This window comes from Haematobia irritans, chromosome 5, assembly GCF_050003625.1.
Source record: "Haematobia irritans isolate KBUSLIRL chromosome 5, ASM5000362v1, whole genome shotgun sequence".
NCBI lineage: Eukaryota > Metazoa > Arthropoda > Insecta > Diptera > Muscidae > Haematobia > Haematobia irritans.
Genome location: NC_134401.1, coordinates 83,991,666 through 84,063,754, shown reverse-complemented (window position 1 = coordinate 84,063,754; position 72,089 = coordinate 83,991,666). Strand labels below are relative to the sequence as shown.

The following is a 72,089-nucleotide window of genomic DNA, read 5'->3' as shown; positions in this document are numbered from 1 at the left end:
CATTCCGCTATATGGTGTAATTTATTTGTATTCGCAGTTATATGATGTCTGCGTTTGTACATTTAATAGACACGAAGTAAATATGGAATGGTTACTTATTGTTGAAATTGAACCAAAATAGAATGTGTAACAATATGTGATGTTTGCTTGTACAACATTATAAATACAAAAAAAAAAAACAATGAATTAGTTTATAAATAAATTAAGTTAATTTTGTATGTTCTTTTCTCAAGTGGCGTCCTGTTTTTGACGACGAAAAACGTTTTTTCATAAAGATCAAAACATTTTAGGTTGTGACCATGTTCTTTTAACTGGAAGAAAAACATTTTTGACGAATACCATAACATTTTAGATCGTGACCATTGTCTTTTGATTCAAACTAAATTCTTTTTATCAATATAATAACATTTTTGGTGAGGACAATTTTATTTTTCTTAGAACCATGTTCACTGAGAAAAAATGGTTGCAGGTGAAAATGTTACATGGTCGCCGCAAAAATAGCTCCAATCATATTATATTGTTCTTCGAATACGATTGTGACAATCGTGTTTCTTCTCTGCGTGCAAGGAGTTAAATCGATAGATGGGTCTTATGGCGGCTATGCCAAATATATGGACGGACACACACAATATTCTAGACCCCAGACGGACATGTCAAAAATCGATATTTCGATGTGTTACAAACAGAATGACAAACTTATTTTCTTCGGCAAAAGGCAACCTTGTATTTTGCAAAATATCAGTGTAATCAGCTAATTTCATTACTTTGATCCTTGTTTAATATTTTTTTATACCTTGCTCCACACTATGGAACAGGGTATTATAAGTTAGTGCATATGTTTGCAACACCCAGAAGGAGACGAGATAGACACATGGTGTCTTTGGCAAAAATGCTCAGGGTGGGCTCTTGAGTCGATATAGCGATGTCCGTCTGTCCGTCTGCCCGTCTGTCCTTCTGTCCGTGAACACATTTTTGTAATCAAAGTCTAGGTCGCAGTTTTAGTCCAATCGACTTCAAATTTGGCACAAGTATGTGTTTTGGCTCAGAATAGATCCCTATTGATTTTGAAAGAAATCGGTTCAGATTTAGATATAGCTCCCATATATATTTCGCCCGATATTGACTTATATGGCCCCAGAAGCCAGAGTTTTAACCTAATTTGCTTAAAATTGTGCACAAGAAGAACAATTAGTACTGTTGTCAAGTGTGCCAAATTTTATTGAAATCGGTTCAGATTTAGATATAGCTCCCATATATATTTTTCGCCCGATTTACACTCATTTGATCATAGAGGCCAATTTTTTGCTCCGATTTAGTTGAAATTTTGCACAGGGATTAGAATTAGCATTGTTGCTATGCGTGCCAAATTTGGTTGAAATCGGTTCAGATTTAGATATAGCTCCCATATATATGTTTTCTGATTTCCACAAAAATGGTCAAAATACCAACATTTTCCTTGTAAAATCGCCACTGCTTAGTCGAAAAGTTGTAAAAATGGCTCTAATTTTCCCAAACTTCCAATACATATATATCGAGCGATAAATCATAAATAAAATTTTGCGAAGTTTCCTTAAAATTGCTTCAGATTTAAACGTTTCCCATATTTTTTTACTAACATTGTGTTCCACCCTAGTGCATTAGCCGACTAAAATTTTGAGTCTATAGATTTTGTAGAAGTCTATCAAATTCTGTCCAGATCGACAGATATTTAAATGTATGTATTTGGGACAAACCTTTACATATAGCCCCAAACACATTTGACGGATGTGATATGGTATCGACAATTTAGATCTACAAAGTGGTGCAGGGTATAATATAGTCGGCCCCGCCCGACTTTCCTTACTTGTTTTTTATAACAATGACAATTTACGGACTCTAAATCCACCTCAAATGTGTATAGTTGATGCATAAACGTCAACATTAAAATCAGTTCTTTTCTATTTAGATGCGATAAATGGATCTTTTTACGCATAAATTGATACCTCTCTTTGCAGTAGGTGTAATTCTATGTTTTCTACCAAGCATTAGCGTAGCTAGGCAATTTCCCTAGGGGGCTATAGCCCCCCTAGTTATATGTAATAGACTGAAGTTATAGGTCCAATTAATGTTTTATTTTATAAAAATGAATAAAAATTCAGACATCAAAATAACTTATAATAAAGGAACTAAAAGTAGTTCCACACTTTTTCCCATCAAAAAATTGGGAGTTGTTCCAAAGGCACAACTTTAAAAACTCATCCAAAAATGTCCTCGCAAAGAAGTTAGTTATATTAACTACACAGGAAATTTTTTTAATTAAATTTCTATAACTCGTTTTTTCATATTTGTATGGGTATTTTTTCAAATACGTTAAAAAATAGTTAGAATTAATAAAATGGTACAAATTATTCAAATTTTGTGGAAAAATAATATTCCATTCTAGAAATGTCGATAATTTTTTAAAATATTCGAAGGCAAAAGTTTCAGACAATCGTAAGAATGCATTATAAATCATAAAAAATTATACAAATTATTTATTTGGGAAAATATCACAAAGCTTTTTAATTCACATTCAAATCACTGAATTCGGATCACACCTTAAGAAGTGATGCAAATTCAATGCAACGGCTGTTGAAATGGTGGACATCCGTCCTATGTCAAGTTTGTATTACATTATTCGCTTCTCCGCCAATTTTACACCACTTCCGGGCCCAAAAAGAATATTTTCACTACTTTTTTGCCTACACTTTTTTGCAGTATTATTAAGATATTCATTTATGAAAGAATAGTTTTAATATCAATTACTATTTATACCCTTCACCACTACTGTGGTACAGGGTATAATAAGTTTGTGCATTTGTATGTAACGCAAAGAAGGAAAAGTCTGAGACCAATTGTTTAGTATACCGATCGTCTTAGAATTAAATTCTGAGTCGATTTAGCTATGTCCGTCTGTCTGTTCATGTATTTTTGTGCGCAAAGTACAGGTCGCAGTTTAAGTCCGATGGTCCTCAAATTTGACATAGGGTCGTTTTTTGGGACAAAGACAATCGCTATTATTTTTGGAAAAAATCGGTTCAGATTTAGATATAGCTGCCATATCTATTTATCCCCGATCTGGTCATAATTTGCGTGTTTATCAACCGATGTTCTTCAAATTCTGTACATCCGAATTTTTTAAGAGTCTCGAAAAACCTGCCAAATATCAGCCGAATCGGTTCAGAGTTAGATATAGCTCCCATATATATGTCTTTCGTCCGATTTAGACTCATATGACCACAGAGACGAAAGTTTACTACCGGTTTTTGTGAAATTTTGCATAAAGAGTAGAATTGACATTCTACCAATGCTTGGTAAATTTGATTGAAATCGGTTCATCGATTTGCACTTATATGGCCTCAAAAGCCACAGTTTTTATACCCTTCACCACTACTGTGGTACAGGGTATAATAAGTTTGTGCATTTGTATGTAACGCTAAGAAGGAAAAGTCTGAGACCCACCGTTTAGTATGCCGATCGTCTTAGAATTAAATTCTGAGTCGATGTCCGTCTGTCTGTCTGTCTGTCCGTCTGTCTGTCTGTTGATGTATTTTTGTGTGCAAAGTACAGCTCGCAGTTTTAGTCCGCTTGTCCTAAAATTTGGTATAGGGTCCTGTTTCGGCTCAAAGACGATCCCTATTGACTTTGGAAAAAATCGGTTCAGATTTAGATATAGCTGCCATATATATTTTTCACCGATCTGGTCATAATTGGCGTGTATATCAACCGATCTTCCTCAAATTCCGTACATCCGAATATTTTATGAGTCTCGAAAAACTTGCAAAATATCAGCCAAATCGGTTCAGATTTAGATATAGCTCCCATATATAGCTTTCGCCCGATTTACACTCATTTGCCCACAGAGGCCAATTTTTTGCTCCGATTTAGTTGAAATTTTGCACAGGGAGTAGAATTAGCATTGTAGCTATGCGTGTCAAATTTGGTTGAAATCGGTTCAGATTTAGATATAGCTCCCATATATAGCTTTCGCCCGATTTACACTCAAATGACCACAGAGGCCAATTTTTAACTCCGATTTAGTTGAAATTTTGCATAAGGAGTATAATTAGCATTGTAGCTATGTGTGTCAAATTTGGTTGAAATCGGTTCAGATTTAGATATAGCTCCCATATATAGCTTTCGCCCGATTTACACTCAAATGACCACAGAGGGCAATTTTTTGCTCCGATTTAGTTGAAATTTTGCACAGGGAGTATAATTAGCATTGTAGCTATGCGTGTCAAATTTGGTTGAAATCGGTTCAGATTTAGATATAACTCCCATATATATGTTTTTCTGATTTCGACAAAAATGGTCAAAATACCAACATTTTCCTTGTAAAATCGCCACTGCTTAGTCGAAAAGTTGTAAAAATGACTCTAATTTTCCTAAACTTCTAATGCATATATATCGAGCGATAAATCATAAATAAAGTTTTGCGAAGTTTTCTTAAAATTGCTCCAGATTTAAATGTTTCCCATATTTTTTTACTAACATTGTGTTCCACCCTAGTGCATTAGCCGACTTAAATTTTGAGTCTATAGATTTTGTAGAAGTCTATCAAATTCTGTCCAGATCGAGTGATATTTAAATGTATGTATTTGGGACCAACCATTATATATAGCCCCAACACATTTGACGGATGTGATATGGTATCGAAAATTTAGATCTACAAAGTGGTGCAGGGTATAATATAGTCGGCCCCGCCCGACTTTAGACTTTCCTTACTTGTTTTTCGTGATTTAGTTCATATTTTGCACAAGGAGTACGTTTAATAGTATCGGTAAGTGAAATTTTGCAGAGATAGCAGGATTTTTTAGTCTAAATATGCATGTCAAATTTAGTCAAAATCGGTTCAGATTATATATAGCCCCCATATATATGTACACCAGAGTTGGGAAAATATGGTAGACTATTTCATATTTGAGACCCATTTTCAATGGGATTTTCCTCCAATTGACTGGATAGTTTCCACGGAGAATATAGTTAATATGATATTTAACTGTGTCAAGTTTGATCTAATTTGGTTCAGATTTAGATAAAGCCTCCATATATTCGTTCTTACGGTTTATACAAATATGGCCAAATTCCCACACTTACACAAAATTCTGTGATGATTTCCCCATATCTTAGTCATATCCTACACACTGTAATGCCAGACTTTCTACAGAACGGTTGAGTTTTAAATACGGCTCCAAGTCGCCCGACTTGACCAAATAATATATCACAACCCACACTTGACCACATATCTTGCCAAGATCTAACCAATATCCTTGTAAAATCGTCACTGCTGAGTAGCAAAAATTGTAACTGTTACTCAAATTGTCCTATATCTCGAATACATACACTGAAAAAAATATTGTCGTAAGGCCAAAGATTTCATGTCCTTAAATTACGAATGCAAATTTTACTTAGAATAGAAGACGCATTTCTCTAATATAAAGTTTATTTCCTTGTCCAAAAGTCTATAAACTTTTCAATGAAGTCGTATTGTCCTTATAATTAAGTGATTTGCCTTAAAAATGGGCATCATAACATGAAAGAAAAATTTGTTGGGGTAAGGTCAACTTGACTTTAATAATTCAGAAAAAATCTTTAAAATTAATGAAATTGTCTTTAAATTTGTTGTCTTTTTGCATCTTGACTACAAAGCGAAAAATCGTTCAAAAATAGGACATATTTTTCAGCACATTATTTTAAAGACGTTTCTTACTTGAAACATAACAAAAATTCTACTGGAAGTCGAGTCTGAATTTGGGAAATAAAGTTGTCGTTAAAACCTTTTAAGGGACTTTGATGCCTTATGAAGAAACAAGTAAGGAAAGTCTAAAGTCGGGCGGGGCCGACTATATTATACCCTGCACCACTTTGTAGATCTAAATTTTCGATACCATATCACATCCGTCAAATGTGTTTGGGGCTATATAAAGGGTGATACGGTCAAAATTTGGTCAAGGGAAAACGCGTGTAAATCGGTGAAATCGTTTATTTAAAAAAATCAAATTAAATTTCTTTTTCAAGTTCAATTAGTATAAAATTCAGGAAAAATATTCAGTTAGGCTTTCGCTTTTCCAAATCCGAATTGCCGGGCCTCACGCTTGACACCTGCCATCAGATTTTGTACAGCCACCTTGTCCACCTTCTTCGCCGCAGAAAGCCAGTTTGCCTTGAACTGCTGCTCGTCATTAGCAGTTTTTTTGGTCTTCTTTAAGTTCCGCTTGACAATAGCCCAGTATTTCTCAATTGGGCGGAGCTCTGGCGTGTTGGGAGGGTTCTTGTCCTTGGGAACCACCTGCACGTTGTTGGCGGTGTACCATTCCATGGCCTTTTTACCGTAATGGCAAGATGCCAAATCCGGCCAAAACAGTACGGAACAACCGTTTTCTTCAGGAAAGGCAGCAGACGTTTATTCAAACACTCTTTCACGTAAATTTCTTGGTTGACAGTCCCGGAAGCTATGAAAATGCTGCTTTTCAAGCCACAGGTGCAGATGGCTTGCCAAACCAAATATTTCTTTTCGAACTTTGACAGTTTTATGTGCTTGAAAATATCTGCTACCTTTCCCCTTCCTTTTGCCGTATAAAACTCCTGTCCCGGAAGCTGCTTGTAGTCGGCTTTGACGTAGGTTTCGTCGTCCATTACCACGCAGTCAAACTACGTCAGCATCGTCGTGTACAGCCTCCGGGATCGCGCGTTGGCCGTTGTATTTTGTTTATCATCGCGATTTGGAGTCACTACCTTCTTGTAAGTCGATAGTCCGGCTCGTTTTTTGGCTCGATGGACGGTTGTAGACGATACACCCAGCTTATTTGCGGCATCTCGGAGAGAGAGGTTAGGGTTTCGCTTGAAACTACCGGCAACTCTCTTTGTCGTCTCAGCGGCTTCCGGTTTTCGATTTCCCCCCGATCCAGACTTTCTGGCTGTCGACAAACGTTCCCCAAACACTTTAATTACATTTGTAACGGTTGATTTGACAACTTTTAGCGATTTTCCCAGCTTTGCGTGAAGAAGGTCGGATTTTCGCGATGCGCGAGCAAAATTTTGATACGCTGCTCTTCTTGCTTGGACGGCATTTTGACAACTGAAGAGTGAATTCCAAAATCAAAATAGGAGCAAATGAGGGGTGTTCAGGTTTTTTAAATGCAAAATTGAAAGAAATACGTCAAGTTTATATTGACCAAATTTTGACCGTATCACCCTTTAAAGGTTTGTCCCGATACATACATTTAAATATCACTCGATTTCGACAGAATTTGATAGACTTTTACAAAATCTATAGACACAAAATTTAAGTTGGCTAATGCACTAGGGTTGAACACAATTTTACACAAAGTAAGTAAAGTCTAAAGTCGGGCGGAGCCGACTATATTATACCCTTCACCACTATGTAGACAAAATTTGTGTTACCATCTCAACTACTTCAAATTTGCTGGAAGCTATAACTTATAAAGGTTTGCATTTCCAGATACAAATACTTTTAATGGAGACAATTTTTTGTACTTTTGCAAAAACTCTAGATATACAATTTAAATCGGCTTACGCCCTGTGATGAAACACAATTTTAGTAAAAAACGAGCAAGGAAAGTCTAAAGTCGGGCGGGGCCGACTATTTTATACCCTTCACCACTTTGTAAGTCCACATTTTCGATACCATATCAAATACGTCCAATGTGTTGGATGCTATATGAATCCATACACATATATTCTGTATATATGAGCAGATCTGCGATACTTATAGATTTTACATTTAAGTCGGTTAATGCGCTGAGGTGGAACACAATGTTAGTAAAAAAAATATAGGAAACATTTAAATATGAACCAATTTTGAGGCAACTTCGCAAAAGTGTATTTATGATTTATCGATAGATGTGTAATAGAGTAGTAGGAAAATTTGAGTCATTTTGATAAGTTTTCGACTTAGCAGTGGCGATTTGATAAGGAAAATGTAGGTATTTCGGCCAGTTTTGCCTAAATAGGAAAAACATATATATGGAATCTATATCGAAATCTGAACCGATTGCAATCAAATTTCACATGCATAGTTACTATGTTGAATCTACTCCCTGTGCAAAATTTCACGTAAATCGGATAAAAACTTTGACCTCTGTGGTCATATGACGGAAAATCGGGCGAAAGATATATATGGGAGCTATATCAAAATCTGAACCGATTTCAACCAAAATAAACACGCATATGCAGAACCTTAATTCTACTGCCTGTGCAAAGTTTCAAGTTCAATTCTACTTCCTCTGCAAAATTTCACGTAAATCAGAGTAGCACTTTTGCCTCTGTGGGCATATTAGTCCAAATCGGGCGAATGATATATATGGGAGCTATATCTAAATCTGAACCGACTTCAACTAAATTTTGCACAATTAACGATACTATAAAACGTACTCCTTGTGCAAAATTTCAAGCAACTCCAGGCAAAACTCTGGCTTTTGAAGCCATATAAATCCAAATCGGACGAAAGATATATATGGGAGTTATATTTAAATCGGAGCCGATTTTAACCAAATTAAGCACTCTTAACGATACTATTAAACGTACTTGTCGTGCAAAATTTGAAGCAAATCAGGGCAAAACTCTGGCTTTTGGGGCCATATAAGTCCAAATCGGTCGAAAGATATATATGGGAGCTATATCTAAATCTGAACCGATTTAGCTGATATTTGGCAGTTTTGACAGGACAGACAAAACATTCAGATGTACAAAATTTGAAGAACGTCGGTTGAGGACGATCGGACATAAACTGCGACCTGTACCTTGCGCACAAAAATACATGAACAGACAGACAGACGGACGGACAGGCAGACAGACAGACAGACGGACATCGCTAAACCGACTCAGAATTTAATTCTAAGACGATCGGTACACTAAACGATGGGTCTCAGACGTTTCCTTCTTGGCGTTACATACAAATGCACAAACTTATTATACCCTGTATCACAGTAGTGGTGAAGGGTATAAATATGGGAAACATTTAAATCTGAAGCAATTTTAAGGAAACTTCGCAAAAGTTTATTTATGATTTATCGCTCGATATATATGTATTAGAAGTTTAGGAAAATTAGTGTCATTTTTACAACTTTTCGACTATGCAGTGGCTATTTTACAAGGAAAATGTTGGTATTTTTACCATTTTTGTCGAAATCAGAAAAACATATATATGGGAGCTATATCTAAATCTGAGCCGATTTCATCCAAATTTGGCACGCATAGCTACAATGCTAATTCTACTCTCTGTGCAAAATTTCAAATAAATCGGAGCAAAAAATTAGCCTCTGTGGTCATATGAGTGTAAATCGGGCGAAAGCTATATATGGGAGCTATATCTAAATATGAATCAATTTTAATAAAATTTGGCACACTTGACTACACTACTAATTGTACTCCTAGTGCAAAATTTCAACCAAATTCGGTCAAAAATCTGGCTTCTGGGGCCATATAAGCCCATATCGGGCGAAAGATATATATGGGAGCTATATCTAAATCTGAACCGATTTCAATCAAATTTTGCACACTTAACTATACGACTAAGTGTTATGTTATACAAAATTTCAAGCAAATCGGTATAAAACTCTGGCTGCTGGGTCCATATTAGTGTATATCGGGCGAAAGATATATATGGGAGCTATATCTAAATCTGAACCGATTTCTTCCAAAATCTTCTTCTATTCTGACCCAAATTAGGAATATGTGCCAAATTTGAAGGCGATTGGACCTAAATTGCGACCTAGACTTTGATCACAAAAATGTGTTCACAGACAGACGGACGGACGGACGGACGGACAGACGGACATGGTTATATCGACTCAGGGACCCACCCTGAGCATTATTGCCAAAGACACCATGTGTCTATCTCGTCTCCTTCTGGGTGTTAAAACATATGCACTAACTTATAATACCCTGTTCCACAGTGTGCCGCAGGGTATAATTAGTGTGAATATGTTTTATGCATTTACTTACAAACAAAAAGGGTTTTTTTAATTTTTAGTATCGTTTTTAACCAAAACGCAAAACTGTCGTTATTATTTTTCATGTTTTGTTATGAAAACGAAAGGAAGAAATTCTAACAGTACTTCTTAATTTCGTCTACATATTTGCACACCAAATTTATTTATCCTTTTTCATTTTATATGAATTTGTAAACACAAAAGACGGTGAATGCAACTGTTTGAACTCCAATCTTCACACAACACCACCTTCACTCTACGAAATTTTCTTTTATAAGTGAAAAAATAATTGTCTTTTCCTGAATTTGTCGAAAAATATTTACTTATTTTTGTGAAATCGACGTGATTGGACTTGGCTACAGTTTAGTTAAAATTTTCTAAAATTAACCTAATTTTTCTAAGATCACTGTTTTTTTGAGTGTACACATTTCCAAGTAATCCGCTACGGCGGATTTTTTGAATTCAGTGTTTGAACACAAGTGTTACTAATATTTTTCGACGTAAGCGGCAAAGAGCTACATCGACGCAAACTTCGTGACATTATGTTGGCAGAGACATCTAGCGCATTAGTTTTGGAAGGACAAATCCATGTGTTAATTTTAAGGGTCTTTGAGCGCGTTGCAAATAATTTTTTCTCATTTAGCCCAATGTTAGTAATGGTTACTCCATTTGTGAGTCAAAGTGAGGGTAAAGTAAATAAAACAACAAAGGTATTTGAAAATAAAACACTCAGAAAGAGAAATGAGATTAGATACGCACAATCTACCACGTTTACCAATAGCCAATCTGTTTCTATATATTCGAAACGATTCAATTTTGATTGAAAGCTAAACCAAACGACTCTAAATTTTAAATGATAATGCGACTGAGATTCTCCCAATGCAGGGTGTTGTTCATTGAATTTGGACATCATACTTTGTATATCAAAATATACACTGTTCTACACTAATCGCACTATTACAATTAAAAAAAAAAATATTGACAACAAGTTTACACAATAACAAGGAAATTTTTCAATCAAATAAAGACATTATAACTATGAGAAGGTTTATATTCATATTGACTTATTTATTAAATTTTGGATATTACCTCTCAAATTTAATTATGACAAATTTTCCTTAATGCAAAGAAGAAAATTTTTGGTTAAAAAAAATAATCTTTTAATGAAATATTAATTAAATGCCCTGAAATACTTACATGCCCTCTAACAACCATCCAACACTTGGCCCATATTGGCCCTGAAAAAAAATCCATAGTTAAAGTATTAAACTTTTCTGTGTACACCCTCAAAAAAAAATCGCTTCTGTAACATATACTCCCAAACACATTCTGGTTCAAGCATATATATTTTCAGGATTGGTCCAAACAAAATATCGTTGGAATTATTTAAACATATAATGTTTCACCTCACACACAAAAAAATGTTTTTGATTCAATCACGAAATTAATTGATCTAACTATTTTTTTAATAGAAATGTCTTCAATCACAGAAATGATAGTATCAAAATAAAAAATTAATTGAAGGTCAATTAAAAAATTAATTGATCCAATTAAAAAATTAATACTATTAATTTTTATACCCTCCACCATAGGATGGGGGTATATTAACTTTGTCATTCCGTTTGTAACACATCGAAATATTGCTCTAAGATCCCATAAAGTATATATATTCTGGGTCGTGGTGAAATTCTGAGTCGATCTGAGCATGTCCGTCCGTCCGTCCGTCTGTTGAAATCACGCTAACTTCCGACCGAACCAAGCTATCGACTTGAAACTTGGAAAAAGTAGTTGTTATTGATGTAGGTCAGATGGTATCGCAAATGGGCCATATCGGTCCACTTTTACGTATAGCCCCCATATAAACGGACCCCAAAATTTGGCTTGCCGATACTCTAAGAGAAGCAAATTTCCTCCGATCCGGCTGAAATTTGGTACATGGTGTTAGTATATGGTCTCTAACAACCATGCAAAAATAATTATATATAGCCCCCATATAAACCGATCCCCCGATTTGGCTTTCGGAGCCTCTAAGAGAAACAAATTTCATCCGATCCGGCTAAAATTTGGTACATGGTGTTCGTATATGGTCTCTAACAACCATGCAAAAATTGGTCCACATCGGTCTATAATTATATATAGCCCCCATATAAACCGATCCCCCGATTTGGCTTTCGGAGCCTCTAAGAAAAACAAATTTCATCCGATCCGGCTGAAATTTGGTAATTATATATAGCCCCCATATAAACCGATCCCCAGATTTGACCTCCGGAGCCTCTTAGAGGAGCAAAATTCATCCGATCCGGTTGAAATTGGGTACATGGTGTAGTATATGGTCTCTAACAACCATGCAAGAATTGGTCCATATCGGTCCATAATTATATATAGCCCCCATATAAATCGATCCCCAGATTTGTCCTCCGGAGCCGCTTGGAGGAGCAAAATTCATCCGATCCGGTTGAAATTGGGTACGTGGTGTAGTATATGGTTTCTAACAACCATGCAAGAATTGGTCTATATCGGTCCATAATTATATATAGCCCCCATATAAACCGATCCCAAGATTTGACCTCCGGAGCCTCTAAGAAAAACAAATTGCATCTGATCCGGCTGAAATTTGGTACATGGTGTTGGTATATGGTCTCTAACAACCATGCAAAAATTGGTCCACATCGGTCAATAATTATATATAGCCCCCATATAAACCGATCCCCAGATTTGGCTTGCGGAGCCTCTAAGAGAAGCAAATTTCATCCGATCTGGCTGAAATTTGGGACATGGTGGTAGTATATGGTCTCTGACAACCATAAAAAAATTGGTCCACATCGGTCCATAATTATATATAGCCCCCATATAAACCGATCCCCAGATTTGACCTCCGGAGCCTCGTGGAAGAGCAAAATTCAACCGATTCGGTTGAAATTTGGTATGTGGTGTTAATATATGGCCTCAAACACCCATGCAAAAATTGGTCGAAATGGGTCCATAATTATATATAGCCCCCATATAAACCGATCCACAGATTTGACCTCCGGAGCCCCTTGGAAGAGCAAAATTCATCCGATTCGGTTGAAATTTGGTACGTGAATTTAGTACATGATATTTAACAACCATGCCAAAAGTGGTCCATATCAGTCCATAATCATATATAGCCCCCATATAAACCGATCACGAGATTTGGTTTTGGAGCCACTTGGAGGAGCAAATTTCATCCGAGTCAGTTGAAATTTGGTATATTGTGCTAGTATATGACCGTTAACAACCATGCCTACACTGAAAAAAAAAGCATGCCCTGTTCCAAAGATTTTATCTTTACTTTAAAAAATTTGGTATTGATTCCGAGCCAAAGAAGCGGAGAATACAAGTAAGGATACTTTTAAGACACAATTCTCTTTTAAATTTGGGTTTTGTGTACTTGCTTCTACACTGAAAAAACAGTGAACCCACCAGGAAAGATAACTTTCGATTAATTTTAGAAAATTTGGAACTTTTTTAGAAAATTTTAACTAAACGGTAGTACAAGCGCTGGCATCACTCCGATATGGCAAAAATAAGTAAATATTTTTCGACAAATTCAAGAAAATTTATTAGACATAACTAAATTTTTCAGTAGTTAAAGAAAATGTTGTAGTTTTAAGAGAAATCTTGGAGTTCAAAATTGCAAGAATGTCTTTAGTGACATACGAAGTTCATGATGGACACATTTTTGGTAAAATTTACAAATTTAAAGAAATAATGAACTATTTTGTAAGAAATACGAAATTAGGAAATCTTTATGCTTTATTTGTGTATAACTTTTTCCCGTTTTTTAGTTCATTTAACTAACATACGCAAACAATTATTTGACTAAAATAAACTTTTTCCAAATATAATGATTCTATGAACTAATATGAAGTTAATATGGCTTTAGTGAAATAGAGAGTTCACTTTTTTTTGAGTGTAGGAAGCAAATTTTAATTTTTCGCTTTCTTAGCTTATTTTCATATGCCATCAAAGTCCTTTAAAAACGAGTTAAGGACAACTTTATTTTCCAAATTAAGACTCGACATCCAGTTGAAATTATGCTATGTTTCAAGTAAAAAACATCTTTAAAATAAAGTTTAGAAAAACATGTCCCAAATTTGAACGATTTTTTGCTTTATAGCCAAGACGCAAAAAGGCAACAAATTTAAAGACAAATTCATTAAATTTAAAGAATTTTTCTGAATTATTAAAGTCAAGTTGACCTTAGCCCAAACATTTTTTCTTTCATGTTATGATACCCATTTTTAAGTCAAATCACTTAATTATAAGGACATTACGACTTCAGTGAAAAGATTATTGACTTTTGGACAAAGAAAAAAACTTTATATTAGAGAAATGCGTCTTCTATGCTAAGAAAAATTTGCATTCGTATTTTGAAGACATGGAATCTTTGACCTCACGACAATATTTCTTTCAGTGTAACTAGGTCCATATCGGTCTATAGTTATATATAGCCCTCAGATAAATAGATCCCCAATCACACAAAAATTGGTCTATACCAAGTTCATAATTGTATATAGCCCACATATAAGCGACCCCATATTTCAATTCTGGCTCTCTACGTACCGTGCAAATGTCCATATCGATTCGTAATTATTTGTAGACTTACCTACACATAACCTTTTTGTCTAATATATACCACGTATGGACTAACTCACAATTTAGAAAACGATGTTAAGAAGTTTTAACGTACCACAACCCAAGTAATTCGATTGTGGATGACAGTCTTTCGTAGAAGTGTCTACGCAATCCATGGTGGAGTGTACATAAGCTTCGGCCTGGCCGAACTTACGGCCGTATATACTTTTTTAATTTAATATATATGTTACCACGTATGGACTTACTTATAATTTAGAAGACGGTGTCAGTTTATTAGACTCTTATTTAATTTCTTGTCACACAACCCTGACTTACAACTTTATAGGCGATAAATAAAAATATTTGACAACGAAATTATTGTCAAACAGTGTACAATATCGTATCATATGCTATAGTTTAAATAATAAAGAAGTGAATCAAATCTAAACACAAACACCTATAAATTTTAAATATAATTCAGACGTACGCCGTCAGTTTATTAGACTCTTCTGCCGCATACGGTAGTTACGGACAATTGTTACTATCATTCACTGAGTTATTAGCGATAGATTCCGATTGGAAAAACGAACAAGAAGGGTAAAGTGACGACTATCCCAATCATGAAGTTTCTCATATTCGTTGGCTTATTCGCCGTTCTTATCGGTTATGGCTATCTAAAATTCGATGAACTGACACGTCCACTACCCCTACCAACCTTAAATACGAATAAGTATTGGGGACCAGGTGATGGTTCCAACTATAAAGAGGACAAAACTATTAAACCATTTAAATTGAAAATAAATCCAGAGGTTAGTAGAGCATTCTCTATGGTTCATTTATGTTATTAGAAAAATTAAATATGGAAAGTAGGTGGAAGGTAGAAAATTAAATATGGAAAGTAAGTGTTTGAAAACTTCAATTACAAAAAGACACGTATGCCTGTATTATATTTGGACAATATACTCAAAATATGAGAACCAGTTTTTTTCCTAATTCCTTGAAAGAAACTACAGATGTGATTTTGAAATTACATATTCGTTAATTATTTTAGTTAAATTTGAGAAAATGTATGTGGTAATTCCACCACTTGGGATATTTCGTATAATTGCATGGCATGTATTCGTACACAGAAAAAATATTACGAAAAATTTTCCAATTAAATTTTAATTTTAAAATATTAATTGATTCACAAATCAATCGCAAAAATTTGTTGTATCAATTAATATTTTGATTGGTCAATTAAATTTTTAGTTGCCATTGGTGATTGATTGATTTCAATTTTAAATTAATTGGTTCAATTAATATTTTATGTTTGGGGCATGAATGTTTCACAAAAATAATATGTGTGAGTGTAGACATATATAAAGACAGAGAAAGAGTATAGAGAAAGAAATAGAGATGGAAACCGAGAGGTTTGACGAAAGATATCAACATAACACAGCGAGAGAATCAAAAGAGAGCAATTTCTGTGAAACTGCTTGTATATTGTTTCGGAAAACAGTTTATGAGTTCATTTGTTTTAGCTATGCGCTTGGCATGTTAATAAGGCCAATAATTTGATATGCTTAAGTCTAAATATTATTTAATTTGAATATTAGAATGAGTATTCGGAGTAAAGAGAATAGACATGCGGAACCAAGAGAATAGACATTTGAAAAAAAAACAGCATGTGTTTTTGCCTTGAGAGCAGCGTTTTATGTATGTGTGTAAATCTGTTTTGTTTATCATTTTGGCATTATGTGCACAATATTTTTCTTGGTTCGTTAAAAGAAATTGGAACCTACGAATAGTAAGTCAAAATATTCAGACAAAGGAAATTAAAAAAAAAGATGGAAAATATTCAAAAATTTTAAAGGGATCTTCATAAAAAATAACGAAAGGGAACTAAAGGGTGATTCTTTTGAGGTTAGGATTTTCATGCATTAGTATTTGACAGATCACGTGGGATTTCAGACATGGTGTCAAAGAGAAAGATGCTCAGTATGCTTTGACATTTCATCATGAATAGACTTACTAACGAGCCACAACGTCGAATTTTCAGTGAATGGGCCCTAGAAAAGTTGGCAGAAAATCCGTTTTTTTATCGACAAATTTTGTTCAGCGATGAGGCTCATTTCTGGTTGAATGGCTACGTAAATAAGCAAAATTGCCGCATTTGGAGTGAAGAGCAACCAGAAGCCGTTCAAGAACTGCCCATGCATCCCGAAAAATGCACTGTTTGGTGTGGTTTGTACGCTGGTGGAATCATTGGACCGTATTTTTTCAAAGATGCTGTTGGACGCAACGTTACGGTGAATGGCGATCGCTATCGTTCGATGCTAACAAACTTTTTGTTGCCAAAAATGGAAGAACTGAACTTGGTTGACATGTGGTTTCAACAAGATGGCGCTACATGCCACACAGCTCGCGATTCTACGGCCATTTTGAGGGAAAACTTCGGAGAACAATTCATCTCAAGAAATGGACCGGTAAGTTGGCCACCAAGATCATGCGATTTGACGCCTTTAGACTATTTTTTGTGGGGCTACGTCAAGTCTAAAGTCTACAGAAATAAGCCAGCAACTATTCCAGCTTTGGAAGACAACATTTCCGAAGAAATTCGGGCTATTCCGGCCGAAATGCTCGAAAAAGTTGCCCAAAATTGGACTTTCCGAATGGACCACCTAAGACGCAGCCGCGGTCAACATTTAAATGAAATTATCTTCAAAAAGTAAATGTCATGGACCAATCTAACGTTTCAAATAAAGAACCGATGAGATTTTGCAAATTTTATGCGTTTTTTTTAAAAAAAAAATGTTATCAAGCTCTTAACAAATCACCCTTTATAAAATGAAAAAAGGAGGAAACAGTGAAAAATGAAGCAGTAAAATGTATAAAAACAAAGTTAAGTTCCTCTTTTTTAATAAGTACACCCTCAAAAAAATACGCTTCTCTAACATATGTTGCAAACATATTTTGCAGGAAGCACATATATTATTGGATACTGGCGAAACATTAATATGTTTGTTTTATGTGAACATATTATATGTTTGGAAGCATTTTGAGCCCAAAAATATTATATGCTTGGAAGAATTTTCCCCAAAGAAGATTGTGCTCATTCCCTCACATAATTTTCACTTCTACGAAATTGTTTAGTTCTTGGCACCTTTTTCTGTAATAAAGGGTGATTTGTTAAGAGCTTGATAACTTTTTAAAAAAAAAAACGCATAAAATTTGCAAAATCTCATGGGTTCTTTATTTGAAACGTTAGATTGGTCCATGACATTTACTTTTTGAAGATAATTTCATTTAAATGTTGACCGCGGCTGCGTCTTAGGTGGTCCATTCGGAAAGTCCAATTTTGGGCAACTTTTTCGAGCATTTCGGCCGGAATAGCCCGAATTTCTTCGGAAATGTTGTCTTCCAAAGCTGGAATAGTTGCTGGCTTATTTCTGTAGACTTTAGACTTGACGTAGCCCCACAAAAAATAGTCTAAAGGCGTCAAATCGCATGATCTTGGTGGCCAACTTACCGGTCCATTTCTTGAGATGAATTGTTCTCCGAAGTTTTCCCTCAAAATGGCCATAGAATCGCGAACTGTGTGGCATGTAGCGCCATCTTGTTGAAACCACATGTCAACCAAGTTCAGTTATTCCATTTTTGGCAACAAAAAGTTTGTTAGCATCGAACGATAGCGATCGCCATTCACCGTAACGTTGCGTCCAACAGCATCTTTGAAAAAATACGGTCCAATGATTCCACCAGCGTACAAACCACACCAAACAGTGCATTTTTCGGGATGCATGGGCAGTTCTTGAACGGCTTCTGGTTGCTCTTCACTCCAAATGCGGCAATTTTGCTTATTTACGTAGCCATTCAACCAGAAATGAGCCTCATCGCTGAACAAAATTTGTCGATAAAAAAACGGATTTTCTGCCAACTTTTCTAGGGCCCATTCACTGAAAATTCGACGTTGTGGCTCGTTAGTAAGTCTATTCATGATGAAATGTCAAAGCATACTGAGCATCTTTCTCTTTGACACCATGTCTGAAATCCCACGTGATCTGTCAAATACTAATGCATGAAAATCCTAACCTCAAAAGAATCACCCTTTACAAATAATGTTGAAGAAATTATTCAATTTTATATATTTTTTTTTAATTTTACCTTTCGCCTGGACGGAGAATCGAACCGAGGACCATACAGTTTATAAGCCACCACACTATCCACTGGGTTACGTAGCTGTTATAGTCACCAGTAGACAATTATCGTTATAAGTTACATTTATATAGCATAGTTTGCAGCGCCCACGAGCCCATGCAAACATAAAATTATTTAACAGAAACATACATTTATTGGCCACATGGATCAGTGGTGTCTGTCTTGCATACAAAGGGTCGTGGGTTCAATCCCTGATCCGACCGAACACCATGCAAACATAAAATTATTTAACAGAAACATACATTTATTGGCCACATGGATCAGTGATTAGCATGTCTGCCTTGCATACAAAGGGTCGTGGGTTCAATCCCTGCTCCGACCGAACACCATTTTTTTTTAATTTACACATTTATATGTATACTATATTAAATTTTTATAATGAAACTTCGAAATGTGGGTCAGTCAGAAACAGTGCTTGATATAAACGAAATGGACTGAGCTTTTGGATAAAATATTATTTTTTTATTGCAAAAATAACAATTTTGTAACAAAAAACTGTTTTTGGTATAAAAGTTTGAAATTTTGGAAGGAATTCAAAAACTCTAACAAAAGAAGAACGTCGAGTATAAACATACATAAATAATTTTATAATATACGCATAAATTTATTTTGGCGTGAACAGTTTTTTACTGGCATTTAACACCATTTTAAGTGCATTTAAAACTTATCGTGTCTTGTACTTAATTTCATTTTTACCTTTAAGGCCGGTATTACGTTGGCATTATTTTTTACTTTTACTTTTCTTTAATAATTCATTTTAAAGAAAATAAACTTTTCCAATTGTTTTAGCTGCAAAACTCGAACTTAATGCCCGCTTTTATATTTGAAGGTGTCCGTCAACTCCTCTTGGACTACTGATTAATAAAGAGGAACTAAACTTTTTTTTACACATTTTACTGTTTAAGAATATAGTTTAAGAGTATAGTGCCTTTTCGTTATTTTTAATTTCCTTTGCCTGAATATTTTGACTTACCCTCGTACGTTCCGATTTCTGTTAACGAACCAAGAAAAAAATTGTGCTCTCAAGGCGAAAACACATGCTTTTTTTCAAATGTGTATTCTCGTGGTTCCGAATTTCTAAACTCTTTACTGCGAATACTCATTCTAATATTCAATTTAAATAATATTTAGACTTAAGCATATCAAATATTTTGACCTTATCATAAAACAGTTTTCCGAAACAACATACAAGCCGTTTCACAGAAATTGCTCTCTTTTGATTCTCTCGCTGTGTTATGTTGATATCTTTCGTCAACCCTCCCGGTTTCCATCTCTATTTCTTTCTCTATACTCTCTCTCTCTCTCTCTCTGTCGCTCTCTCAAGAAAATATCACAACATATATATGTTTACTCGAAATTTTGTAAATTTATATATGCTTACATTCACACATATTATTTGTATGAAACATTTATGCCCCAAACATAATATATTCTAACATATTAACATACGTGACCCAAACATTTAGTGTTAGTTGAGGAACATTACATGTTTGCACTTAAATATATTGTGTTTAAAAATTGCGCCGAAACACATTTTGTTTATATCGGAACACATGAAAAACATATTTTTCTAACAGTGTAGTCCAAGAGGAGTTGACGGACACTTTCAAAAATAACAGCGGGCATTAAGAGTTTTGCGGCTAAAATTGCTTTTTAGCGGCAAAACTCGAATCTCTAAAAACAGAATAACGTTATAACTTTTTTGGGAAATTGTATTATAACTTGGTGGGGAATGATCCGACATCCAACAATTGAAAAAGTTTATTTTCTTTAAAATGAATTATTAAAGAAACATAAAAGTTAAAACATGGCCATTTTAGAGCGATAATGCCAACTTAATACCGGCCTTAAAGGTAAAAATGAGATTAAGTACAAAACACGATAAGTTTGAAATGCATTTAAAATGGTGTTAAATGCTACTAAAAAATTGTCCACGCCTAAAAAATGTATGTGTATATTATAAAAAATTATTTACCTATGTTTGTACTCGACTCCACGTTTTCTTTTGTTAGCGTTGTTGAATTCTTTCAAAAATTTCAAGCTTTTATACCAAAAACAGTTTTTTGTTACAAAATGCAAAATCAAGCACTTTTTTCTGACTGCAAATCTTTAATAACCCACATTTCGAAGTTTGATTATAAAACTTTCATATAGTATAAATATAAATGTGTAAATTAAAACAAAGCAAGTATATACGGCCGTAAGTTCGGCCAGGCCGAAGCTTATGTACCCTCCATCATGGATTGCGTAGAAACTTCTTCTAAACACTGCCATCCACAATCGAATTACTTAAGTTGCGGTAACGCTTGCCGATGGCAAGGTATCTTAAAACCTCGTAACACCATCTTCTAAATTGTATGTAAGTCCATACGTGGTATATATTAAATAACAAAAGATCGATTCAATACGTATATAATTCAGTTTGACAAAGTAGACATAAAATTTTGACAAAATTTTGTACAGAAATAAAATTTTAACAAAATTTTCTATAGAAATAAAGTTTGACAAAAATTTCTACAGAAATAAAATTTTAACAAAATTTTCTATAGAAATAAACTTTTGACAAAATTTTCTATAGAAATAAAATCTTGGTAGATTATTTTTGGCTCGAGTGGCAACCATGATTATGAACCGAATAAAATTTGAAAAAAATTTTCTATAGAAATAAAATTTTGACAATGATGAAAATTTTATTATGAACCGATATAGACCAATTTTTGTGTGATTGGACCAATTTTGGTATGGTTGTTAGCGACCGTATACTAACACCACGTTCCTAATTTGAACCGGATCGGATGAATTTTGCTCCTCCAAGAGGCTCCGGAGGTCAAATCTGGAGAACGTTTTATATGGGGGCTATATATAATTATCGACCGATATGGACCAATTCTGGCACGGTTGTTAGAGACCATATACCAACATCATGTACCAAATTTCAGCCTGATCGGATGAAATTTGCTTCTCTTTGAGGCTCCCCAAGCCAAATCTGGGGATCGGTTTATATGGGGGCTATATATAATTATGGACCGATGTGGATCAATTTTTGCATGATTGTTGGAGACCATATACCAACACCATGTACCAAATTTCAGCCGGATCGGATGAAATATGCTTCTCTTAGAGGCTCCACAAGCCAAATCTGGGGATCGGTTTATATGGGGGCTATATATAATTATGGACCGATATGGACCAATTTTTTCATGGTTGTTAGAGACCATATACCAACATCATGTACCAAATTTCAGCCGGATCGGATGAAATTTTCTTCTCTTTGAGGCTCCGCAAGCCAAATCTGGGGATCGGTTTATATGGGGACTATATATAATTATGGACCGATGTGGACCAATTTTTGCATGGTTGTTAGAGACCATATACCAACACCATATACCAAATTTCAGCCGGATCGGATGAAATATGCTTCTGTTAGAGGCTCCACAAGCCAAATCTGAGGGTCCCTTTATATGGGGGCTATACGTAAAAGTAGACCGATATGGCCCATTTTCAATACCATCCGACCTACATCGATAACAACTACTTGTGCCAAGTTTCAAGTCGATAGCTTGTTTCGTTCGGAAGTTAGCGTGATTTCAACAGACGGACGGACGGACGGACGGACATGCTTAGGTCGACTCAGAATTTCACCACGACCCAGAATATATATACTTTATGGGGTCTTAGAGCAATATTTCGATGTGTTACAAACGGAATGACAAAGTTAATATACCCCCATCCTATGATGGAGGGTATAAAAATTGGTGTTCAGTTCGAGAAGGGATTGAACTTACGACCCTTTGCAAGAAAGGCGGACATGCCATTACTCCACGTGGTAAACAAATATATGTTTCTGTTAAATAATGTTTTGTTTGCATTTGCTCGTGGGCGCCGCAGACTATGCTATATAAATATAACGATAATTGTCTATTGATGACCATAACAGCTACGTAGCCCAGTGGATAGTGTGTTGGCTTACACATTGTATGGTCCTCGGTTCGATTTTCCGTCCAGGCGAAAGGTAAAATTTAAAAAATAAATTATAAAATTGAATAATTTCTTCAACATTATTTGTATTTATTACAGAAAAATGTCCCAAGAACTAAAAAAATCATGGAAGTGAAAATTATGCGAGGGAATGAGCACAATCTTCTTTGAGAGAAAATTCTTCCAAACATATAATATTTTTGGGCTCAAAATGCTTCCAAACATATAATATGTTCACATAACACAAACATAATAATGTTTCGACAGTATCCAATAATATATGTGCTTCCTGCAAAATGTTTGGAATATATGTAGAGAAGCGACTTTTTTTTAGGAACCTATGAAAAACATATTTTTCTAACAGTGTGAAGTGGTATTTCCAGATACCATCACATCTCAACTACATAAAATTTGCTGGGAGCTATATAAAAGTTTGCATTTCCAGATACAAATACTTTTAATGGAAACAATTTTTTGTACTTCTACAAAAACTCTAGAAAAACGCCCTGGGATGAAACATAATGTTAGTAAAAAATATGGGAAATATGAAGCGAGAGAAATTTTAATGCAATTGTACAAAAGAGATTTATGATTTTTCAGGCGATACATATGTATTCGAGATATAGGACTATTAGAGTAATATTTACAATTTTTGCTACTCAGCAGTGGCGATTTTACAAGGATATTGCTTAGATCTCGCCAAGATATTGGTCAAGTGTGGGTTGTGATATATTATTTGGTCTAGTCGGGCGACTTGGAGCCTTATTTAAAACTCATCCGTTCTGTGGAAATTTTGGCATTGCAGTGTGTACACTGTTAGAAAAATATGTTTTTCATATGTTCCGATATAAACAAAATGTGTTTCGGGCACGATTTTAAACCACAATATATTTAAGTGCGAACATGTAATGTTCCTAAACTAACACTAAATGTTTGGGACATCTATGTTAATATGTTAGAATATATTATGTTTGGGGCATCAATGTTTCATAAAAATCATATGTGTGAATACAAACATATATAAATTTACAAATTTCGACTAAACATACATATGTTGTGATATTTTATTCAAAGCGACAGAGAGAGTATAGAGAGAAATAGAGATGGAAACCGGGAGAGTTGACGAAAGATATCAATATAACACAGCAAAAGAGTCAAAAGAGAACAATTTCTGTGAAACCGCTTGTATGTTGTTTCGGAAGACTGTTTTATGATAAGGCCAAAAATTTGATATGTTTAAGTCTAAATATTATTTAATTTGAATAAAGAGAATATACATTCTGAACCAAGAGAATAGACATTTGAAAAACAAACAGCTTATGTTTACGCCTTGAGAGCAGCATTTTATGTATGTGTGGACATGTATTTTGTTTATCATTTTGGCATTATGGGCACAATTTTTTTCTAGGTTCGTTAAAAGAAATCAGGGGTCTTCATAAAAATAACGAAAGGGCACTATACTCTTTTTAGAGTTGGGACAGTAAAATGAAATAAGGAGGAAATAGTGAAAAATTACACAGTAAAATGTAAAAAAAAACAAACTTTAGTTCCTCTTTATTAAAAAGTAGTCCACGAGGAGTTGACGGACACCATCAAATATAAAAGCGGGCATTATGTTCGAGTTTTACAGCTAAAACAATTTAAAAAGTTTATTTCCTTTAAAATGAATTATTAAAGAAAAATAAAAGGAATTTTAGAGCGATGGTGTTAAATGCTAGTAAAAAACTGTTCACTCCTAAATAAATTTATGTTTATATTATAAAATTATGTATGTATGTTTATACTCGACTCCACGTTCTTCTTTTGTTAGTTTTTGAATTCCTTCCAAATTTTAAAGTTTTGTACAAAAACAGTTTTTTATTACAAGATTGTTATTTTTGCAATAAAAAATAATATTTTATCCAAAAATCAGTCAATTTCGTTTATATCAAGCACTGTTACTGACTATAAATCTTTAATAACACACATTTCGAAGTTTCATTTAAAAAAAATTAATATAGTATAAATATAAATGTGTAAATTAAAAAAAAAAAAAAAAAAACAAAAAAAAAATGTTCGGTCGGAGCAGGGATTGAACCCACGATCCTTTGCATGCAAGGCAGACATGCTAACCACTGCTCCACGTGGCAAACAAATGTATGTTTCTGTTAAATAATGTTATGTTTGCATGGGCTCGTGGGCGCTGCAAACTATGCTATATAAATGTAACTTAAAACGATAATTATCTACTGGTGACTATAACAGCTACGTAGCCCAGTGGATAGTGTGTTGGCTTACAAACTGTATGGTCCTCGGTTCGATTCTCCGTGCAGGCGAAAGGTAAAATTTAAAAAAATTTATAAAAGTGAATAATTTCTTCAACATTATTTGTATTACAGAGAAAGGTTCCAATAACTAAAAAATTTCGTGGAAGTGAAAATTACGAGTATGTTAGGGAATGAGCACAATCGTGTTTGGGAAAAATTCTTCCAAGCATATAATATTTTTGGCTCAAAATGCTTCCAAACATATAATATGTTCACATAAAACAAACATATTAATGTTTCGGCAGTATGCAATAATATATGTGCTTCCTGCAAAATATGTTTGGAACATATGTTAAAGAAGCGATTTTTTTTGAGTAAAATCCCATTGAAAATGGGTCTAAAATATGAAACAGTCTACCATATTTCCCCAACTCTGGTGTACGTATATATAGGAGCAATATACAATCTGAACCAATTTTGACTAAATTTGACATGCATAGTTAGAATAATAATTCTGCTATCTACACGCAAAGAAAAAAACCGTTTGGAAAACGTGTACCGAAAACGTTTTTCTTTTGTTAGAGTTTTTTGAATTGCTTCGAAAATTATATACTTTTCTCACCAAATAAATTCGTTTGTTACAAAATTTTTATTTTTTCAATAAAAAAAGTTATTTTTGAACCAACAACACAGTCCATTTCGTTTATATCAAACACTGTTCTTTTCCGACTTTAGGTCTTTAATAAGACACATTTTACAGTTCATAGTAAAAATTTAATATAGTAGAATGTAATATTAAACATTTTTTCGGAATCTTCCGACCATATCTGGAATATATTAAAAGAAAAAAACTTTGGTCGAAGCAGGGATCGAACCCACAACCCTTGGCATGCAAGTCGGACGTAGCAACCACTGCTCCACGGTGCCCAACTAAATGTATTTTTTTGTTAAATAAAGTTTGTTTAATCGGCTCGTGGGCGCCGCAAGCTATGCTATATAAATATAACTTATATGGGTAATTGTCTATTGATGACAATAATGGCTACATAGCTCAGTGGATAGTGTGTTGGCTTGGGAGCCACCGTGGTGCAATGGTTAGCATGCCCGCCTTGCATACACTAGGCCATGGGATCGATTCCTGCTTCGACCGAACACCAAAAAGTTTTTCAGCGGCGGATTATCCCACCTCAGTAATGCTGGTGTCATTTCTGAGGGTTTCAAAGCTTCTCTAAGTGGTTTCACTGCAATGTGGAACGCCGTTCGGACTCGGCTATAAAAATAAGGTCCCTTATCATTGAGCTTAACATCGAATCGGGCAGCACTCAGTGATAAGAGAGAAGTACACCAATGTGGTATCACAATGGACTGAATAGTCTAAGTGAGCCTGATACTTCGGGCTGCCACCTAACCTAACCTAGTGTGTTGGCTTACAAATTGCATGGTCCGCGGTTCGATTCTCCGTCCAGGCGAAAGGTAAAAAAAATTTAAATTTATAAAATCGTATAATTTCTTCTACATTGTTTGTATTACAGAAAAAGGTGCTAAGAACTAAAAAACTTCGTGCAAGTGAGAAAGATGTTAAGGAAAATGCAATTAGCCGGAAAATTTTTTTTTGAGTTAGTCTTTATGAAATTGTTTTTACATCCTGGAAAAGAATAAACGTTTATCACAAAAAGTATATACTTTTTTTCCAAATACACTTCCTTTCAGCGAAAAGCAAATGAGAAACGAACTTTGTTTGTCTAAAATTTCGTTTGGAAGGAAAGAATTATTTTTTTGCGTGTATGCGAAATTTCACGTAAATGGGAGTATAACTGTGGCCACCTGGTCATATGAGTGCAAATCGGACGGGAGATTTATATGGGAGTCATATCTAAATCTGAACCGATTTCAACCAAATTTGCCACAATTTGAACCAAATCACGGCAAAACCCTGGATTTTGAGGCCATATAAGTTCAAATCGAACGAAATATATATATATGGGAGATATATCTAAATCTGAATCGATTTTGACATATTTGGCACATACAATAGTACCTTTAAAAGTACCGCTTGTGCAAAATTTGAAGTAAGTCAGGGCAAACAAAACTCTGGCTTTTGAGACCATATAAGTCCAAATCGGGCGAAAGATATATATGTGAGCTATATCTAAATCTGAACCGATTTTAACAAAATTTGACACACTTAACGATACTATTAAACGTACCCCTTGTGCAAAATTTGAAGCAAATCACGGAAAAGCTCTGGCTTTTGTGGCCATATAAGTTCAAACCGGACGAAAGATATATATGGGAGCTATATCTAAATTTGAACCGATTTCAATCAAATTTACAAAGCATTGGTAGAATGTCAATACTACCCTCTGTGCAAAATTTCACGAAGATCGGTAGTAAACTTTGGCCTCTGTGGTCATATGAGTCTAAATCGGACGAAAGATATATATGGGAGCTATATCTAAATCTGAACCGATTTGGCTGATATTTTGCAAGTTTTTCGAGACTCATAAAATATTTGGATATACTGAATTTGAAGAACATCGGTTGATAAACACGCTAACTACGACCACATCGGGGATAAATATATATATGGCAGCTATATCTAAATCTGAACCGATTTTTTCCAAAACCAATAGCGATTGTCCCAAGAAACGGCCCTATGCCAAGGCGGACATGCCTTTACTCCACGTGGCAAACAAATATATGTTTCTGTTAAATAATGTTTTGTTTGCATTGGCTCGTGGGCGCCGCAGACTATGCTATATAAATATAACGATAATTGTCTATTGATGACCATAACAGCTACGTAGACCAGTGGATAGTGTGTTGGCTTACACATTGTATGGTCCTCGGTTCGATTTTCCGTCCAGGCGAAAGGTAAAATTAAAAAATATATATTTAAAATTGAATAATTTCTTCAACATTATTTGTATTTATTACAGAAAAATGTCCCAAGAACTAAAAAAATCATGGAAGTGAAAATTATGTGAGGGAATGAACACAATCTTCTTTGAGAGAAAATTCTTCCAAACATATAATATTTTTGGGCTCAAAATGCTTTAAAACATATATATATATATATATATATATATATATATATATATATATATATATATATATATATATATATATATATATATATATATATATATATATATATATATATATATATATATATATATATATATATATATATATATATATATATATATATATATATATATATATATATATATATATATATATATATATATATATATATATATATATATATATATATATATATATATATATATATATATATATATATATATATATATATATATATATATATATATATATATATATATATATATATATATATATATATATATATATATATATATATATATATATATATATATATATATATATATATATATATATATATATATATATATATATATATATATAATGCTTCCATAAATATAAATCGGACGAAAGATATATATGGGAGCTATATCTAAATCTGAACCGATTTGGCTGATATTTTGCAAGTTTTTCGAGACTCATAAAATAATTGGATATACTGAATTTGAAGAACATCGGTTGATAAACACGTTAACTATGACCACATCGGGGATAAATATATATGGCAGCTATATCTAAATCTGAACCGATTTTTTCCAAAATCAATAGCGATTGTCCCAAGAAACGGCCCTATGCCAAATTTGAGGACGATCGGCCTTAAATTGCGAGCTGTACTTTGTGCACAAAATTACATATACAGACAGACGGACGGACGGACGGACAGACAGACAGAGAGACGGACATCGCTAAATCGACTCAGAACTTAATTCTAAGCCGATCGGTATACTAAAAATGGGTCTATGACCACTATTTCTTGGCGTTACATACAAATGCACAAACTTATTATACCCTGTACCATAGTAGTGGTGAAGGGTATAAAAATTGGTATTAACTTTTGCAAAAGGCTTATGATCTCTATTTGAACCTGAACCATAGGATATCGTTGACTATTTAATTCTACTGCAGTAACAAAAATTTGCGCATAAGGAATCAAACGGCATGGCTATAGTATCAACTATTAACATTTCTCGTTAAAAGTTACTAAAACTTTAATTATTTTTAAATATATGTGACACTTAATATTAGTTGCAAATGTTTTGAACAGGTGAAAACTCTTATTTTTTTTAATAATTTTATAAATGATCAGTCTTTATCGTTAGTTTCCTTAAATTTTTAAAACTGACCTAATAAGGAACAAAATTGCATTAGTTTTAATACTTTTATTTTCATTATAATTTCGGTTTATTTTCAACAGGCGGTAATCATAAAAATTTCAAAATTACTAAACTAATTTAAAAGGGTGCCAATTTTAGTTCCAAGAATTTGCGTATTGTAAATGGGCCATATTCCCATATAAACTGACCACCAGATTTGACTTCTGGAGCTTCTTGAAAGGAAAAGTTTCACCCAATTGCGTTAAAATTTTGTACGCAATGTTTGTATATGCCCTCTAACAACTACGCAAAAATTGATTCATATCGGTCCATAATTTTATATGTACTCGTAGACCCCATATAAACTCATTTCCACATTTAACTCCCGGAGCCTTGTGGAGGCCATTTCAAAAATGCCGTTTCTTAGATCTCTCCAATTTACTGACCAAACTCAGCTCCGTATTTACTTGTTTTCTTATATCAAATATTATTTCTCCAAACCCCATCCAGGTTATAACCGATTTACAACAGCAATTGAATCGAACATTAAAATTAACTGAACCTTTGGAGGGAGTGTATTTTGAATATGGATATAACACGGAGGCTATGTCGCAGGTGGTAACCTATTGGCGAGACAACTACCTGAAGAAATGGAAGCAACGTGAGATGTACCTAAATGAATTGCCCCAATTTACTACGGAAATTCAAGGGTAAGTCAAAAAGTATTTAGCTCATTTTATGTTTTGCTTAACCCTTATACTACGTTGGGTATTAGGTCGTACTTTTCATCACCGAATTTCTTACTTTTGGATTATAATTAAAAGTTCTTACTACTCAGCATGAATTCAGCATATGTTACCAATTAATGCACTGTGTGATAGAAATTGTTAATTATATTCGAACAGTAAGATATGCCGTGTTGAAAAATACGATTTGGGTCATCAAATAACCCCAACGTATTATAAGGGTTAATGGATGTTGTACCTATTGTAACCAAAATAAAGGAGTAGCTTAAAGTAAATTTTTGAAAAAGTCGCCTTTGGACGTCACGATTTTTGACTTTTTAATGAATTGTCAAAATAAAAAATTAGTCGATATTCGTCAAATCGTCTTTTGATAAAAAGTCGATTTGACTTGAGTTTCAAATACACCAATAGCCAACTGATCAATTTTAATGATAAGAAAAAATTGACTTCGACTTTTGGGCTTCAAATATTGGATCTTTGTTTTTGGCTAATATGAATCTCTTTGATAGTCGTAAGGCTTCTCAAAGGCGATATTATTTATAACGCTTGTTTCGTGTTCTCAGAATATTGGTTTTACTGATTTTTATACCCTCCATCATAGGATGGGGGTATATTAACTTTGTCATTCCGTTTGTAACACATCGAAATATTGCTCTAAGACCCCATAAAGTATATATATTCTGGGTCGTGGTGAAATTCTGAGTCGATCTAAGCATGTCCGTCCGTCCGTCTGTTGAAATCACGCTAACTTCCGAACGAAAGAAGCTATCAACTTGAAACTTGGCACAAGTAGTTGTTATCGATGTAGGTCGGATGGTATTGAAAATGGGCCATATCGGTCCACTTTTACGTATAGCCCCCATATAAAGGGACCCTCAGATTTGGCTTGTGGAGCCTCTAACAGAAGCCTATTTCATCCGATCCGGCTGAAATTTGGTATATGGTGTTGGTATATGGTCTCTAACAACCATGCAAAAATTGGTCCACATCGGTCCATAATTATATATAGCCCCCATATAAACCGATCCCCAGATTTGGCTTGCGGATCCTAAAAGAGAAGCAAATTTCATCCGATCCGGCTGAAATTTGGTACATGGTGTTGGTATATGGTCTCTAACAACCATGCAAAAATTGGTTCACATCGGTCCATAATTATATATAGCCCCCATATAAACCGATCCCCAGATTTGGCTTGCGGAGCATCAAAGAGAAGAAAATTTCATCCGATCCGGCTGAAATTCGGTACATGATGTTGGTATATGGTCTCTAACAACCATGCAAAAATTGGTCCATATCGGTCCTTAATTATATATAGACCCTATATAAACCGATCCCCAGATTTGGCTTGTGGAGCCTCTAAGAGAACCATATTTCATCCGATCCGGCTGAAATTTGGTACATGGTGTTGGTATATGGTCTCTAACAATCATGCACAAATTGGTCCACATCGGTCCATAATTATATATAGCCCTCATATAAACCGATCCCCAGATTTGGCTTGCGGAGCCTCAAAGAGAAGCAAATTTCATCCGATTCGGCTGAAATTTGGTACATGATGTTGGTATATGGTCTCTAACAACCATGCAAAAATTGGTCCACATCGGTCCATAATTATATATAGACCCCATATAAACCGATCTCCATATTTGGCTTGCGAAGCCTCAAAGAGGAGCAAATTGCATCCGATCCGTCTGAAATTTGGTACATGGTATTGGTATATGGTCTCTAACAACCTTGCAAAAATTCGTCCACATCGGTCCATTATTATATATAGCCCCATATAAAACATTCTCCAGATTTGACCTCCGGAGCCTCTTGGAGGAGCAAAATTCATCCGATCCGGTTCAAATTAGGAACGTGGTGTTAGTATATGGTCGCTAACAACCATACCAAAATTGGTCCATATCGGTTCATAATCACTAGAGCCAAAAATAATCTACCAAAATTTTATTTCTATAGAAAATTTTGTCAAAATTTTATTTCTATAGAAAATTTTGTCAACATTTTATTTCTAGAGAAAATTTTGTTAAAATTTTATTCGGTTCATAATAAAATTTTCATCATTGTCAAAATTTTATTTCTATAGAAAATTTTGTCAAAATTTTATTTCTATAGAAAATTTTGTTCAATTTTATTCGGTTCAAATTCATGGTTGCCACTCGAGCCAAAACTAATCTACCAAGATTTTATTTCTATAGAAAATTTTGTCAAAAGTTTATTTCTATAGAAAATTTTGTTAAAATTTTATTTCTGTAGAAATTTTTGTCAAAATTTTCTTTCTATAAAAAATTTTGTCAAAATTTTTATTTCTATAGAAAATTTTGTGAAAATTTTATTTCTATAGAAAATTTTGTTAAAATTTTATTTCTGTAGAAATTTTTGTCAAAATGTTCTTTCTATAGAAAATTTTTATTTCTATAGAAAATTTTGTTAAAATTTTATTTCTGTAGAAAATTTTGTCAAAATCTTATGTCTACTTTGTCAAACTGAATTATATACGTATTGGATCGATCTTTTTTGATTTAATATATACCACGTATGGACTACCTTGCAATCGGCAAGCGTTACCGCAACTTAAGTAATTCGATTGTGGATGGCAGTGTTTAGATGAAGTTCCTACGCAATCCATGATGGAGGGTACATAAGCTTCGGCCTGGCCGAACTTACGGCCGTATATACTTGTTTTTTTTTTCAATTTTTCATATACGTTAACGGATTATTCTCATACCAAAATATTGTGTAAATAATAGAAGCCAGAAACATTGAAATAAATTTTAGAGTTCGGACTCGTTATGACCTTTTAATCATTACTCTACACCTATACCTATACCTATATCCTATTAATAGCAACCCTGAAAAAATCCCTGACCAGTTCCAAAGATTTTGTCTTTTCACTATTGATTGTGGTATTGATTCCGTGCCAAAGAAACGGAGAATTGAAGCAAACATAAATTTAAAACACCACCTCAATTGAAAAGTTTATCGACTTTTGGAAAAGGAAAAAAACTTTATATATCACAGAAATGCGTCTTCTACATCCTCGAAAAAATCGTCTGTAACATTTACTCCCAAACCTATTCTGCTTCAAGCATATATATTTTCAGAATTAGTTCTTACTTACAGTTTCTAAACATTTATTTGCTTGCAGCAAAATGACTTAAACATAATTGAGTTAGAATACAAATAAGCACCTATATTTGTAAATTATTAAAAAAAATGTAAGCAGATAAATAATCATGAATGAGTACTCAGCAACCTACAGTTTTGTTGTAATTAATCTTACATAGATAAACATGTCATTCGTTATCTATCTCCATCGCCACCTTTATCTTTTTTCTACTCTCTCTCTCTCTGACTTTTCTCATCATATATATGTTTATACGCAATTTCCAAACTTAAATATATTATATTTAAGATATTATATTTAAGAAAATGTAAATGTAATTTAACATATTAACATATATGTATGTCCCAAATACATATATTATATTAGTTTATGAACATTATATGCTTGCACTTAAGAATAATGCGCTAAAAATTGAATTCCAAACATATAATTTTTACACCCAACATATGAAAAACAGACAGTTTTGTCGGTGTATGCTAAGCAAAATTCGTATTCGCCAAAACTTTGGAACTGAGTACAAAAATAACTGAGTCGAAAAATATTTAAATCAAGATTGCAAAATCTTAACACTGAATCAATATCTCAATTAAAGTCTGTATTTTATATCGAATATATCTTTCGCATTGAAATTTTCGCAGTTTCTCTCCTAAGTTAATTTATTTTAATATATACATATAATTTTACTCAATTGCTCTTTCTCATCAAAATGTTGCCAAAGTTTAACAGGAATATGTTTATTTCCATTTATATTTTGAATTATTTTAGAAAAAGTAAGTTTGAAAATGAACTGGTTTTCAACACGAAAAGCAAACGCAGTTCCACCTTCAATGTGTAGATTTTCACATGAAAAACCGTTATTAACAATATCAATACTACCAATATTTCTAGATTAAACATTCACTTCATTCATGCTAAACCAAGTGCAGAAACATTGCAAAAGAAGAAGGTCTTGCCCCTCTTATTGCTTCATGGATGGCCAGGATCGGTTCGAGAATTCTATGACTTCATTCCTATCCTTACCGAACCTGCTGAAGTAAATGAGTACGTTTTTGAAGTAGTAGCTCCATCGTTGGTCGGCTTTGGCTGGTCCGATGTAAGTATCCCAAAAATGTTTATGGTAATGACTTTATGACTAACAAATCTCTCTTTCTCTCTCTTGTAGCCTGCCCGGAAAGTAGGCTTCAATGCTGCAGAAATGGCTATTGTAATGCGTAATCTTATGTTGCGTTTGGGTTTCGAGAAATTCCTTGTACAAGGTGGAGATTGGGGTTCCATAATAGGAAGTGATTTGGCTACCATTTTTCCAGAAAATGTCATCGGTTATCATTCCAATATGTGTATCTTACAAACACCACTTGCAATAATGAAGGGAATCGTAGCCAGTTTCAAACCGGAAAAATTCCTTCCGTCGCGGTTTTTCCACGATCATCACTTCCCCCTGACCGACAAACTGCAAATGCTTTTGGAGGAAAGTGGTTATTTTCATATTCAAGCTACAAAACCCGATACTGTTGGAACTGCCCTCTTGACCAGCCCCATAGGATTGGCCTCATACTACATCGAAAAATTCCAATCGGCCATCGGTCCTGCATATAGCCAGCGATTCGATGGCATCACCAAAATCTATACCATCGATGCAGTCCTAGACAATGTAATGATCTATTATTTGTCCAATACAGCAATGACCTCTGCTCGTTTATACAAAGAGAATGTTTCAAAGGCTTATAGAGATCTGCAATTGCAGCGTGTTCCATCGCCCGTGCCCATGGGCTGTGCTCGTTTCCGTTTCGATTTACCCGCAGCTATGGATTGGCAATTGCAGGATAAATTCCCAAACTTGATTCATAGTAAATACTTCAATCAAGTTGGCCACTTTGCTGCCTTGGAAGCACCAGTAATGTTGTACATAGATTTTGCAGAATTTGTCAATAGAATTTATAAGAAAACGGATTGATCATTATATTAAAAATTATTAATGTATTTATTTGTAACATAAGTTCGTAGTGTTTTTTTCACAATGAGGCTCCCGTGCTTCGAGCTCTTAAACAAAACCCGTACTCACTGCATATATCCCCAGCAACTTTGGTTTCTATTTGACCCCAATGAATAGTAGATGTCGCAAATGCTATTTTTTCCTGCTGGATATTCCATTTCTGGCTGAAAAATAAAAATAAATGAATTGGCCAAAAGCACAAGTAAAATGTTTTGTAGAGGACCACAACATAAATCGTTGTAAAATAATTCTAAGGCAAAACTTTACAGGCTTATGTTACGACCAAATATTTTCTTAAAATTATGTTTTGTATTTATTTAACGTATTTTAAAATAAAATGTATTAGCTATCTGTTTTCTATGTGATTTTTAACAAATAATTTGTTAATGTTTTTTCATTATTGTGGAAGCTTAGGTTAGGTTAAAGTGGCAGCCCGAATTTTTTTCAGGTTCACCTATTCAGTCCATTGTGATACCACATTAAATAAAAGTACCATTTAACAGGTTGGCTGATAAGACCCCGGTCTGACACATAGATGGCGTCGCTAGTATTAAGTGCATATTATTTTTAAATAGTACCAACCTTCAAATGATTCGTGTCAAAATTTGACGTCTGTAAGTCAATTAGTTTGAGAGAGCGTCTTTTGTGAAGCACCTTTTGTTATTGTGATAAAAAATGCTGTTTTCTGAAGGGAAAAAATACGGTGGAAGCAAAAACTTGGCTTGATAATGAGTTTCCGGAAATTACCAATAATTGATTGGTAAGCCAAATTCAAGCGTGGTGAAATGAGACGGAGGACGGTGAACGCAGTGGACGCCCGAAAGAGGTGGTTACCAACGAAAACATCAAAAAAATCCACAAAATGACTTTGAATGACCGTAAAATGAAGTTGATCGAGATAGCAGAGGCCTTAAAGATATCAAAGGAACGGGTTGGTCATATCATTCATCAATATTTGGATATGCGGAAGCTCTGTGCAAACTGGGTGCCGCGCGAGCTCACATTTCACCAAAAACAAGGTGTTGATGATTCTGAGCGGTGTTTGCAGCTGTTAACTCGTAATACACCCGAGTTTTTCCGTCGATATGTAACAATGGATGAAACATGGCTCCATCACTACACTCCTGAGTCCAATCGGCAGTCGGCTGAGTGGACAGCGACCGGTGAACCGTCTCCGAAGCGTGGAAAGACTCAAAGACTCTGTTTTTTTGGGATGCGCATGGAATAAATTTTATCGATTATCTTGAGAAGGGAAAAACCATCAACAGTGACTATTATATGGCGTTATTGGAGCGTTTGAAGGTCGAAATCGCGGCAAAACGGCCCCATATGAAGAAGAAAAAAGTGTTTTTCCACCAAGACAACGCACCGTGCCACAAGTCATTGAGAACGATAGCAAAAATTCATGAAGTGGGCTTCGAATTGCTTCCCCACCCACCGTATTCTCTAGATCTGGCCCCTAGCGACTTTTTCTTGTTCTCAGACCTCAAAAGGATGCTCGCAGGGAAAAAATTTGGCTGCAATGAAGAGGTGATCGCCGAAACTAAGGCCTATTTTGAGGCAAAACCGAAGGAGTACTACCAAAATGGTATCATAAAATTGGAAGGTCGTTCTAATCGTTGTATCGCTCTTGAAGGGAACTATGTTGAATAATAAAAACTAATTTTGACAAAAAAATGTGTTTTTCTTTGTTAGACCGGGGACTTATCAGCCAACCTGTTACGTATAGACACTTCTAGTTTTTTTTACCGTTGAAAGCACCCGATTATTTTCTTCATTTGATACAACCAGATTGTTCCAAAAACATTTGCAGACTGCTTAAGTTAACATTTTCCAGGTCCGCCAGTAATCTAAAGCTCTATGCTCCTAAAATTCGCTTACACCTTACACAAAATGCAGTACACTCACACAAGAGGTGTTTAATTGATCCCTTTTCCTCCGCATCGTGACAGCTCATACAGTAGTCATTCTACTTCGCGCCAATAGTTGTTGCAAACTCTCCTATCAGACAACGACCCGTTATATCAGATATCAGGAGTGATATCTGTCATCTCGAGAACACTAGCATATCTAGTGTGCGGTTTAAGTTTAAATGGAGCCATATTTGCTTGGTGTCGTTGCAACCCTTGCAATGCTCCCATCGGACAGCTGCCATCATAACAGACTACTCACGCAGTAAGAGCTTGCGTTTAGCCAGATGCACACTAGTTCCCCAAGAATTTGTAAGGTAGTTAGTAGCCTTGCAAACTCATACGCAGTTCTTCGGTATGTTCCAGTGGCACCCATATTACGTGAATATTGTACTGCTCAGCCAACTCATTGAGATGCCAGCTCATAATTATTCCTGGCTAAACCATCAGCCGTATATACACTCAAAAAAAGTTTACTTGGATCCATAGATTTTGACATTTCCTTAAAGATTTTTGTATTGATTCCGAGCAAAGATGTGGCTTTTTTAAAATAAAGTAATTTTTAGGGACCTATCCAGCTTTAAATTTAGGATCTATAAAATTAAAGTTAGGTTACAGATTTTCCATTCTCTTTTTGCGAAATATTTGTAACATATAGCTGTTAACGTACAAACAAATGCCAGTTTAAAAATCCAAATTATAAAACACAGTATAACTTGCTAGTCCGGACTATCCAGTAGTTCGAACAGCTAAAATTGTCGGATACTTTTAAAATGTTTTCCTCTGTAGTCAGGACAGCAATGTTTGCTTGTTTGTTGCGGTAATTGTACGTTATTTTACCGTTAGGTTAGAAACGAAAGGTTAAAATGGCAGTCCAATTTATTTTTAGGCTCACTTAGACTATTCAATCCATTGTGATAAAAAGGATAACTCGACTATATACCTGACAAAAGCTAAAAAAGAAAAGAAGGATGTAAGTTTTCCAAACAATTAAATGACCAGGTAAAAACACATTGGCATTGGTATGGCATGAATAACGCACCATCAACCCAAAAAAAGGAAATCAATGCCGATCCGAGTCTTCATTTTGCCTCCGAATTTCACAATACTACAACCAATGGATCAGAATTTAATTCAGAACATTAAATGAGTAAATATCCAACTAACGAGGTTATAATTTTTTTGTACTGTAGTCCGAACAATTCGGTAATCCGGACATAGTTTGAAACTATATCTGTCAGGACTAGCGAGGTTAGACTGTACTTCATTACAACCCTTGCAATTCTCCTATCGAACATTTGCCATCATAACAGCCCGCTCACGCAGTATGAGCTTGCAGGTAGTCAGGGGCATACCAACAGATTCTAATTCCCCTGGAATATGTAAGGTAGTCCCTAGCCTTGCTAACTAATCCGCTTCGCAGTTCCCCGGTATGTTCTTATGGCCAGGCACCCATATTAGGTGAATATTGTGCTGCTCAGCCATCTCATTGAGAGATTTGCGGCAGTCGATGGCCGAGTTAAGGAACACAGAGTCCAAAGATTTTATTGCAGGTTGAGTATATATTAATGCAAACATTTTTTGGAACATTACTTCTCAGCCAATTCGCCACCTCACTTATTGCTAATATTTCAGCCTGAAAAACACTACAGAGATTAGGTAATCTTTTCGCTATTCGAAGTTCCAGATCTTTAGAATATACTCCTAAACCCACTTGTCCAGCCAATTTGGAGCCATCAGTGTAGAAATCTATATATCGTTTATTTCCCGGGGCCTGTGTGCACCACGCCTCACTGAGAAGTAGAGTTTCAAACTCTTTGTCGAAAAGTGGTCTCGCCAAAGTGTAATCCACTACGTTAGGCACATCTGGCATTATTTTGAGGGCCGAACTGTGACTGTGAACATTTTTCCGACCACAGCGATAGCTCGCGCAACCGCACAGCCGTTGTTGCAGCTGACTGTTTGGCCAAAATGTCTAAAGGCATTAGATGCAGCATGACATTAAGGGAATTTGTTCCTGTCTTACTGAATGTGCCGGAGATACACAAGCACACCATACGCTGAACTTTGTCTAAACTTGCCGGCTGCTGAAGTGCCGGCCACCAGACTACAACACCATATATTTCTGATTGTGGATGGGAATTTTCCCCTGACTGCTAGCGCCGCATCATCTGCGTATGCCACCACTTTTATCCTTTCTTTTTCTAGAGAAACCAGAAGGTTGTTTATAGCAACATTCCAAAGAAGAGGTGATAGAACTCCTCCTTGGGGAGTGCCTCTGTTCACATACCTTTGTATGTTTGCTTGCCCTAGTGTGGCTGAAATACGTCTCCTTATTAGTAGTTCGTCTAGCAGCCTAAGTATACCTGGATCAACATTCAGAGTTGCCAGTCCATTTATTATCGAGCTCGAATGGACGTTGTTGAACGCCCCTTCGATGTCTAGAAACACTATGATTGTGTATTCATTGACAGATAGTGAGTGAGCTTTCAATAAAGCTGACTAGTTCATGTAATGCGATCTCAGTAGACCTGCCTTTCGAGTAGCATGCATACTCGTCGTTTCGAGAGCAAAACTTGAATCGACGCTAGTTCTAAGATAAATATCTATCATCTCCTTCAGAGTCTTAAGTGCGAATGAGGATAAGTTGATAGGTCGGAAATCCTTCGTACTCGAGTGAGAGGATTTTCCCGCTTTAGATATGAAAACGACTTTTCATACCTAAGGCGGTATATATGCTATGTTGATACATCCTGTATATATTATAAGGATTATTTTAACCAGGGGATAATTCTCTCAGCCACTGCTTGTAACTCCGACGGAGTAATTCCATCAGGCCCGGGGAATTTGAATGGTCCAAAGCTATTTAACGCCGATTTTATTCTAGATTCCGTTACAAATTTCCTCGATAGGAAATAACCGCTAAACCACCGTGGCACCGCCAGAACATGGTTCAACCGTCTGATTTCCAGGAAAATGTGTGTCCAATAGTACCTCCAGCGTCTCCTCACTGGACGTTGTCCAATTGCCCTCCGATGTTTTAATGAAACCTGGAGCGGAGTTAGTGGATGCTAGTACATTCCTTAGTCTGGAAGCCTCGGACGTATTCTCAACACTGCTGCTGTAATCATTCCAAGAGCTATGCTGAGTCTTTCTCAGCTTGTATCCTCTTAGATTCTTCTTGTAAGCGTCCCAATCCTCGGGAACTCTGGTGGACTTTGCTTTGTTAAAGAGCTTCCTGCAGAATTTCCTCATAGTACTTAACTCCGTAGTCCACCATGGTGGGCGATTTTCCCCCTTGGCTTCCCTCTAGATCATGCAGCTTTCAGTGAGATGTTGAAGGCCTTAGTAATCCGCTCCACTGCGTGTTCGATATCTTGCACAGTGCTCATATTTGTATCTGGTATTTCCGGTATCATCATATTGAACGATTCCCTGTACCTATTCCAATCAGCTTTCCTATGTATGAGTTTAACTCGGGTATAAAATTCTAATACCGAACAAAAAAGTTCAGTTTAAACTATAATAGAAGAAAACTATTACCATTTTCTGTGCCAGTGTCCGGTATTATCATTTAGAAGAAACAAGATACTAGGCTCCTTTTTCATTCAGGATATTTCCGATGAAAGGGACTGTAAACTGAAGAATATACTTCCCTTCTGGGTGGAATACCTAGAAAACTCGTTTGGAAACGCAAATATGATGGGATTAATACTGACGGAGGAAGATAAATGACCAAGAGGAGAGACACAACTATAAGGAATCACAATAGACCAATATAGTCTACACTGAAAAAAAGTAAACGGGAAAATTTCATTGGGTTGTGGGAAATTGCGAAAAAATAATAAAATTTAACTACAAGCAAACATTTTTATACCCTCCACCATAGGATGGGCCACCATATAAACCGAGCCCCCGATTTGGCTTGCGGAGCCTCTAAGAGAAGCAAATTTCATCCGATCCGGCTGAAATTTGGTACATGGTGTTAGTATATGGTCTCTAACAACCATGCAAAAATTGGTCCATATCGGTCCACTTTTACGTATAGCCCCCACGTAAACGGACCCCCAAATTTGGCTTGCGATTGCTCTAAGAGAAGCAAATTTCATCCGATCCGGCTGAAATTTGGTACATGGTGTAAGTATATGGACTCTAACAACCATGCAAAAATTGGTCCACATCGGTCCATAATTATATATAGCCACCATATAAATCGAGCCCCCGATTTGGCTTGCGGAGCCTCTAAGAGAAGCAAATTTCATCCGATCCGGCTTAAATTTGGTACATGGTGTTGGTATTTGTTCTCTAATGACCATGCAAAAATTGGTCCACATCGGCCCATAATTATATATAGCCCCCATATAAACCGATCCCCAGATTTGACCTCCGGAGCCTCTTAGAGGAGCAAAAGTCATCCGATCCGATTGAAATTTGGTCCGTGGTGTTAGTATATTGTCTCTAACAACCATGCCAAAATTGGTCCATATCGGTCTATAATTATATATAGCCCCCATATAAGCCGATCCCCAGATCTGACCTCCGGAGCCTCTTAGAAGAGAAAAATTCATCCGATCCGGTTAAAGTTGGGTACGTGGTGTTAGTATATGGTCTCTAACAACCATGCAAGAATTGATCCATATCGGTCCATAATTATATATAGCCCCCATATAAACGGATCCTCCGATTTGGCTTGCGGAGCCTCTAAGGGAAGCAAATTTCATCCGATCCGGCTGAAATTTGGTACATGGTGTTGGTATATGGTCTCTAAAAACCGTGCTAAAATTGGTCCACATCGATCTATAACAGAGCTTCCCAAATGGGGGGGCACCACGAGGTTCCAAGGGGGGCACAGCGTCATTTTTGGTTGAGCAGGTTTTGTATCATTAAATTTGTTAAAACAACACTAATTGTTAAGTTCAACAAAACATCAATAATATACTACAAAAGAGCATACCATTCGAACATTTCGATATGTTCCTTTATAACCACAGTGAGAAAAGAATAGAAGTTACATGCAAATTCTATAATTTGTTGAAGGTTTCCCATTATTAGTCGTTCACTTTAGTTGCAACGGCTACATTTCTTGCTAAAATATCAGAACCAGTACTCACCCAGCAAAAAAAGCGTCGCCAAGAAAGTAGTGAAAATGTTCTTTTTGGATCCGGAAGTGGTGCAAAATTGGCACAGAAGCGATGATTTTAACATGGGTTTGTCATAGGACGGATGTCCACCATTTCAAAAGCCGTTGCACTGAATTTGCATCACTTCTTAAGGTTTGATGCGAATCCAGTGATTTGGATGTGAATTAAGAAATTTTGTGATATTTTGACGAATAAATAATTTCTAAAATTTTGTATTATTTTTAATGCATTATAACGCTTGTCTGGAACGTTTGAGATCAAATATTTTCAAAAATTCGCAATTTTTCTAGAAATGATTTAGTTTTTCTTCGGCAAAATTTAAATAATTTGCACTATTTTAAATATTTTTAATCTGTTTTTAACCCATTTGAAATAATAAAACTTTAAATTTCCCATTAAAAATGTGAAAAAAACGAGTTATAAAAAATTGACTCAAATGAACTTCCTGTGCAGTTAAAATAAAGAACATCTGTGGAAGCGCTTCATCCGATCCGCCTGAAATTTGGTAGATGATGTTGGTATATGGTCCCTATCAACCATGCCAAAATTGGTCCATATCGGTCCATAATTATTTATAGCCCCCATATAAACCGATCCCATGATTTGAACTCCGGAGCCTCTTAGAGGAGCAAAATTCATCCGATCCGGTTGAAATTTGGTACGTGGTGTTAGAATGTGGTATCTAACAAACACGCAAGAATTGGTCCATATCAGTCCATAATTATATATAGCACCCATATAAATCGATCCCCAGATTTGTACTACGGAGCCTCTTGGTGGAGAAAAATTCATCCGATCCGGTTGAAATTTGGAACGTGGTGTTAGAATGTGGTCTCTAACAAACACGCAAGAATTGGTCCATATCGGTCCATAATCATATATAGCCCCCATATAAACCGTTCCCCAGATTTGATCTCCGAAGCCTCTTGGAGGAGCAAAATTCATCTGATCCAGTTGAAATTTGCAACGTGGTGTTAGTATAAGGCCGCTAATTACATGCCAAAATTGGTCCATATCGGTCTATAGTTATATATAGCCGATCACCAATCGCACAAAAATTGGTCCATATTGGTTCATAATCATGGTTGCCACTCGAGCCAGAAATAATCTACCAAAATTTTATTTTTATACAAAACATTGTCAAAATGTTATTTCTTAGAAAATTTTGTCAAAATTTTATTTCTATAGAAAATTTTGTCAAAATTTTATTTCTATAGAACATTTTGTTAAAATTTTATTTTGTCAAAATTTTATCTAAATTTTATTTCTATAGAAAATTGTTTCCAAATTTTACTTCTATAGAAAACGTTGTCAAAATTTTATTTCTATAGAAACTTTAAACTTAATTATATACGTATTTAATCGGCATTTTTATACCCACCACCATAGGATGGGGGGTATATTAACTTTGTCATTCCGTTTGTAACACATCGAAATATTGCTCTAAGACCCCATAAAGTATATATATTCTGGGTCGTGGTGAAATTTTGAGTCGATCTGAGCATGTCCGTCCGTCCGTCCGTCTGTTGAAATCACGCTAACTTCCGAACGAAACAAGCTATCAACTTGAAACTTGGCACAAGTAGTTGTTATTGATGTAGGTCGGATGGTATTGCAAATGGGCCATATCGGTCCACTTTTACGTATAGCCCCCATATAAACGGACCCCAAAATTTGGCTTGCGAGGCCTCTAAGAGAAGCAAATTTCATCCGATCCGGCTGAATTTTGGTACATGGTGTTAGTATATGGCCTCTAACAACCATGCAAAAATTGGTCCACATCGGTCCATAATTATATATAGCCCCCATATAAACCGATCCCCCGATTTGGTTTGCGAGGCCCCTAAGAGAAGCAAATTTCATCCGAACCGGCTGAAATTTGGTACATGGTGTCAGTATATGGTCTCTCACAACCATGCAAAAATTGGTCCACATCGGTCCATAATTATATATAGCCCCCATATAAACCGATCCCCCGATTTGGCTTGTGAGGCCTCTAAGAGAAGCAAATTTCATCCGATCCGGCTGAAATTGGGTACATGGTGTTAGTATATGGTCTCTAACCACCATGCAAAAATTGGTCCACATCGGTCCATAATTATATATAGCCCCCATATAAACCGATCCTCCGATTTGGCTTGCGAGGCCTCTAAGAGAAGCAAATTTCATCCGATCCGGCTGAAATTTGGTACGTGATGTTAGTATATGGTCTCTAACAACCATGCAAAAATTGGTCCACATCGGTTCATAATTATATAGCCCCCATATAAACCGATCACCAGATTTGACCTCCGGAACCCCTTGGAAGACCAAAATTCATCTGATTCAGTTGAAATTTGGTACGTGGTGTTAATATATGGCCTCAAACTCCCATGCAAAAATTGGTCGATATCGGTCCATAATTATATATAGGCCCCATATAAACCGATCCCCAGATTTGACCTCCAGAGCCCCTTGGAAGGGCAAAATTCTTCCCATTCGGTTGGAATTTGGTACGTGATGTTGGTATATGGTATCCAACAACCATGCAGGAATTGGTTCCTATCAGTCCATAATTATATATAGCTCCCATATAAACCGATCCCCAGATTTGACCTCCGGTGCCTTTTGGAGAAGCAAAATTCATCCGATCTGCTTGAAATTTGGAACGTGGTGGTAGTATATGATATTTAACAACCATGCCACCTCTTGGAGGAGCAAATTTAATCCGAGTGAGTTGAAATTTGGTACATTGTGCTAGTATATAGTCGTTAACAACCATGCCTAACTAGGTCCATATCGGTCTATAGTTATATATGGCCCTCAGATAAATCGATCCCCAATCACACAAAAATTGGTCCATATCAAGTTCATAATTGTATATAGCCCCCATATAAGCGACCCCCATATTTCAATTCTGGCTCTCTACGTACAAAAAGTCCATATCTATTCGTAATTATTTGTAGACTTAACTATACATAACTTTTTTGTCTAATATATACCATGTATGGACTAAATCACAATTTAGAAAACGATGTTAAGAAGTTTTAAGATACCACAACTCAAGTATTCGATTGTGGATGATAGTCTTTCGTAGAAGTTTCTACGCAATCCATGGTGGTGGGTACATAAGATTCGGCCTGGCCGAACTTGCGGCCTTATATACTTGTTTAGTTTAATATATACCACGTATGGACTATGTGATACACGCAAAGAAAAAAAACGTTTGGAAAACGTGTACCGAAAACGTTTTTCTTTTGTTAGAGTTTTTTGAATTGCTTCGAAAATTTTAAACTTTTATCACCAAAAAAATTCGTTTGTTACAAAATTTTTATTTTTTCAATAAACAAAGTTATTTTTGAAATAACAACACAGTCCATTTCGTTTATATCAAACACTGTTCTTTTCTGACTTTAGGTCTTTAATAAGACACATTTTACAGTTCAAAATTTAATATAGTACAATGTAATGTTGAACATTTTTTCGGAATCTTCCGAATATATCTGGAATATATGTAAAAAAAACAAAAGCAAAAAAAAAACTTTGGCCGAAGCAGGGATCGAACCCACGACCCTTGGCATGAGAGTCGGACGTAGCTACCACTGCTCCACGGTGCCAAACTAAATGTTTGTTTCTTTTAAATAAACTTTGTTTATTCGGTTCGTGGGCGCCGCAAGCTATGCTATATAAATATAACTTATATGGATATTTATCTATTGATGACCATAACAGGTACATAGCTCAGTGGTTAGTGTGTTGGCTTACAATGTACATGCTCCGCGGTTCGATTCTCCGTCCAGGCGAAAGGTAAAAAAATTTTAAAAATTTATAAAATCGTATAATTTCTTCTACATTGTTGGTATTACAGGAAAAGGTGTTAAGAACTAAAAATCCTCGTGGATGTGAGAAAGATGTGAGGGACAATGCAATTAGCAAGAAAATAATGTTTTTTTTGAGCTAGTCTTTATGAAATTGTTTTTACATCCTGGAAAAGAATAAACGTTTATCACAAAAAGTATATACTTTTCTTCCAAATACACTTCCTTACAGCGAAAAGCAAATGAGAAACGAACTTTGTTTGTCTAAAATTTCGTTTGGGAGGAAAGAATTATTTTTTTGCGTGTATATATTACGGTGTTAGGAAGTTTTAAGATACCTTGCTTCGGCAAGTGTTACCGCAACCCAAGTAATTCGATTGTGGATGATAGTCTTCAGTAGAAGTTTCTACGCAATCCAAGGTGGAGGGTACATAAGCTTCGGCCTGGCCGAACTTACGGCCGTATATACTTGTTTTGCAATAAAAATAAATTAAATTTAGCGTCAGTTTAACTAGTTAGTTTTATAATATCACATTGTGACCATCTCAAAAAGTGGAGTATACTCTAGTTCCATTTTCGCAGGATGTAATTCATTTCCCCATAAAACTTCCTATAATATTGTATCATTGATATATCTTCACCAGAAGTGCAAATGGGCTACATTTTAATCGCATGAACAGCTATGTATACCCTAGATAGGAGTATAATCTAATACTAATAGGGCATACAACTCTAATAAAATTCGATAGATTACTTTTGCACTTGATATACCATGGCCACAATGCATGTACTCAGTTTATAGAACAAAATTAAAGAAAGTGGTCATTATCGAATACTGCCGCATTGTGCATGGATTGGAAATAGTAGTAAAATGAAATTGATTATCACTACGGCACTATTCGTCATTCTTATCGGTTACGGTTATCTTAAATTCGATGAATTTACACGACCAATACCTTTGCCCCATATCGATACAAATAAATATTGGGGACCTGGAGATTCATCCCATTACAAGGAGAATACTGCTATTAAAGCTTTCAAAATAAAAGTGGATCCAAAAGTTAGTACACAGAAAAAGAAAAAGTATGACCTTCGCTGAGTTTGGCTTGGTCGAAACTTATGTACACGCAAAAAAATAATTATTTCCTCCCAAACGAAATTTTAGACAAACAAAGTTCGTTTCTCATTTGCTTTTCGCTGTAAGAAAGTTTCTTTGGGAGAAAAGTCTATAATTTTTGTGATAAACGTTTATTCTTTTCCAGGATTAAAAACAATTTCATAAAGACTAACTCAAAAAACAATCTTTTCTTGTTAATTGCATTTTCCCTCACATTTTCGATTTTATACATTTTTAAATTTTACCATTCGCCTGGACGGAGAATCGAACCGCGGACCATGCAATTTGTAAGCCAGCACACTATCCACAGAGCTACGTAACTGTTATTGTCATCAATAGATAATTATCCATATAAGTTATATTAATATAGCATAGCTTGCGGCGCCCACGAGCCGATTAAACAAACTTTATTTAACAGAAACAAACATTTAGTTGGGCACCGTGAACAGTGGTTGCTACAACGAGTTCCTTGGCGACAGGATAACATGGTTTCGTATGCGTCCAAACTTGCAAGTCTATGTGACATCGAATACTTACATTCCGATATACCTATACAAGATAAGTTGGGCATGTGTGTGGGGAAAATCCTCTCAGCGGCGAATCCTAGATCTAGGAAGAAGTATTTTGATCCGAAGAACCCTTGGTTCGATTCGAAGTGTGAGAACTATCGTAGACGTATTCTACTGAGAATAACACACTCATTAGGAAGGAAGGCAACGATGGTCAGTAACAACTTGGCGTTAACTGATTTTTATGACTATTTTCAATCTCTTTTATCTACTTCTTCCATTGAGCATCAGATCTCTTGGTGTAGACAGTTCCGTTTAGACCCTTGGCTGGACTCACCGTTTGAGTTAAGAGAACTCTCTCTCGTGTTGGTTAAGGCTAAGAACAATAAAACTCCTGGTAAAGACGGAGTTAGCTATTAGTTCTATAAGAACGCACCGACCGAGTTCTGGAATGAGATGCTGTTTCTGTTCAATCAAATTTTTTTGCACGAAGATATTCCAACTTCTTTCCTTGGATCGGTTCTAGTCCCTTTATACAAAAAAGGAGATGTAAACGTGGTATCGAATTATAGAGGATTGTCCCTTTTAGATGTGATTTATAAATGCTTCACTGGAATACTGCTTAATCGTTTAACCAGCTGGTTAAACGTAAACGATATAATTGATGAATCTCAGGCTGGTTTCCGAAGGGTTTATTCTACCATCGACAATATATTTAGCTTGACATCAATAATCCATTTAAACTTCAACCTTCAGAAGAGGACATATGCCTTTTTTGTCTATTTTTCAGCTGCATTTGACAAGATACCGCGTGAGCTCCTATTCTATAAGTTGGATAGCATTGGTATGTCATCGAAAATGGCACGGGTACTGAGGAAGCTCTATGAGCATACGTCTTGTCGAGTGTATGATGGATCTTCACTTTCTGACCAACTTGTAGTTTCTCAGGGTGTAAAACAGGGTTGCCTATTAAGTTCTACGTTATTTTCTATATATTTAAATGATCTTCCCGATTTTTTACCATGCGGTATCTCGGTATGTGGTAGATTTATAAAAGTTTTGATGTATGCAGATGATATCGTCCTTTTAGCTGATTCACAGGAAGATTTACAGTGCATGATCGATGCACACTACTCTTATTGTTGCGTTTGGGGGTTGGAGCTTCGCCTTGATAAGTCGAAGGTTATGGTTTTTAGGAAAGGTTCAACGATAAGTAGTAATTTGTGTTGGCATTACGGGGGGCGTATTATTCAGCAAGAAAATGAGTACAAATATTTAGGTTTTAATTTGACTTTTAACCTCTCAAACTCTAAACATCTTGAACTTAAACTTGTTTCAGCGAAGACTGCTATAAATGCAAACTGGCTGGGATATCTCTATAACCCTAAAATTAATCTTGACAATAAATTGAAAGTCTTCAACTCAACTGCAAGGTCAATATTATTCTATGGCGCACAATTTTGGGGTTTTCAACGCTATGAACAGGTTGAAAAGTTACTACGCTTCTTCCTCAAGAAGATTCTATATTTACCCACGAATACTCCCAATTACATTCTGCACTTGGAGACAGGATGGCCTACCCTTTATATAAGTACACTCCAACTACATTTTGATTATATCAGGAAAGTATTTAGCCTTAGTATGGACAGATTACCGCGAGTGCTTGCGGAGGAAACGGTTCGGTGTAGCACATACTGGTACTCTCACTGGTCTACTCTGTGTCGCCAAATTGGTATCTCTTTGAATTTTGGGCAGTGGAGATCTGATTTAGCAAACCTTCATTCGTATATGATAGACTATGTGAGATCAAGGGAATACGATGGATCGCACGATCTATATCCTCTATTGCAATATGGTATTAGTCCCTATTTCTCGAATGACAGGTGACACTATTATGAAGGCCAGAGGTGGATTATTCGACTTGAACGCACGTGCTTTTCAAACTGATTCAAATGACCGTTGTACAATTTGTAATCTTGGTGAAGCAGAGAACACATTTCATTTTCTAGGGGTATGCCCCATTTTTGGAGGATACCGGCAGCACTTCTTTGGCAAAAGATCACTTTCACTTGAAGAAGTTCTTGAACTACTGAACAGCTCCGATCACTTGCACGTTCGCAAATATATAACCAGTTGTATGAAATACAGATCACTTCTAATCTCAGAATATTTATAATTTCCATCCCATCTATTCACATAATGTTTGGTATTGTACCCTTTTAACAAATATCCAATTTGAATATATTATAAGTCTTCTTTCTATTCGAGCCAATCAGACAAACAACATATATTGTTATGTCTTATTATGATTTAATTAATTTTATTTTCATTTACCTTAATTGAATTAACTTAAATAAATCATATACAAATCAAATCAGTGGTTGCTACGTCCGCCTTGCATGCCAAGGGTCGTGGGTTCGAGCCCTGCTTCGACCGAACTCGTTTTTTTTTTTGTTTTGTTTTACATATATTCCAGATATGTTCGGAAAATTCCGAAATGAGGTTCAACATTACATATTACTATATTCAATTTTTACTATGAACTGTAAAATGTGTCTTATTAAAGACTTAAAGTTAGAAAAAAACAGTGCTTGCTATAAACGAAACAGACTGTGTTGTTGGTTCAAAAATATATTTTTTTTATTGAAAAAATAAAATTGTTGTAACAAACGAATTTTTTTGATGATAAAAGTTTAACATTTTCGAAGAAATTCAAAAAACTATAACAAAAGAAAAACGTTTTTGGTACACGTTTTCCAAACGCTTTTTTTCTTTGCGTGTACCCACTACAATGAATGTGAAACTGAAGCTCACTTCAAAGTTCATATATTTGATGCTGAAGAATTCCAAGAGGCGACTCGGATTTTAATTTCAATATATCAATTAGATATATCGATATTTTAAATTTTGGGACTATAATAGAAAAAGGCCGGTGTGGTATACACAAAAAGTCAAATCAATCAGTTTTGGGCGACTACACTGTTATAGGAAGAATAGACTAATTGGTGCGAAAATTGAACTAAATTGTGCTCCACATTTTGAGATTTCCACACCCCGTTATTAAAACCAGAAAAAAATTAATGCCATGTTGTACTTTTTAACCGCAGTTCACGAAATTATACCCTCTTATAGAAGAAAAAATGAACTAAAAGTAAAGAAAAAAATCATTGCCGCCAATTCATCGCCATTCTAAACACACGCTAGTTCATTCTTAGTATTTTTGGAAATCGTACCAAAATTTTCTTCTGCTTTAGTTCAAATTTGATTTTATGTGTACGGTCATTGAACTTTATACGCACGTTTAATTCATAAAATGTTTGAGAGATACTTAAAAAGTAGGATTTTATTAAGCTGTGGAAAATTTCGAAAAAATTAATAAAATTAAACTACATACAATAAAAATAAGTTAAATTTAGTGTTCGTTTAATTACGGATTTTTTACCAAAAAGTTTTTCATCTGTGATTTTTCTAGTCTCGGCAATAAGGATATACGGCCAGGGCCAAGCTTAAATATATCAGATTTAGGATTTATAAGAACTTTGTGTGAGTTTTAGAGGAATCTTTATTTTCTCGGCAAAACTTAGAAGAAACAACAAAGGAAAGCCTAAAGTCGGTCAGGGCCGACTAAAATACCCTGCACTACCTTGTAGATCTGCATTTTCGAAACCATCTCAACTTCTTCAAATTTGTTGGGTGCTATACATCTTTCTTTTTTGACCAAATTGAAAAACATATACACTGTTAGAAAAATATGTTTTTCATATGTTCCGATATAAACAAAATGTGTTTCGGGCACAATTTTTAAACATAATTTATATTTAAGTGCAAACATGTAATGTTTCTAAACGAACACTAAATGTTTGGGACACATATGTTAATATGTTAGAACATATTATGTTTGGGACATGAATGTTTCATAAAAATAATTTGAAACAGAAAACTGTTTTATGATAAGGCCAAAAATTTGATATGCTTAAGTCTAAATATTATTTAATTTGAATATTAGAATGACTATTCGCAGTAATTAGAAAGTTTTAAATGCATTTAAAATAGTGTTAAATGATAGTAAAAAATGGTTCACTCCTAAATAAATTTATGTGTATATTATAAAATTATTTATTTATTTATGTTTATGCTCGACTCCACGTTCTTATTTCGTTAGAGTTTTTGAATTCCTTCCAAAATTTCAAACTTTTATATAAAACAGTCTTTTGTTACAAAATTGTTATTTATGCAATAAAAAATAATATTTTATCCAAAAGCTCAGTCCATTTCGTTTATATCAAGCACTGTTTCTGACTGTAAATCTTTAATAACCCACATTTCGAAGTAGCATTATAAAAATTTAATATAGTATAAATATAAATGTGTAAATTAAAAAAAAAAATTGGTTCGGTCGGAGCAGGGATTGAACTCACGACCCTTTGCATGCAAGTCAGACATGCTAACCACTGCTCCACGTGGCCAACAAATGTATGTGTCTTTTAAATAATATTATGTTTGCATGGTCTCGTGGGCGCTGCAAACTATGCTATATAAATGTAACTTATAACGATAATTGTCTACTGGTGACTGTAACAGCCACGTAGTCCAGTGGTAGTGTGTTGGCTTACAAATTGCATGGTTCCCGGTTCGATTCTCCGTCAAGGCGAAAGGTAAAATTTTAAAAAATTATAAAATTTAATAATTTCTCCAACATTATTTGTATTACAGAAAAAGGTGCCAAGAAGTAAAAAATTTCGTTGAATTATGTGAATCTTCTTGGGGAGAAATTTCTTCCAAGCATATAATATTTTTGGGCTCAAAATGCTTCCAAACATATAATGTGTTCACGTAAAACAAACATATTAATGTTTCGGCAGTATCCAATAATATATGTGCTTCCTGCAAAATATGTTTGGAACATATGTTAGAGAAGCGATTTTTTTTTGAGGGTGTATATATAGGAGCTACAGCCAGGAAGTTCATCTAAAGACACAATTTTAAAAGCACTTCCAAAAATATTCTCCCAAAGAAGTTCTTTAGGAGAGGAGATTCTATTAACCCTCTAATGCCCAACGACGCTTTTTTTGCTGCAAATGTGTTCACAGACAGTCGGACGGACACGGCTAGATCAACTCAGGGCCCGACCCTGATGATTATTGGCAAAGACGCCACGTGTCTATCTCGTCTTATTCTGTGTGTTGCACACATATGCACTAACTTACAATAAATACAAATACCCTGTTCCATAGAGTGTCACAAGGTACAAAATGACCTTTCACATGATTTCAAATTAAAATTCTGTAGATTATTACTCGAATGATAATGAGAAGGAAAATCGGGAAATTCTACTTCAGTTTCGGGCTATTTTCTATTCCAAAAAATTTCAGTGTCGAAATGCTTAAGAAACTAAATCAAGGACCCGGTAGCACTCTTCGGGTCCAGCATATATTAAATCGCAAAGGTTGTATCAACAGAAATACTTATACATCAATCAATTAAAAACGTAATCCAACATCGGTCGATCACGAGATCCTTGTCTTTGGAAGCAACGAAATCAAAAAGCATTGGGCACTGCGTAAGTGCATGAGATGCATTTCAGAACATCGTGAATCACGATTCGTGATGGTAATATCCTCATAGATAAAAAGTAAACTGTATTATAGGAAGAATGAACTCGTGCTCGTGCGAAAATTGAACTAAATTGTACTCCTTATTTGGGATTTCCACAAAGCATTCTTAAAACCAGGAAAATGTAATGTCCTCTTGGACTCTTTAACTACAATTCACGGAATTACATCCTCTCATAGAAGAAAAATGGACTGAAAGTTAAGAAAAATGTCATTGGCGACAAATCATTCTTTATATTTCATTCTTAATATTTTTGCGGATCGTACGAAAATTTTCTTCAAATTCAAATATTTTTTTCGAATAAGAAGAGGTTAAAATTAGCATTAGGTTAGGTTAGGTTAGGTTAGGTTATGTGGCAGCCCGATGTATCAGGCTCACTTAGACTATTCAGTCCGTTGTGATACCACAGTGGTGAACTTCTCTCTTATCACTTAGCATTAGGTTAACTATGGACATTTTTCGGTGCCGAGCAAAATTTTTGGCAGAAGAAAAGTGGCGCTTCGATGGGACTGTTTTGGAATAATGTTTTGTGCTCAATTACATTTAACCTCCCTTTTATAGCCTTGTGTGACTACACAAAGCCTGAAATCACTTAGAGAAGCTTTGAAACACTCAAAGAATTTTTCACAGGAGATAAACCACCGTTAAAAGCCCTTGCTGATGTTCGGCTTAAATTGGGATCAAATAATATATAATTATTTCTTCAGGTATTAATACTTGTACCTAATAGATCTCCTTAACATTTTTTTCAGATTCTAGGCGACATCAAATTTCAATTGAATAGGTCTGTGGATTTAGGCGAACCTTTGGAGGGTGTTAAGTTCGAATATGGTTACAATATTGAAGCCTTAAAAAATTTAGTTCAATATTGGCGCGACTCATATTTATCCAAGTGGGATGAGCGTGAGAAATTCCTAAATTCCATGCCACAGTACACAACTCAAATTCAAGGGTAAGTGAGATCAATCGAATTAAATCGAAAATTGTGTAGGGTGTCCGCATTTTGTTCCCATCGTATACGTTCTAGGTCTAGGGCCCGGGATAAATTCCGTCCCGAAATCCCAGGAATTTTTGAATCACGGGATTTTTCGGGATCCCGAAAAACTAATTCCAATTTGTTAAATTTGTGGCTTTTTAGCATTCTTTATTAAATTGGAGTTTTCATTCAGTGCAAACGGCCCTTAAACGGTCCTTAAAATGCTTTGCTGAGTAATATAGCGATAAGAATTTTCTTTTTAATATATTTATACCCTTCACTAATACTGTGGTACAGGCATAAGCGTAGGAAGGCCTCTGGGGAGGGGGCTTAGACCCCCCCCAGAAAAATTTTAGCCCCCCCCCAGAATTTGAAAACCTATTTACGATTTTACATTTTTATAAAAATTAAACAAGTATATACTCGTACAGCGCACAAAGTTCCACTAAAGACTTTCATGCGCAATCGAATTACTTGGATTGTGGTAGAAGTCTGATATTTATGAAATAAAGCTGTGGTTGAACTTATGATTTAGTTGAATAACTAAAGCTCCTTTATTATTTTGTTTAGTCTGGTTTAGTCAATTTAATCAAAAAAATAGTAATTGATATTAAAACTATTCTTTCATAAATTAATATCTTAATAATGCTCCAAAAAAGCGTCGCCAAAAAGAAGTGAAAATGTTCTTTTTGGGTCTGGAAGTGGTACAAAATTGGCGGAGAAGCGATGAATGTAATATGAACTTGTCATAGAACGAATGTCCACCATTTCAACAGCGTTGCAATGAATTTGCATCACTCCTTAAGGTGTGATCCGAATTCAGTGTTTTGAATGTGAATTAAAAATTTTGTGATATTTTCCAAAATAAATAATTTGTATACTTTTTTATGATTTTTATTGCATTCTAACGCTTGTTTGAAACGTTTTCCCTCGAATATTTTCAAATATTATCGATTTTTCTATAATGGATTTAGCATTTTTGTGGCAAAATTTGAATAATTTGTACCATTTTATTTATTCTTACTCTTTTTTTAAACTATTTGAAAAAAGAAAACAAAAAATTACGCATTAAAATATGAAAAAATGAAGTAAAAAACTTCCTGTGTAGTTAAAATAGTCAACTTCTTTGTGAGGACATTTTTGGAAGTGCTTTTAAAGTTGTGCCTTTAGAACAACTCCCAATTTTTTTGCTGGGAAAAGTGTGGAACTACCCTACGGGAAATGGATCAACCACAGAAATGGTACAGGACTAGTCTCTGGTGTGTATGGACCAGTCCCAGTTCTGGTCAAAACGTATGGAAGGGACCGTCCACTTTAACATGGGTTTGTCATTGACGGAGTAAATATACATTTTAAGACGCGTCTTGGACTCATCCCAAAGGACACTTCCTGGGACAATTTAGCAGGAGCACCCCATAAACAGTCTCGGACAAACTCTTAGAAATCTCTTTCAATTTGGGCTCCTAATCGCACCCGAAATGAAAAAAAAACTTTTGAAATATATCGAACAAAAGGTTATTCTGATAATTTTATTTCACTAAATGTGAAAATTGCAACTAACTGGAGCACAGGTACCAGTTCTGTGATAGGTTCGTTAGTGGCAATTTGCACCAATTTCCCGTAGGGTACTTTTAGTTGCTTTGTTATAAATTGATTGTCGAGTTATTTTGATGTCTATTTTTTTATTCACTTTTATGAAATAAAACATTAGTTGAACCTATAAGTTCAGTCCATAAAGTTTTAGCTAGGGGGGCTATAGCCCCGCCTAGGAAAACTTTCTAGCTACGCTAATGGGTACAGGGTATAATAAGTTTGTGCATTTGTATGTAACGCCAAGAAGGAAAAGTCTGAGACCCATCGTTTAGTATACCGATCGTCTTAGAATTAAATTCTGAGTCGAATTAGCGATGTCCGTCTGTCTGTCTGTCTGTCCGTCCGTCTGTCTGTCTGTTCATGTATTTTTGTGCGTAAAGTACAGGTCGTAGTTTAAGTCCCATCGTCCTCAAATTTGGCATTGGGTCGTTTTTTGGAACAAAGACAATCGCTATTGATTTTGGAAAAAATCGGTTCAGATTTAGATATAGCTGCCATATATATTTATTTCCGATCTGGTCATAATTGGCGTGTTTATCAACCGATGTTCTTCAAATTCAGTACATCCGAATATTTTATGAGTCTCGTAAAACTTGGAAAATATCAGCTAAATCAGTTCAGATTTAGATATAGCTCCCATATATATCTTTCCCCCGATATGGACTAATACGGTCCCAGAAGCCAGAGTTTTACCCGAATTTGGTTGAAATTTTGCACTAGGAGTACAATTAGTAGTGTAGTCAAGTGTGCCAAATTTTATTGAAATCGGTTCATATTTAGATATAGCTCCCATATATAGCTTTCGCCCGATTTACACTCATATGACCACAGAGGCCAATTTTTTGCTCCGATTTAGTTGAAATTTTGCACAGAGAGTAGAATTAGCATTGTAGCTAAGCGTGCCAAATTTGAATGAAATCGGTTCAGATTTAGATATAGCTCCCATATATATGTTTTTCTGATTTCGACAAAAATGGTCAAAATACCAACATTTTCCTTGTAAAATAGCCACTGCATAGTCGAAAAGTTGTAAAAATGACACTAATTTTCCTAAACTTCTAATACATATATATCGAGCGATAAATCATAAATAAACTTTTGCGAAGTTTCCTTAAAATTTCTTCAGATTTAAATGTTTCCCATATTTATACCCTTCACCACTACTGTGATACAGGGTATAATAAGTTTGTACATTTGTTTATACCCTTCACCACTACTGTGGTACAGGGTATAATAAGTTTGTGCATTTGTATGTAACGCCAAGAAGGAAAAGTCTGAGACCCATCGTTTAGTATACCGATTGTCTTAGAATTAAATTCTGAGTCGATTTAGCGATGTCCGTCTGTCTGTCTGTCCGTCCGTCCGTCTGTCTGTCTGTTCATGTATTTTTGTGCGCAAAGTACAGGTCGCAGTTTAAGTCCGATCGTTCTCAAATTTGGCACAGGGTCGTTTTGGGGAACAAAGACGATCGCTATTGATTTTGGCAAAAATCGGTTCAGATTTAGATATAGCTGCCATATATATTTATCCCCAATCTTGTCATAATTGGTGTGTTTATCAACCGATGTTCTTCAAATTCAGTACAACCGAATATTTTATGAGTCTCGAAAAACTTGCAAAATATCAGTCAAATCGGTTCAGATTTAGATATAGCTCCCATATATACATTTCGCCCGATTTAGACTTATATGACCACAGAGGCCAAAGTTTGCTACCGATTTTCGTGAAACTTTGTATAAAGAGTAGAATTGACATTCTACCAATACTTGGTAAATTTGATTGAAATCGGTTCAGATTTAGATATAGCTCCCATATATATCTTTCGTCCGATTTAGACTCATATGACCACAGAGGCCACAGTTTACTACCGATTTACGTGAAATTTTGCACAAAGAGTAGAATTGACATTCTACCTATGCTTGGTAAATTTGATTGAAATCGATTCAGATTTAGATATAGCTCCCATATATATCTTTCATTCGATTTGCACTTATATGGCCTCAAAAGCCAGAGTTTTGCCGTGATTTAGTTCAAATTTTGCACAAGGAGTACGTTTAATAGTATCAGTAAGTGTACCAAATTTGGTTGAAATCGGTTCAGATTTAGATATAGCTCCCATATATATCTTTCGTCCGATTTGAACTTATATGGCCTCAAAAGCCAGAGTTTTGCGGTGATTTGGTTCAAATTTTGCATAAGGAGTACGTTTAATAGTGTCGGTAAGTGTACCAAATTTGGTTGAAATCGGTTCAGATTTAGATATAGCTCCCATATATATCTTTCGCTCGATTTGAACTTATATGGCCTCAAAAGCCATGGCTTGCTTCAACTTTCGCACAAGGAGTACGGAAATCGGTTCAGATTTAGATATAGCTCCCATATATATCTTTCGCAAATTTTGTCAAATTTAGTCGAAATTGGTTCAGATTATATATAGCTCCCATATATATGTACACCAGAGTTGGGAAAATATGGTAGACTATTTCATATTTTGAGACCCATTTTCAATGGGATTTTCCTCCAATTGACTGCATAGTTTCCAGGGAGAATTTATATAATATCATATTTAAGTGTGTCAAGTTTGATCTAATTTGGTTCAGAATTAGATAAAGCCTCCATATATTCGTTCTTCCGATTCATACAAATATGGCCTAATTCCCACACTTTACACAATATTCTGTGATGATTTCCCCATATCTTAGTCATATTCTATACACTGTAATGCCAGACTTTCCACAGAACGGTTGAGTTATAAATAAGGCTCCAAGTCGCCTGACATGACCAAATAATATATCACAACCCACACTTGACCACATATCTTGGCAAGATCTAACCAATATCCTTGTAAAATCGTCACTGCTGAGTAGCAAAAATTGTAAATAATACTCAAATTCTCCTATATCTTGAATACATAAGTATCGGCTGGTAAATCATAAATGCTCTTTTGTACAATCGCATTAAAATTTCTCTCGCTTCATATTTCCCATATTTGCTTTTATTAATAAAGGGTGATTCTTTTGAGGTTAGGATTTTCATGCATTAGTATTTGACAGATCACGTGGGATTTCAGACATGGTGTCAAAGAGAAAGATGCTCAGTATGCTTTGACATTTCATCATGAATAGACTTACTAACGAGCAACGCTTGCAAATCATTGAATTTTATTACCAAAATCAGTGTTCGGTTCGAAATGTGTTTCGCGCTTTACGTCCGATTTATGGTCTACATAATCGACCAAGTGAGCAAACAATTAATGCGATTGTGACCAAGTTTCGCACTCAGTTTACTTTATTGGACATTAAACCAACCACACGAATGCGTACAGTGCGTACAGAAGAGAATATTGCGTCTGTTTCTGAGAGTGTTGCTGAAGACCGTGAAATGTCGATTCGTCGCCGTTCGCAGCAATTGGGTTTGTGTTATTCGACCACATGGAAGATTTTACGCAAAGATCTTGGTGTAAAACCGTATAAAATACAGCTCGTGCAAGAACTGAAGCCGAACGATCTGCCACAACGTCGAATTTTCAGTGAATGGGCCCTAGAAAAGTTGGCAGAAAATCCGCTTTTTTATCGACAAATTTTGTTCAGCGATGAGGCTCATTTCTGGTTGAATGGCTACGTAAATAAGCAAAATTGCCGCATTTGGAGTGAAGAGCAACCAGAAGCCGTTCAAGAACTGCCCATGCATCCCGAAAAATGCACTGTTTGGTGTGGTTTGTACGCTGGTGGAATCATTGGACCGTATTTTTTCAAAGATGCTGTTGGACGCAACGTTACGGTGAATGGCGATCGCTATCGTTCGATGCTAACAAACTTTTTGTTGCCAAAAATGGAAGAACTGAACTTGGTTGACATGTGGTTTCAACAAGATGGCGCTACATGCCACACAGCTCGCGATTCTATGGCCATTTTGAGGGAAAACTTCGGAGAACAATTCATCTCAAGAAATGGACCGGTAAGTTGGCCACCAAGATCATGCGATTTGACGCCTTTAGACTATTTTTTGTGGGGCTACGTCAAGTCTAAAGTCTACAGAAATAAGCCAGCAACTATTCCAGCTTTGGAAGACAACATTTCCGAAGAAATTCGGGCTATTCCGGCCGAAATGCTCGAAAAAGTTGCCCAAAATTGGACTTTCCGAATGGACCACCTAAGACGCAGCCGCGGTCAACATTTAAATGAAATTATCTTCAAAAAGTAAATGTCATGGACCAATCTAACGTTTCAAATAAAGAACCGATGAGATTTTGCAAATTTTATGCGTTTTTTTTAAAAAAAAAAGTTATCAAGCTCTTAACAAATCACCCTTTATTATGTTTCATTCCAGGGCGTTAGCCGATTTCAATTTTAATTCTAGAGATTTTGTAGAAGTACAAAAAATTGTCTCCATTATAAGTATTTGTATCTGGAAATGCAGACCTTTATATAGCCCTCCCAGCAAATTTGAAGTAGTTGAGATGGTAACACAAATGTTGGTCTACAAGGTAGTGAAGGGTATAATATAGTCGGCCCCGCCCGACTTTAGACTTTACTTACTTGTTTTTTACTAACATTGTGCTCCACCCTAGTGCATTAGCCGACTTAAATTTTGAGTCCATATATTTTGTAGAAGTCTATCAAATTCTGTCCAGATCGAGTGATATTTAAATGTATGTATTTGGGACAAACCTTTATATATAGCCCCCAACACATTTGACGGATGTGATATGGTATCGAAAATTTATATCTACAAAGTGGTGCAGGGTATAATATAGTCGGCCCCTCCCGACTTTAGACTTTCCTTACTTGTTTTGTTATAATTTTTTGCTTTTCTTTTCTTTATAATGTTGTGTTCGACTAAGTGTTCGTTAAGTGTGATAGCAACTTGAAATTGATTTTTAATTTACTCCTATGTTCTTTCGTAAATAAAATAGAATTAAACTAAATTGGTTTGAGGTACAACAATTTTCGCCGCTGTAGATTGTTATAACTAAAAATATTTGAAGGATATCGAAAATTTCGGGATCCCGAAACAAATCCCGTCAACATGGTTGCCAGATTTTTTCGAGACGGACCCCCAAAATTTCGAAAGTATATCCCCAAAAAATGCCCGCCCGATTATTTGTCCCATGAAAAATCCCCAACGTGCTTTGCAATAAAAATTACCAATTTTTTTTAATGTATACAAAGTTATAATTTATTTTATTGAAAACATTTAGAACAAAATTAGCGTAGTATATTTTTTTATTTCTTCCAATTTAAAATCTTTATTTTCTGATGACGGGGTGTAGGAGCCACCGCAAGAGAAATGAACCTACAAGTAAACTGTCATGGTACTAAAGAATTGATAATGGGACAGATAAATAACCCCAAGTAATGATGGAAGTTTGCTACATAAATATGAAGCTGTGATGGTAAGCAGGAACGTGGTTTAGCTCAATCTAAATGAATTCGTAAAACTTGGCGTATAAGTCTTATTGTACTTCGCTTTCACACTTCCTTTAACAAATTTAATACAGGGATTGAAGGTATAAATATCCTCCGAAAAATCCTCAAATCACGAAAAATCCATAAATCCCCATATCCCCAAAATCAGAAAATATCCTTCTTAACATTGTCTTCTAAACTGTAGGTTAGTCCATACACACTCAAAAGTGAACCCTCTATTTCACTAAAGCAAATTTAACTTTATTTTAGTTCATGGCATTATTATTATTGGAGAAAGTTTCATTTACTCTAATAATTTTTTGCGTACGTTAGTTAAAAGAACAAAAAATGGGGAAAAATTATACGCAAATGAAGCATAAAGAAGTACTAAATTCGTACTTCTTTACAAAATAGTTAATCATTTCTTTAAATTTATAAATTTTCCTACAAATGCGATCATCTTGAACTTCGTATGGCACTAAAGACATTCTTGCAATTTTGAACTCCAATATTTTCTTTCAAACTATTAACTTTTCTTTAACAAGTGGAAAAAATTAATTACGTCAAATAAATTTTCTTGAATTTGTCGAAAAATATTTACTTGTTTTTGTGATATCAGCACGAGTCAGCGTTTCATTGTAAGTTTTTGAGTCAATAATTTCAAAATTTCATGGGGGCTAAGTCCCCCACAGAAATTTCATAGCTCCGCCAATGAATTGGGGCTATATAATTATGGACCGATATGGACCAATTTTCACATGGTTGTTAGAGGACATAGACTAAGACCACGTACCAAATTTCAACCGGATCGGATTAAATTTGATCCTCTAAGAGATTCCGATTCGGTAGCTTGTTTCGTTCGGAAATTAGCGTGATTTCAACAGACGGACGGGCATCGCAAATAAAAATCGATCCGTAGATTTTACTTCTGAAATCATCGAAGGGCAAAATTTCATGGGATCCCGTTTAAACATGAACATGAAGTTAATATATGCCCTCTCATATTCATGGACAATTGGTCCATATCGGTCTATAATTATATGACTTCACAAGCCTCTTGGAAGGGGAACCTTTCATTCGAACTGGTAGAAGTTTGCTACGCGATGTTAGTATGTGCCACCAAATAACCTAGCCTTAATTAAGTAGCCCTCATTTCAACCGATCCCCAGATTTGACTTAAGGAGCCTCTTGGAGGATTTAATTTCACCCGATCTGGTTGAAGTTTGACACGTGATTTTACTTTGTGCCCCCAACAAACCCAAATTGTTTCATTTCGGTGCATAATTCTATATAGATAAGATTTGAAGGCTCATGAAAAAAACTAATTTAATCCGGATCGGTTTGGTCCTCTTATTACAATGCGAAAATTTGTTAATATCGGTTCATAATTACATATAGACCCTATGAGGAGTCCCGTATTAAGTTGCTTTAAGAGGCCAAAAACAAAACTATATCTTACCACGGGCCACATCGGACACCACAACACAATTTTTGCAGCCAAGAAGTATGCAACGCCTAGATAACTTTATTTTCAAAACAGTTCTCTTCAAACTATTAAAAGTCAAACTATTAAATTTGTTTACAATTGATCATTATTGCCTTAGCTTAAACATTCACTATATCCATGCCAAGCCTAGTGACGAGACATTAATGAAGCAGAAGAAGGTGTTACCCCTTTTATTACTTCACGGATGGCCAGGTTCTGTAAGAGAGTTCTACGATATAATTCCATTATTAACCAAGGGTCACAACGAAGATGACTACGTTTTTGAAGTCATTGTTCCCTCATTGCCGGGATATGGATGGTCTGATGTAAGTATTTGAAGGCATTTGATTGTTGTCATATCTTCTAATGTTTTTTTTTTCACTTCATTTTAGTCAGCCCGAAAAATTGGTATGAATGCCGCCGAAATGGCTATAGTTATGCGCAATCTAATGATACGTTTGAAATTTGAGAAGTTCTTGGTGCAAGGCGGTGACTGGGGCTCCATTATTGGTAGCCATGTGGCCACAATTTTCCCAAACAATGTCCTAGGTTATCATTCCAATATGTGTGTCATGTATACTCCTTTGGCTTTAGCAAAGAACCTTATTGCCAGTCTCATTCCACATAAATTTATTCCCTCTCCTCACTATTATGGTCATAACTTTCCATTATCGGAAAAGCTGTTATTTCTCATTGAAGAAAGCGGATATTACCATATCCATGGAACTAAACCCGATACAATTGGTGTTGCTCTTGTCTCGAATCCCATTGGCTTAGCCTCTTATATTCTGGAGAAGTTTCAAACAGCTACCAGACATTTTAGCAATCAATCATTCGATGGCCTTGAAAAGGTATTCACTTTGGATGCAGTGCTGGATAATGTGATGATTTATTATTTGACAAATACTGCCATAACGGCTGGACGCCTGTACAAAGAGACAATGTCGAAAACTTATTTCGAGTTGAATTTGGAGCGTGTTCAAACCCCAGTGACCATGGGTTGTGCCCGTTTCTACTACGATCTACCATCTGCCATGGATTGGCAATTGAAGGACAAGTATCCTAATTTAGTACATAGCAAGTATTACGATACCATAGGTCATTTTGCCTCCATGGAAGCTCCTGAAATATTGTACATGGATTTTATAGAATTTGTCAATAAAATTGAAGTATTGTAATGTAATCGATAGGTTTACTTTAGAACAATTTACAAAGAAAATTTATTAAACATAATAAATTATTATTTTTTTTATACCCACCACCATAGAATGGTGACGTAGGTATAATAAGTTTGTCATTCCGTTTGTAACACATCGAAATATCGATTTCCGACTATATAAAGTATATCTATTCTTGATCGGGGAGAAATTCTAAGACGATATAAGCATGTCCGTCTGTCCGCTTGTCTGTCTGTTGTAATCACGCTACAGCCTTCAATAATGTCGCTATCGTCCTGAAAGTTGGCACAGATTCGTCTTTTGTTTGCAGGCAGGTCAAGTTCGAAGATGGGCTATATCGGCTAAAGTTTTGATATAGTCCCCATATAAACCGACCTCCCGATTTGGGGTCTTGGGTTTATAAAAACCGTAGTTTTTATCCAATTTGCCTCAAATTGGAAATCTAGAGGTATTTTAGGAACATCAAAAAGTGTACTGAAAATGGTGCCTATCGGTCCATATTTTGCTATAGCTCCCATATGGACCGATTTCCAGATTTTGCTTCTTGGGCGTCTAGAAAGTGTATTTTCTATCCGATTTGTCTGAAATTGAAAATCTTGAGGTATTTTAAGACCATAAACCGGTGCGTCAAAAATGCGGGGTATCGGTCCATGTTTGGGTATAGCTCCCATATAGACCGATCTCCCGATTTTACTTCTTGGGCTTCTAAAATCAATTTGCCCGAAATTTGAAATCTAGAGGTATTCTACGACCATAAAGAGGTATGCCGAAAATGGGGTGTATCGGTCCATGTTTTGATATAGCCCCCATATAGACCGATCTCCCGATTTTACTTCTTGAGCTTCTTGAATCCGTGGTTTTTATCCACTTTGCCTGAAATTGGAAATCTAGAGGTATTCTAGGACCATAAAGAGGTATGCCGAAAATGGGGTGTATCGGTCCATGTTTTGATATAGCCCTCATATAGACCGATCTCCCGATTTTACTTCTTGGGCTTCTAGAATCCGTAGTTTTAATCGAATTTACCTGAAAATTGAAATCTAGAGGTACTCTACGACCCTACACTGAAAAAACAGTGATCCCACCAGGAAGAAAACTTTCGGTTAATTTTAGAAAATTTTGAATATTTGTAGAAAATTTTAACTAAACAGTATTACAAACGTTGGCATCACGCCGATGTCATAAAAATAAGTAAATATTTTTCGACAAATACAAGAAAATTTATTAGACATAACTAAGTTTTTTCACTTGTTAAAGAAAATTTTGTAGTTTAAAGAAAAAACTTGGAGTTCAAAATTGCAAGAATGTCTTTAGTGACATAGGAAGTTCACGATGGACGCATTTTTGGTAAAATTTAAAAATTTAACGAAATTCTGAACTATTTTGTGGAAGACACGAATTTAGTTAATCTTTATGCTTCATTTGAGTATATTTTTTCCTCGGGTTTAGTTAATTTAACTAACGTACACAAAAAAGTATTAAAGTAAAGAAAACTTTCTCCAAACATAATATTTCTATGAACTAAAATAAAGTTAAATTGGCTTTAGTGAAATAGAGAGTTCACTTTTTTTTGAGTGTAAGGACGTGTTCCGAAAATGGTGATTATCGGACCATGATTTGATATAGCCCCCATATAAATCGATCTCCCGATTTTACTTCTTGGGCTTCTAGAATCCGTATTTTTTATCCAATTTGCCTTGAAATTGGAAATGTAGAGGTATTCTAGGATAATAAAGAGATGTGCCGAAAATGGTGATTATCGGTCCATGATTTGTATATGATTTAGTTTTATCGATCCATTTGGTAAGGCCTTCATATAGACTGATTTCACTTCTTGAGGGTATAGAAAGCGCACTGATCATGAAAATTGCTTGAAACTGAATGCAAAATTTCCAGATTTTACTTCTCGTAATCATTTAAATAATTGGGATAAAAATCAAAGCGTTATTTCATCATTTTCTTGAACACTTACAAGAGATGTTTATGATTCCTCTAAAACTCAAACAAAAAATGCTTCTTATAAATTCAGAATCTGATCTAGTCTTGATAGCTAAAATCTTAACATTTATCTGTGGGTAGCGTAGTGCTTGGGAAATTATCTGTCATCAAACCCCACTTAAATTTTTAAAGGCACTTACTACTGTATATACTTGTTTGTTTTAGTATCATGAAGAATTAAACTTGGAGGTCAAATGTGTTGAAATGTTTTTAACGCTATAAAAAGTTCAATATTTACCGAAGTTTGGAAGAATTTACTCACTTTGTACAACTATGAACTATTTTGTTCGAAAAATTTTCGGAAAAATTTTACTAAATTACGAACTAAAAAAAGTTACGTTGATTGTAGAAATTGTTTGAATGTCAATTTTTTCGAAATCCTAATTCGTGAAATTGTGATATTTGACTTCTAATTTTGGGCAATTTGGATGATCAGTACGCCTTCTGAGCCACATTGAAACATGTATATACGACCGTAAGTTCGGCCAGGCCGAATGTTATGTACCCTCCACAATGGATTGCGTACACCCAGAGAAGGAATATGATCACCTCAAACATGTTTTAAGAGCAAAATGTTATTTTTGGGTTCGCAACCATGTTATTTTCTTGGAAATCATGTATCTGATTTCGGCAAGCAGGTTATATTTGACTATAAAATAACATTTTAGTGTCAAACATGTTACATGCTCACCATACAAAAATAACATTTTGCTCTTGAAACATGTTTGAGGTGATCATATTCCTTCTCTGCGTGTAGAAACTTCTATGAAAGACTGTCACCCACAATCGAATTACTTGCGTTGTGGTAATACTTACCGATACCAAGGTATAGGTAAATATTAGACAAAAAAAAAACAGATTAAACGGAATTATATACATATAATTCAGTTCCACAAATAATTACGAGCCGGTAATTGGAGAGCCAGAATTGAAATATGGGGGTCGGTTTATCTGAGGGCTATACTCGTATATAACTATAAACCGATATGGACCTAGTTAGGCATACTAGCACAATGTACCAAATCTCAACTAAATCGGATGAAATTTGCTCCTCCAAGAGGCTCCAAAACCAAATATGGGGATCGGTTTATATGAGGGCTTTAAATGATTTTGGACCGATATGGACCAATTCTGGCATGGTTGTTAAAGACCATATAATTGCTCCACCAAGGGGCTCAGGAGTAGAGGTGTGCACGTGACACGAAATTGTCGTGAATCACGAAAAATGTTGTGTGCGTAAGCGTGATTAAAAAATCAAAAGTCGTGCGTGAGCGTGAGTCACGAAAATAATTTCTTCGTAAGTGTGCGTGAGTAACGAATTTCTGAAAAATACGCTCACGAAAAAACCCGGCCCACGGACATAAACCGTTTACGAGATGAATTCATTTACAATTTTAGTGCACCCTGAAAAAAGTGTCTTCGAAACTAAAGGAAAAAATTTTCATCAATTTAGTTTAGCCAATTTATTCCCATTAAGATAAATTTTTGTTCAAAATAATAAAATTTACTTGCTTCAGTAAAAAAAATGCTAAATTTAAAGCAGTTAGGAATAGTTCATTAACTAGATTAAGGCATGGAATTTTACTAATACTGTTTTCTTCGCTGGGTATAAGAATTTACTACTGAACAAGAAAATTGTATTCACTTATAACAAAGCATTCGTAAAAATAAACAAAATATGAACTAAAACCAAGTTTCCTCAAATTTAGTAAAAATTCTTACAAAATAATCATTCTGACTTCCTTTATTATAGAAAGCTTATCATACGAATAACACTTGACATAAAAAATTTAAGTTTATTCGTACTAAGAAGTATTCAATCCTTTTAAAACTTAAGGAGATACACGTGTTAGAATATAGGAAATTTTCCTATATTTCTTTTTTCTACCTGTAATCGATACCTGTCATCGATTTGTTTGCGCGTGGGTTGTTTTTTAGTTGGAATCGCGTTGTTATGTTTTTTTATTTCTTTTTTGAAAACCTAACACAAGAAGAACTTCATCTTATTATTAGTGCTACACTCAAAAAAAAGTGAACTCTCTATTTCACTAAAGCCAATTTAAGTTTATTTTAGTTCATGGAAGTATTATGTTTGGAGAAAGTTTCCTTTACTCTAATAATTTTTTGTGTACGTTAGTTAGATTAACTAAAACCGAGGAAAAAAATATACTCAAATGAAGCATAAAGATTAACTAAATTCGTGTCTTCCACAAAATAGTTCAGAATTTCTTTAAATTTGTAAATTTTACCAAAAATGTGTTCATCATGAACTTCGTATATCACTAAAGACATTCTTGCAATTTTGAACTCCAAGTTTTTCCTTCAAACTACAAAATTATCTTTAACAAGTGAAAAATCTTAGTTATGTCTAATAAATTTTCTTGAATTTGTCGAAAAATATTTACTTATTTTTATGGCATCGGCGTGATGCCAACGTTTGTAATACTGTTTAGTTAAAATTTTCTACAAATATTCAAAATTTTCTAAAATTAACCGAAACTTTTCTTCCTGGTGGGTTCACTGTTTTTTCAGTGTAGGTACAATTTTAATGATGTATATTAATTAGTTGAACAAATAATTGAATTTAAGTTAGTTTAATAAAAGTATTACTACATATAAATTCTTAATTTCTAAACAAAGTATTTGGAAAGCTCCACCTTAAAGTGCGATGTATTATTCAGCGTTTGTAGATGGTTAGGAAGATTGTTCCAAAGACGTATCGTTGGTACGAAGAATTGTCTTTCGGATAAAAGACTTTTGAAGCGCATTTGGTTTATCTTTCTACCACGATTAGAGCGGGCAATGACTATTTTGTCCAATAAATAAGACGGTTCTTGAGAATATATGATTTTTTGTAATAATAGCAAGTTTTTATATTTCAACAAGTTCTCGAAGGTCATGTTGTATATTTTGTAAGAGTCTTGGGAAATTCTATCAAATCTACGTTTATTAAAAACATAACGAGCAATATTGTTATATGTTATTTGCAGTTTCGAGTAGTCGATATACGAACAGTTAGAGAAAATATCGCTGCCGCAAAGAAGAACTTTTTTTGCCAGCATCATACGTAGAGCAAATGGTGTCGATGTTTGTACTGCCCACAGGTTTCGAAGCATTCCATGTAATTTTCCAACCGCTGCATTAATGTGATTACTCCAGGTTAGTTTGTTGTTGAAAATTATTCCGAGATTTGAAGATGCCTGTACAATACTAATCTCGCAGTCGTTTAAGACAAGTGTAATATTGGATGGTAAAGTAATGTTCTGCTTCGTAATGAATAGACATTTTGATTTGCTTGGATTAATGCGGAGTGATTGTTAAAAAATAATATAGTAAAATAATATAATAAATAACAAATAAAATATATAAAATATTTGTTATTTTAAATCAGAGAGAAAAAATTATGTTCGTGGTGGTGTATAAAGAAAGAAAACAGAATAACAACCCCTTCATTCGTCTTCATTTTGGAATCTTCAATTAACAGGTAACATTCAGAGTTTTATATTTGTAAGTAATGGAATTGGTAATGAAGGACCCAATTGTTACGCAGCAACTTATTAAAAGTAAAAGGTACAAGAAGAAGAAAAAATTCGTTTAGAGTTGATGACATTACATGAAAATTGGAAATAGTGGAATAATAAACTAATATTTCAAGGCCAGTCGATGCTGTTGATTCTTAATAAATATATTTAATATATTAGTAAAACGTGTATTTTTTTTAGAAAAAATTGCCTATATAAATAAATAAAATTCTATTTAAAAATGAAGGTAAGCAGTTCTAAGTTTGAAGTAAAAAGGTTTACCACAAATATGTAAGACTTATCCCAATGAATGAAAAAAGTTCAATAAAATCATTCCACATATGAATTCAATTCAGTTTATTTTTTTTTTTTTCATTCTGTAGTATAAGGGTACATAAATATAGGAAAATGTTAACTAATATATGGAATGCATTCTACCTAATTTCAACGAAAATCACATCGTTCAAAAAAAATAAAAATATCTTTGGCGCTATATGAAGTTCAACTTTCTTCACAATGAGTTCATTTTAACTTAAGGAAGGGGTCACTTTTTTCTGGGTGTGACACCTAGGATGTTAAGAGTTTAATTATGATCTAGATTTTAATCATGTTCATGTTTTCAAACACATTTTTCGTGAGTCCCAATATTTCATCACGGTATTATTCGTGAGTCACGACATTTCGTGTGTGAATACCATATTCTTTTCGTGAGTGTGCGTGAGTCTTACCAAACAATATCGTGCGTGAGTGTGCGTGAGCGTGAGTAAAATAATACTTACGTGCACACCTCTACTCAGAAGGTCAAATCTGGGGATCGGTTTATATGGGGGCTATACATAATTATGGACCGATATGGACCAATCCCTGCAGGGTTATTAAAGACCGTATACTAACACCATGTACCAAATTTCAACCGGATCAGATGAATTTTGCTGCTCCAAGAGGCTCCGCAATCCAAATCTGAGCATCGGTTTATATGGGGGCTATACGTAAAAGTGGTCCGATATGGCCCATTTGCAATACCGTCGGACCTACATCAATAACAACTACTTGTGCCAAGTTTCAAGTAGATAGCTTGTTTCGTTCGGAAGTTAGCGTGATTTCAACAGACGGACGGACATGCTTAGATCGACTCAGAATTTCACCACGACCCAGGTTACGTTAGGTTAGGTATCAGGCTCACTTCGACTATTCAGTCCAATGTGATACCACATTGGTGAACTTCTCTCTTATCACTGAGTGCTGCCCGATTCCATGTTAGGCTCAATGACAAGAGACCTCCTTTTTATAGTTGTGTCCGAACGGCGTTCCACATTGCAGTGAAACCACTTAGAGAACCTTTGAAACCCTCACTAGCATTACTGAGGTGGGATAATCCACCGCTGAAAAACTTTTTTGGTGTTCGGTTGAAGCAGGAATCGAACCCACGACCTTGTGCGAGGTGAATCTAGTCGTGAAAACAGCGTGAAAGTAGGTATTTCAAAGTACTCCTCTGAAAAAAACCCACGTTTCTACAAAGCACAGTATATCAGATTTCAAAATATTTTGATCTGTGCACGGACGAAAAAGACTGTTTTTCACATGTTTGGGTGTAAAAATTATATGTTTGAAACTCAAATTTTTAGCACATTATTTTTAAATGCAAGCATATAATGTTCATAAACTAGCATAACATGTTTGCGACATATGTGTTAATATGTTAGGACATATTATTTATGTTTGGGACATAATATTTTTTAATAAGATATATGTGTGGATGCAAACATATATTAATTTAGAAATTGCCTTTAAACATATATGTGTTTAGAAAGAGAGACCGAGAGTATACTGCAAGTAAAAATGGTAAAAAAGTAACCAATTGGCACCTTAAAAACATATACCACAGAGAAAATTTTATTAAAAGTTTTTTCTACCGGTGTAAGTCTAAAGTGAAACATAATATGTTTTACATATTATTATTAAAATTTTTAATACAAGCTTATTGGACATGCTTTCATGTCATTAAGAAAAAATATGTTTGAACAATGTCAACAATATTTTGTTTGGACCAATCCTAAAAATGTATATGCTTGAAGCAGAATGTGTTTGGGAGTATATGTTACTGAAGCGATTTTGAGGGTGTGGCTACATCAAGATGATGGGCTGTAAACTTTGGATGTTTTGGTAAAACGGTTTTATTTCATCTCTCACATCGTGCTCAATTTTGATTGGATCCGTGTCGGAAAATTGTATATATATTCCAAATATAGCACAGCTCTTTACTGATTTAAAATACCTCTAGATTTCACATTTCAAGCAAATCGGATAAACATTGCGGCTTCCATGCCCACAATCAATCAAATCGGAGGATCAGTTTAGATGGGGGCTATGTCGAAACACAGACCGATATAGCCCATCTTCGAACTTGACTTGCTTAGAGATAAAAAACTAGTTTGTGAAAAGTTACATTAAATGAAGCTATATGCATTACACTGAAAAAAAGCATGCCCAGTTCCAAAGATTTTGTCTTTACTTTAACAATTTTGGTATTGATTCCGAGCCAAAGAAGCGAAGAATACAAATAAGGATACTTTTAAAACACAATTCTCTTTTAAATTTGGGTTTTGTGTACTTGCTTCTAGGAAGCAAATTTTAATTTTTCGCTTTCTCAGCTTTTTTTCTTCATATGCTATCAAAGTCCTTTAAAAACGAGTTAATGGCAACTTTATTTTCCAAATTCAGACTCCACTTTCAGTAGAAATTATGCTATGTTTCAAGTA

General features: G+C 35.0%; 2 protein-coding genes across 2 annotated transcripts; both read left to right on the top strand.

Moving 5' to 3' along the window:
* Positions 1-15,072: 15,072 nt before the first annotated feature.
* Positions 15,073-35,462, top strand: LOC142239004 (juvenile hormone epoxide hydrolase 1-like). The gene is made up of 4 exons (XM_075310771.1): positions 15,073-15,382; positions 29,728-29,927; positions 33,979-34,183; positions 34,253-35,462. The coding sequence occupies exons 1-4, from the start codon at positions 15,194-15,196 to the stop codon at positions 35,042-35,044; spliced, it is 1,386 nt and encodes a 461-aa protein (XP_075166886.1). The 5' UTR covers positions 15,073-15,193; the 3' UTR covers positions 35,045-35,462.
* Positions 35,463-46,730: 11,268 nt separating this feature from the next.
* Positions 46,731-63,816, top strand: LOC142237738 (juvenile hormone epoxide hydrolase 2-like). The gene is made up of 4 exons (XM_075309134.1): positions 46,731-46,991; positions 53,923-54,122; positions 62,752-62,959; positions 63,026-63,816. Exons 1-4 carry the CDS (start codon positions 46,803-46,805, stop codon positions 63,809-63,811), a joined length of 1,383 nt encoding a protein of 460 aa, XP_075165249.1. The 5' UTR covers positions 46,731-46,802; the 3' UTR covers positions 63,812-63,816.
* The last annotated feature ends 8,273 nt before the right edge of the window (positions 63,817-72,089 follow it).

Excerpts from the sequence above, each read along its gene's own strand:
- LOC142239004 (XM_075310771.1), top strand. The coding sequence starts at position 15,194 with ATGAAGTTTCTCATATTCGTTGGCTTATTCGCCGTTCTTATCGGTTAT. Across the intron at positions 29,928-33,978 it reads TTTACTACGGAAATTCAAGG|ATTAAACATTCACTTCATTC; the intron begins GTAAGTCAAAAA and ends CAATATTTCTAG. Across the intron at positions 34,184-34,252 it reads TCGGCTTTGGCTGGTCCGAT|CCTGCCCGGAAAGTAGGCTT; the intron begins GTAAGTATCCCA and ends TCTCTCTTGTAG.
- LOC142237738 (XM_075309134.1), top strand. The coding sequence starts at position 46,803 with ATGAAATTGATTATCACTACGGCACTATTCGTCATTCTTATCGGTTAC. Across the intron at positions 46,992-53,922 it reads AAATAAAAGTGGATCCAAAA|ATTCTAGGCGACATCAAATT; the intron begins GTTAGTACACAG and ends CATTTTTTTCAG. Across the intron at positions 54,123-62,751 it reads TACACAACTCAAATTCAAGG|CTTAAACATTCACTATATCC; the intron begins GTAAGTGAGATC and ends TTATTGCCTTAG.